General features: G+C 45.0%; 1 protein-coding gene, 1 non-coding gene and 1 pseudogene across 3 annotated transcripts in view; all 3 read left to right on the top strand.

Annotated features, from left to right (window-relative positions):
• The first annotated feature begins 15,782 nt into the window (after positions 1–15,782).
• On the top strand, positions 15,783–40,052 carry LOC149320481 (uncharacterized). The gene is made up of 6 exons (XM_089500442.1): positions 15,783–15,853; positions 19,801–20,131; positions 32,132–32,243; positions 32,686–32,768; positions 32,965–33,085; positions 37,448–40,052. The coding sequence occupies exons 1-6, from the start codon at positions 15,792–15,794 to the stop codon at positions 39,961–39,963; spliced, it is 3,225 nt and encodes a 1,074-aa protein (XP_089356568.1). The 5' UTR covers positions 15,783–15,791; the 3' UTR covers positions 39,964–40,052.
• A 26,307-nt stretch (positions 40,053–66,359) lies between these two features.
• Positions 66,360–71,494, top strand: part of LOC149320482 (uncharacterized) — a 10,310-nt pseudogene continuing 5,175 nt past the window's right edge. Inside the window, exons 1-3 of the transcript XR_016278153.1 lie at positions 66,360–66,640; positions 67,531–67,861; positions 71,059–71,170. The product of XR_016278153.1 is annotated as an uncharacterized LOC149320482 (transcript). The remainder of the gene's footprint in view (positions 66,641–67,530; positions 67,862–71,058; positions 71,171–71,494) is intronic.
• Positions 67,123–67,229, top strand: LOC149320483 (U6 spliceosomal RNA). The gene has a single exon (XR_016279639.1). It is a non-coding gene; the product is annotated as a U6 spliceosomal RNA (small nuclear RNA).

The following is a 71,494-nucleotide window of genomic DNA, read 5'->3' on the forward strand; positions in this document are numbered from 1 at the left end:
TCAGTGCAGCAAAGAATTTATTCAATGCTGCACGGATTGCGTCGGCGGAGTCTTGTCCAGCAGAGCTGTTCATCTACATTGGCTGCCTATCCGCTTCCGAGCGCAATACAAGGTGTTGGTCATTACCTATAAAGCCCTAAATGGCTTGGGCCCAGGGTACTTGGAGGACCGCCTCTCTCCATATAATCCGCCCCGCACACTCAGATCGGCTGGGAAGCAATTACTGAGAATTCCAGACTCAAAATATGCCACAACATCGCAGAGGGGCTTCTCCATCTCAGCCCCCAAGCTCTGGAACTCGCTTCCTGGCGAGCTCTGCTCAGCCACCTCTCTTGACCTGTTTAAGAAGGGGTTAAAAACCCTTCTGTTCCAACAGGCTTTCCCCTAATTGTCACCAATGTAGCCTCCCCTCCCCCTCCCCATTATGGTATTTGTATATTTTAGCTAGCTGGATTGTTATGGTAATTTGTGTTTGCCATTTTAATGTAATTTTTGATGCTTTTATTGTGGTTCTGTGCTCTATTGATATTTGCTGTAACCCGCCTTGATCTGAGGAAAGGCGGGCTATAAATAAATATTTATTATTATTATTATTATTATTATTATTCAGGGTGGTCAGGGAATTAACTGAAGTACCGACCACTCTGAACCCCTTATTAATAATAATAATAATAATAATAATAATATTGTTTATTTATATACCGCTATTCCAAGGATCATAGCGGTGAACAACAATAATACAACAGTTAAAACATCATAAATCACAAATTACAGCAATAATACAACAGTTAAAACATCATAGATCACAAATTACAACCCCCCTATACATACATCATGTGCTATAAAACAATTAAGAATACATGAAAACACCCCCATACAAATAGCAGGGAAGAAAAAAAAAAGTTCCACCCGATGGCGTGGGGGGGGTGGCAGCGTCCCTCAGGAGGCCGGGGAGCCGGCTTTTCAGGAGGGGCCTCTCTCACTGACCCCTCCCCCCTGGTAAAACGCCGCCGCAGCTATTAGAACCAACTACAGCCTGTTGTGACGCTTTTAACGATTTCTTTGCCGATAAAATCTCTCAGATAAGGGCTGATCTTGATGCCGGTTTTTTGGCAAAATCAATAAGAGGGGTATCCTGTGACTCTGGAAACAAGGTTATTCTGGATCGCTTTGAGTTTGTAAGTGCCGATGAAGTGGACAAGCTCCTTGGAAGTGTAAGGAGGACGACATGCCCTCTCGGCCCATGCCCTTCTTGGTTGATTGTTCAGGGAGGAAATACAATGAAAACACTGCTAAATCTTATTATTAATGCATCTCTCCGGGAGGGTATATTTCCAACTGCCTTGAAGCAGGCAATAGTAAAACCAATTCTGAAAAAACCCTCCCTTGATCCTCTGTTGAGAAACAATTATAGACCAGTTTCTCTCTTACCATTTTTGGGCAAGGTGATTGAGAGAGTGGTTGCCTTCCAACTCCAAGCTGTCTTGGAGGAAACCGATTATCTAGACCCATTTCAAACTGGCTTCAGGGTGGGATACGGAGTTGAGACTGCTATGGTCGCCTTAGTCGATGATCTTCGTCCATTGACAGGGGACCTTGTTGGTGCTCTTGGACATCTCAGTAGCTTTCGATACCATCGACCATGGTATCCTTCTAGAACGCCTGAGGGATTTATGTATCTAAGGCACTGCGCTCCAGTGGTTCCGATCCTATCTCTCAGGAAGGTTCCAGATGGTGAGGCTGGGGGATTGTTGTTCCCATAAAAGGGAGCTAACATCAGGCATCCCACAGGGCGCCATTTTATCCCCCATGCTGTTTAACATTTACATGAAACCGCTGGGACAGATCATCCGGAAACATGGGGCTCGATGTTATCAGTACGCTGATGACACCCAGATTTATCTCTCCATGCCTCTGACTGATACAGTGACTAAGGAAGGCATCTCTCCTCTGGACGCCGGCCTGGAGTCAGTAATGGGCTGGATGAGGGAAAACAAACTCAAGCTGAATCCAGAGAAAACAGAGGTACTTGTGATAGGGACTCAAAGTCCAGGCAGGGAAATTTGTCATCCAGTCCTAGACGGAGTTATTACCTATAAAGCCCTACATGGCTTGGGTCCGAGCTACTTGAAGGAGCGCCTCCTCCCACACAATCCGCCCCGCACTCTCAGAACATCAGGAAAACATATATTAGAATATCCGAGAGTGAGATTGTCAGTAACAAAAGAGATCATATACATTGACAGCACTGACTCTCTGGAACAATCTTCTTGACGAAATTCGAGTCTGCCCTACTTTGGATGCCTTCAAGAAGGCTCTGAAGACATATTTATTTTGATTAGCATACCCATCTGACTCTCTGTAGTCACTATTCTTGCTAGAATTGCACTTTATTGACTGATAGATTTTTGACTGTGTTTTTATGTATTTTAATATATGAAGATTTTATATTTTTTAAATTGAATGTAATTATATTCTTGATGTACACCGCTTTGATCATTGGAAAAGCGGTATATAAATAAAGTATTATTATTATTATTATTATTATTATTATTATTATTCAGTTGCCTTCAAGGGAGGAGCAGTGCTTCCTTCTGGGTTCGGCTGCAGCTCCTCTTTAGGAGAATTGTCTCACACATAAACACAGCCAGAAAGAAGCCAGAACCAAGAGCGATGTGCGGGCGGAGAGAGGCCTTCTGTTCCCCCAGGGAAGCCCTTCTGAAGGGGAAACAAAGGGGAGTGTGATGAGATGCCCCTCTTCCTTCTTTTCTGTTGAGAGCAGAGAGAAGGAGGAGCCCCTTGTCATTCTCTCAGGCCTCCTGCCTTTGTGGAAAGTAAAGCAGGGAGACCTGGGAAGTTGGCTAGGAAGGGCAAGGAGACTCTCTGGACAGCTGTTCCTTGGCTCCTTAAGATAAATAGCCCTCTTTACCTGCAAGGCATCTGGCAAAGTGTCCTGACACAGGGACGTAGCCAGGGGGTCCAGACCCCCCTTCACCCTCCGTCCTCCTCCTCCCCCTCCTCCTCTTCCCTTTGGGAGCGCACTCAGACAGAGGAGGGGAATGAGTGGGGCCTCCCTCCCAGTGAATTCTTTCCCTTTCTTTCTCCCTCTTTCCCTCTCTTACTGGTCCTTCTCCTCGTCTGCACTTTTGGCAGAAGAAAGTCTCCGTTCTTGCAGAAGGAGAAGAGGAGGAGGAGGAAGGAAGGAAGGAAGGAAGGAAGGAAGGAAGGACTGACTCTTCCCTTCCACCCCATACCAACCCACCCTTCCTGTGCAGTCCACACTTTCCCTGCCTCTGGGGGATATAAAGAGGGATCTCCCTCCCCAGAATTGGTGCCTTTTTTGAGGGAGGGGGGGAGGGTCAGGAGTAGGCTTGCCATATCCCGGCTGGAACCGGGGTTTTCCATTTTGGCGGCACCGGGCCTCTCCCGTCCCGGGTGCCGCCAAAAACCATGACAACCCGGTTGCACCCAGGTTGGCCACAGACCGTGGGGCCTCGCTGCCCTCCTCCTCCTCCACCGCGCATCTTAAAGCGCCACCCTCCCCGCCTCCCCGCGGCCTCCTCCTTCCTTCCCGGCCTCTAAGGAGGCCTCGGCCTCCACAGAGGCCAGGGAAGAAGGAAGAGGCTGTTTGCGGCGGGCCCCCGCGCTCCTTCCCTGGCCTCTAAGGAGGCCTGGCCTCCTTAGAGGCCAGGGAAGAAGGTGGAGGCCGGCCACGATTGCAGTGATCGCGGCCAGCCCCCGCACTCCTGGGGGTCCTCCTTTTTAAAAAAGTGTCCTACATTTGAAAATGTTCTCCTACATTTGTCCTGGTTTGGAGGTCCTGACCTATGACAACCCTAGTCAGGACGGACGGGAGGTCAAATAACATCATTCCCTCTCCCTTTCTTGTTCCTCCCTGGGTGGGCTTCTGGTGCCTCCAAAGCCAGGGATCATGGAGGAAGGATGGCTGCAGGGCAAATGCCCAGAGAAGAGACCAAACAGGTTGCAAACATTTTGCATGTTTTTGGGGGTGGGGGTGGGAAAAGAGCCCACACCCCCTCTTTTGCAAGGCAGGACTGGGAGAAAGAGGGTCACTTAAAGGCTGGAAGGGGGCAGGTTTTCCTAGTAAGAGGGCTCCAACCCAGGAATAAATACAACAAAAACAATAATAATAATTGTTTTGTCCCATGAGCAATACTATGGACTTTGGGTGTAATAAGGCCTCTGACTCTCGGGAACACAGCCAGGACAAAAGACTTGTCCACAAATTTCTTAAGTCTCCAAAAGCTTTACTGGTTAAAAACACAAAACATGGAACTGATCTCCTTTTTCTCAATAGTCCTTCCTAAATACCTTGCTCTCTCTTCTTGATGGGTTTTATCTTTCTTCTTCTGTGGACTTATCTTTGTCAAAGGAAAATATTATCTCCAGGTCTGACTTGGCTGAAATCTTACTACACAACTGAAACTAGCTAGAGCAAGGGTAGGCAACCTGCGGCCCACGGGCCGGATGCGGCCCGGCAAGGCCTTGGGACTGGCCCCCGCCCGGTCCTGCTGCTGATTGCTGCCGATTGCTGCCGGAGCCTTTGGCCTCTCGCGTGAGGGCGTGGGGCCTTTGGCCTATCAGGAGGCGGGCAAGGGGGGGCAAGCAGCAGGCAAGGGGGGCAAGCGGTGGGCAAGGGGGGCAATTATCTATAGAAGCCTCCGAAACATGCACTTTTATTAACATTTTTTTAAAAATCAGCAATTTTTTTTGCGTGTCCTCCACTTATTTATATATATATTTTTAAAAAATGTCCTCTATTTGAAAATTTTGTCCTACATTTGTCCCGATTTATTTATTTATTTATTTTTTAAAAAAATTATTTAATTATTTATTTTTTGGCTTCGGCCCCCCAGTTGTCTGAGGGACAGCAACCCGGCCCCTGGCTCAAAAAGGTTGCCTACCCCTGAGCTAGAGGGAGACAGTATAAGACCCTGGGATTTCCCACAATCCTTGTCTTTCTTAAACTGGAGATCTTTATTTCCCCTCCTAAACTGATACATAGAAAGCCTAATATAATCTCAACTAAATATATGTCTCAAGAGCATCAAAGATGCTCTGGAGGCATGACAATAATAATAATTGGTGGTGGTGGTGATTTTTGTATCCCACCTTTCTCCTCAGATTGGGAACCAAAACAGCTTTGGTTATTTATTATTATTATGGCTCTTGATATTATCAATCACATTAATTTTGTTGCTGCTGCTGTGTGTGTTGTGTGCCTTCAAGTCATTTTTGAATTATGGTGACCCTATCATGGGGTTTTCTTGGCCAGATTTCTTCAGAGGGAGCTTTGCCACTCCCTTCCCCTGAGGCTGAGAGAGTGTGACTTCTTGCCCAAGGGTTTCCATGGCTGCAGAGGAGGTTAAATCTAATTTGCCGCCATTCATGGAACCTTAGAGCTGGAAGGGACCCTCAAAGGTCATCTAATCCAGCCCAAACCTGCCATGTAATGACAGGGTCATTTTTGTAAAACAAATGGGGTTTTGCCACTGCCATCCTCAGAGACTGAGAGCATATGATTTGCTGTTATTTTGTAAGCCCTAAGACTTTTTTGACATTGCTTTGTGTGTGTTTAGACTTATACACCTCAAATCAATACAAACCACAAGAAACCATTGAGGCACTGAGATAAGTTTGTAAAGTTACCCTGTTTTTACGTCTCTTCCTTGTAAATACGACTATTTCAATAATTTTTCATATTGCTTTCCATTTATCGTGTTATGTCCCTTTATATTGTTATTATTTTGTCAAGTTTTAGGCCTAACATAAAAAGTATGCTGTTAATGTTGAAAAAGTTTTAACCTTATAAGACTGGGGGGAGGGAATGCTAATAAGTATTTACATCATAGCTGACCTAAGGCCCAACTAGCCAGTCAGTTGAGCAGGACCCGGAGTTTCAAGCATCTTCTGACAAAGGTTTTTAAAAAGGCCTCTGAGACCATGTGGGTGGGTGAGTCTTCCTTGTTTGGAGGCCTTGCATGAATGATACCTTATTGCTCTATACAGCCTAGTTAGGATTAATATTTTTTTTGAAAACTATCTGCTGTCTCTGTACTCCTATATATGCGCCTTAGCTCGGTTGTTGCTTGCTCCAGTTAGCAAGGGAAGGAAAATTTAAGTCCTTTGCAAGCCCTAGGGTGTGCTAAAGGGAATTCATTATAGATTCACTGGGTGGTGGCAGCCAGGCAGCTTGACTAGAGGATCTCAGGGGGTCTCATTCACCTCAGGAGGGAGTGGGAACAGAGACGCAGGAGACATGGGGAATTAAGGATTGGCTGTGGGTTAAGAGCCAAGAACAGGGTTGCTGTTTGCCTGCTTGGACCCCAGGGATCATCACATGGTGGCGGTGGTGTTTTTATGGATACAGTTATTTAACCCAGAAGACACAGTTTTCAGCCAGATTACTGATTCCCTTCTTAAGCAGGTTTGGTGGTTATTGATTCAGTTCCAGGCACAATTCATTCAGCTGATTATATCATGTGAAGCTCCATCTCTTTTTTGAATGAGCATATTCGCCCACATGAGTGTATCCTTGTGGTTGTGGGAACATGGGCTACAGCCTTCTCAGTGGCTGCCAATGAGACCCTTCCTGGGGAGGTTAGACTGTTTCTATCCCAAGATGAAAATAGCCTTCTGAAAACTACCTGAAACTAGTTTTAGCAATGTGCATTTCTGCTGTTTTAATCTTTCCTTTTAGTCTCTTATGTTTTAATGGTTTCAGTTCTGTAGATAGCTTGCCTTTTAACTATAATTTGTGACTGCATTTATTTTTATGGTTTTGTTGTTGTTGTTGTTACGCTTGCTGTAAATCACCATGAATCCAAGTCCTGGAGGATAGAAACAAGGGATACAAACCGGGGGGGGGGGGGGGGAATCATCATAATGATGTAAATCTAGCTACCATTTCCCAGATTTTTTCTTTCTTTCTGGAAATCATCTGCAGTGGGGATGATGCCCCACAAGGCCTTGTCCTCTTTCCTTAATTCTTCTCTCTTCCCCCTCTCTCCTCATTTGTGCTTCTGCTGCAGGACTTATTTGTGAAAGTGATGGCTGAGAAGGAGAAGTGTCCTTTTGAATCCAGTCCAAAGCAGTGGCCCAAGTGGATCACGCAAGGCAGAGCAGGAATGTCCTCTTCAATGAGTAAGGGCTAGAAGGGTAGTTTCCTATTTGATTCCCCCTTCTCAAATATGTGTGAAATATCCAGACTCTTATCAATTGAAGCACGTGGACTATTTTATTAATCCTAACTAGCACTTTGAAAATACAGGCATACCACAAGTTAACAAAGCCTCAGACAGTGATGTATAATTTACAAGCACTTTTTATGCTTGACCAGCCTTCTTTTTCCTCCTCATCCTCTTTGTAGCTAGGAGGAGGATGATGGAGGATGAAAGAAGCACAGGCTTTGTGTATCATTAAAGTAGCATGTCTGCAGAAAACAATGCAATAAAGCCTGATGTGAGAAATGGTGTATGCTGCATTTGCACATGTAGGAGGGACTGAAAGGAGAGGGAAGGGTTAGAAATACTATATTTCCTTTTTTCTTCCTCCCAGGAAGTGGAAGAAGGACTGAATCTATGTGTACAAGGACATCTCTTCATCCTGATGGATACAGAACAGCTTCTGGGAGACTAGATCAGGTAGGGGACAAGATCTCAAGTGAGCCAAGAAAGACCTCGGCTGGGTGCCCGTCTGACCACTCCCTGGTCCCCACAGAATTTTGTTCTTTCCCTCTGCTTCTATCACAAGTTGCCACTGTAAGGGGTCTGTGGATCACATCCTGTAGGAATTTCAATTTTCTTGAGAATCTGAAAGAATAATTTTCTCTTTCTACAGGTGACCTTTGAGGACGTGGTTGTGGATTTCACGGAGGAAGAGTGGGCCCTGCTGGATCCAATAATAATAATAATAATAATAATAATAATAATAGGATTTATTTATATACCGCCCAATCACTGGGAATCCGAGTAGTTTACAACTGAGGGGATAATAGACGGTTCCCTACCCGCAGGCTTACAATCTAAAAGGCACGAAACAAAAGGAGAAGAGAATGGTAAGGGAGGGAGGGGATCAGGTCCAGCATTCTCCTCTCCCTCTCAGGCCTGGACCAAGGCAGATGGACCAGAAGGAAGGCTTATCTTCCAGGCAGGCCTGGTGGAGCTGGCCTGCCTCTCCCTCCCTCGAGATGGTGGATGAAGGGAGGACTTGTCTTCTTCCAGGCAGGCAGTTGGAGCTAGCCTGCCTCTCTCCCCCTCAAGATGGTGGATGAAGGGAGGGCTTGTCTTCTTCCAGGAAGGCTTGGTAGAGCTAGCCTGCCTCTCTCCCCCTCAAGATGGTGGATGAAGGGAGGGCTTCTCCTCTTCCAGGCAGGCCTGGTAGAACTAGCCTGCCTCTCTCTCCCTCAAGATGGTGGATGAAGGGAGGGTTTGTCTTCTTCCAGGGAGGCCTGGTGGAACTAGCCTGCTTCTCTATTCCTCAAGATGGTGGATGAAGGGAGGGCTTGTCTTCTTCCAGGCAGGCAGTTGGAGCTAGCCTGCCTCTCTCCCCCTCAAGATGGTGGATGAAGGGAGGGCTTGTCTTCTTCCAGGGAGGCTTGGTAGAGCTAGCCTGCCTCTCTCCCCCTCAAGATGGTGGATGAAGGGAGGGCTTGTCTTCTTCCAGGCAGGCCTGGTAGAACTAGCCTGCCTCTCTCTCCCTCAAGATGGTGGACGAAGGGAGGGTTTGTCTTCTTCCAGGGAGGCCTGGTGGAACTAGCCTGCCTCTCTCTCCCTCAAGATGGTGGATGAAGGGAGGGCTTGTCTTCTTCCAGGCAGGCAGTTGGAGCTAGCCTGCCTCTCTCCCCCTCAAAATGGTGGCTGAAGGGAGGGCTTGTCTTCTTCCAGGCAGACCTGGTGGAGCTAGCCTGCCTCTCTCTCCCTCAAGATGGTGGCTGAAGGGAGGGCTTGTCTTCTTCCAGGCAGACCTGGTGGTGCTAGCCTGCCTCTCCCTCAAGATGATGGCTGAAGGGAGGGCTTGTCTTCTTCCAGGCAGGCCTGGTGGAGCTGGCCTGCCTCTCTCCCCCTCAAGATAGTGGATGAAGGGAGGGCTTGTCTTCTTCCAGGGAGGCTTGGTAGAGCTGGCCTGCCTCTACCTCCCTCGAGATGGTGGATGAAGGGAGGGCTTGTCTTCTTCCAGGCAGGCAGTTGGAGCTAGCCTGCCTCTCTCTCCCTCAAGATGATGGCTGAAGGGAGGGCTTGTCTTCTTCCAGGCAGTCCTGGTGGTGCTAGCCTGCCTCTCTCTCCCTCAAGATGGTGGATGAAGGGAGGGCTTGTCTTCTTCCAGGCAGGCCTGGTAGATCCAGCCTGCATCTCTCTCCCTCAAGATGGTGGATGAAGGGAGGGCTTGCTTCGTCCAGGCTGGCCTGGTAGAGCTAGCCTGCCTCTCTCTCCTCAAGATGGTGGATGAAGGGAGGGTTTGTCTTCTTCCAGGCAGGCCTGGTGGTGCTAGCCTGCCTCTCTCTCCCTCAAGATGGTGGATGAAGGGAGGGCTTGTCTTCTTCCAGGCAGGCCTGGTAGAACTAGCCTGCCTCTCTCTCCCTCAAGATGGAAGATGAAGGGAGGGCTTGTCTTCTTCCAGGCAGGCCTGGTGGTGCTAGCCTGCCTCTCTCTCCTCAAGATGGTGGATGAAGGGAGGGTTTGTCTTCTTCCAGGCAGGCCTGGTGGTGCTAGCCTGCCTCTCTCTCCCTCAAGATGGTGGATGAAGGGACGGCTTGTCTTCTTCCAGGCAGGCCTGGTAGAACTAGCCTGCCTCTCTCTCCCTCAAGATGGAAGATGAAGGGAGGGCTTGTCTTCTTCCAGGCACGCCTGGTAGAACTAGCCTGCCTCTCTCTCCCTCAAGATGGTGGATGAAGGGAGGGTTTGTCTTCTTCCAGGCAGGCCTGGTAGAACTAGCCTGCCTCTCTCTCCCTCAAGATGGAAGATGAAGGGAGGGCTTGTCTTCTTCCAGGCAGGCCTGGTGGTGCTAGCCTGCCTCTCTCTCCCTCAAGATGGAAGATGAAGGGAGGGCTTGTCTTCTTCCAGGGAGCCTTGGTAGAGCTAGCCTGCCTCTCTCTCCCTCAAGATGATGGCTGAAGGGAGGGCTTGTCTTCTTCCAGGGAGGCCTGGTAGAACTAGCCTGGCTCTCTCTCCCTCAAGATGGTGGATGAAGGGAGGGCTTGTCTTCTTCCAGGCAGACCTGGTGGTGCTAGCCTGCCTCTCTCTCCCTCAAGATGGTGGATGAAGGGAGGGCTTGTCTTCTTCCAGGCAGGCAGTTGGAGCTAGCCTGCCTCTCTCTCCCTCAAGATGGTGGCTGAAGGGAGGGCTTGTCTTCTTCCAGGCAGACCTGGTGGTGCTAGCCTGCCTCTCTCTCCCTCAAGATGGTGGATGAAGGGAGGGTTTGTCTTCTTCCAGGGAGGCCTGGTAGAACTAGCCTGGCTCTCTCTCCCTCAAGATGGTGGATGAAGGGAGGGCTTGTCTTCTTCCAGGCAGGCAGTTGGAGCTAGCCTGCCTCTCTCTCCCTCAAGATGGTGGCTGAAGGGAGGGCTTGTCTTCTTCCAGGCAGACCTGGTGGTGCTAGCCTGCCTCTCTCTCCCTCAAGATGGTGGCTGAAGGGAGGGCTTGTCTTCTTCGAGGCAGACCTGGTGGTGCTAGCCTGCCTCTCTCTCCCTCAAGATGGTGGCTGAAGGGAGGGCTTGTCTTCTTCCAGGCAGACCTGGTGGTGCTAGCCTGCCTCTCTCTCCTCAAGATGGTGGATGAAGGGAGGGTTTGTCTTCTTCCAGGCAGGCCTGGTGGTGCTAGCCTGCCTCTCTCTCCCTCAAGATGGTGGATGAAGGGAGGGCTTGTCTTCTTCCAGGCAGGCCTGGTAGAACTAGCCTGCCTCTCTCTCCCTCAAGATGGAAGATGAAGGGAGGGCTTGTCTTCTTCCAGGCACGCCTGGTAGAACTAGCCTGCCTCTCTCTCCCTCAAGATGGTGGATGAAGGGAGGGCTTGTCTTCTTCCAGGCAGGCCTGGTAGAACTAGCCTGCCTCTCTCTCCCTCAAGATGGAAGATGATGGGAGGGCTTGTCTTCTTCCAGGCAGGCCTGGTGGTGCTAGCCTGCCTCTCTCTCCCTCAAGATGGAAGATGAAGGGAGGGCTTGTCTTCTTCCAGGCAGGCCTGGTGGTGCTAGCTTGCCTCTCTCTCCCTCAAGATGATGGCTGAAGGGAGGGCTTGTCTTCTTCCAGGCAGGCCTGGTAGAACTAGCCTGCCTCTCTCTCCCTCAAGATGATGGATGAAGGGAGGGCTTGTTTTCTTCCAGGCAGGCCTGGTAGAACTAGCCTGCCTCTCTCTCCCTCAAGATGATGGCTGAAGGGAGGGCTTGTCTTCTTCCAGGCAGGCCTGGTAGAACTAGCCTGCCTCTCTCTCCCTCAAGATGATGGATGAAGGGAGGGCTTGTCTTCTTCCAGGGAGGCTTGGTAGAGCTAGCCTGCCTCTCTCTCCCTCAAGATGATGGCTGAAGGGAGGGCTTGTCTTCTTCCAGGGAGGCCTGGTAGAACTAGCCTGGCTCTCTCTCCCTCAAGATGGTGGATGAAGGGAGGGCTTGTCTTCTTCCAGGCAGGCAGTTGGAGCTAGCCTGCCTCTCTCTCCCTCAAGATGGTGGCTGAAGGGAGGGCTTGTCTTCTTCCAGGCAGACCTGGTGGTGCTAGCCTGCCTCTCTCTCCCTCAAGATGGTGGCTGAAGGGAGGGCTTGTCTTCTTCCAGGCAGACCTGGTGGTGCTAGCCTGCCTCTCTCTCCCTCAAGATGGTGGCTGAAGGGAGGGCTTGTCTTCTTCCAGGCAGACCTGGTGGTGCTAGCCTGCCTCTCTCTCCCTCAAGATGGTGGATGAAGGGAGGGCTTGTCTTCTTCCAGGCAGGCCTGGTAGAACTAGCCTGCCTCTCTCTCCCTCAAGATGGAAGATGAAGGGAGGGCTTGTCTTCTTCCAGGCACGCCTGGTAGAACTAGCCTGCCTCTCTCTCCCTCAAGATGGTGGATGAAGGGAGGGTTTGTCTTCTTCCAGGGAGGCCTGGTAGAACTAGCCTGCCTCTCTCTCCCTCAAGATGGTGGATGAAGGGAGGGCTTGTCTTCTTCCAGGCAGGCAGTTGGAGCTAGCCTGCCTCTCTCTCCCTCAAGATGGTGGCTGAAGGGAGGGCTTGTCTTCTTCCAGGCAGACCTGGTAGAACCAGCCTGCATCTCTCTCCCTCAAGATGGTGGCTGAAGGGAGGGCTTGTCTTCTTCCAGGCAGACCTGGTGGTGCTAGCCTGCCTCTCTCTCCCTCAAGATGGTGGATGAAGGGAGGGCTTGTCTTCTTCCAGGGAGGCCTGGTGGAACTAGCCTGCATCTCTCTCCCTCAAGATGGTGGCTGAAGGGAGGGCTTGTCTTCTTCCAGGCAGGCCTGGTAGAACTAGCCTGGCTCTCTCTCCCTCAAGATGGTGGATGAAGGGAGGGCTTGTCTTCTTCCAGGCAGACCTGGTGGTGCTAGCCTGCCTCTCTCTCCCTCAAGATGGTGGATGAAGGGAGGGCTTGTCTTCTTCCAGGCAGACCTGGTGGTGCTAGCCTGCCTCTCTCTCCCTCAAGATGGTGGCTGAAGGGAGGGCTTGTCTTCTTCCAGGCAGACCTGGTGGTGCTAGCCTGCCTCTCTCTCCCTCAAGATGGTGGATGAAGGGAGGGCTTGTCTTCTTCCAGGCAGGCCTGGTAGAACTAGCCTGCCTCTCTCTCCCTCAAGATGGAAGATGAAGGGAGGGCTTGTCTTCTTCCAGGCACGCCTCGTAGAACTAGCCTGCCTCTCTCTCCCTCAAGATGGTGGATGAAGGGAGGGTTTGTCTTCTTCCAGGGAGGCCTGGTAGAACTAGCCTGCCTCTCTCTCCCTCAAGATGGTGGATGAAGGGAGGGCTTGTCTTCTTCCAGGCAGGCAGTTGGAGCTAGCCTGCCTCTCTCTCCCTCAAGATGGTGGCTGAAGGGAGGGCTTGTCTTCTTCCAGGCAGACCTGGTAGAACCAGCCTGCATCTCTCTCCCTCAAGATGGTGGCTGAAGGGAGGGCTTGTCTTCTTCCAGGCAGACCTGGTGGTGCTAGCCTGCCTCTCTCTCCCTCAAGATGGTGGATGAAGGGAGGGCTTGTCTTCTTCCAGGGAGGCCTGGTGGAACTAGCCTGCATCTCTCTCCCTCAAGATGGTGGCTGAAGGGAGGGCTTGTCTTCTTCCAGGCAGGCCTGGTAGAACTAGCCTGGCTCTCTCTCCCTCAAGATGGTGGATGAAGGGAGGGCTTGTCTTCTTCCAGGCAGACCTGGTGGTGCTAGCCTGCCTCTCTCTCCCTCAAGATGGTGGATGAAGGGAGGGCTTGTCTTCTTCCAGGCAGACCTGGTGGTGCTAGCCTGCCTCTCTCTCCCTCAAGATGGTGGATGAAGGGAGGGCTTGTCTTCTTCCAGGCAGACCTGGTGGTGCTAGCCTGCCTCTCTCTCCTCAAGATGGTGGATGAAGGGAGGGTTTGTCTTCTTCCAGGGAGGCCTGGTAGAACTAGCCTGCCTCTCTCTCCCTCAAGATGGTGGCTGAAGGGAGGGCTTGTCTTCTTCCAGGCAGGCCTGGTGGAGCTGGCCTGCCTCTCTCCCCCTCAAGATAGTGGATGAAGGGAGGGCTTGTCTTCTTCCAGGGAGGCTTGGTAGAGCTGGCCTGCCTCTACCTCCCTCGAGATGGTGGATGAAGGGAGGGCTTGTCTTCTTCCAGGCAGACCTGGTGGAGCTAGCCTGCCTCTCTCTCCCTCAAGATGGTGGCTGAAGGGAGGGCTTGTCTTCTTCCAGGCAGACCTGGTGGTGCTAGCCTGCCTCTCTCTCCCTCAAGATGGTGGATGAAGGGAGGGCTTGTCTTCTTCCAGGCAGGCCTGGTGGTGCTAGCCTGCCTCTCTCTCCCTCAAGATGGTGGATGAAGGGAGGGCTTGTCTTCTTCCAGGCAGGCCTGGTAGAACCAGCCTGCATCTCTCTCCCTCAAGATGGTGGATGAAGGGAGGGTTTGTCTTCTTCCAGGGAGGCCTGGTAGAACTAGCCTGCCTCTCTCTCCCTCAAGATGGTGGATGAAGGGAGGGCTTGTCTTCTTCCAGGCAGGCAGTTGGAGCTAGCCTGCCTCTCTCTCCCTCAAGATGGTGGCTGAAGGGAGGGCTTGTCTTCTTCCAGGCACGCCTCGTAGAACTAGCCTGCCTCTCTCTCCCTCAAGATGGTGGATGAAGGGAGGGTTTGTCTTCTTCCAGGGAGGCCTGGTAGAACTAGCCTGCCTCTCTCTCCCTCAAGATGGTGGATGAAGGGAGGGCTTGTCTTCTTCCAGGCAGGCAGTTGGAGCTAGCCTGCCTCTCTCTCCCTCAAGATGGTGGCTGAAGGGAGGGCTTGTCTTCTTCCAGGCAGACCTGGTGGTGCTAGCCTGCCTCTCTCTCCCTCAAGATGGTGGCTGAAGGGAGGGCTTGTCTTCTTCCAGGCAGACCTGGTGGTGCTAGCCTGCCTCTCTCTCCCTCAAGATGGTGGCTGAAGGGAGGGCTTGTCTTCTTCCAGGTGCCCTTCATTGGGAAGTGAGGGAGGAGATTGTGGAGGCCCTGTTCTCTCTCAGTAAGGATCCCACTTTCCTCTGATTGTTCAACTTTCTTGTGATTGTGCAAGTGCTGAAAAGTAACCCTGGGAGTTCGTCTTCGATCTTGATATATTAAAGCAGGCTGAGTGGTTTTCTTTTAGCTTTGCTGCTATTTCTGGCCTCTCTTCCCAGAAAGCCCTTCACTAGCAGACTTTGGTCGAGGTCACAGTGGATGATATGAGGTCCAGTTGCTCTCCAGAGCCTGGTCCACTGAGCCTCACTAGCAGTACCCCCCCGACCCTGCTTTGCCTTCTTAATTGCCATGAAAAAATGAAATGAAAGATTGGATTTTTAAGGACAAATGGGAAGGCGGAAGGAGAAATCAGCCACATCTTGCATCCTTGATCCCACTTCATCTCGTCTTCTCCCTGACATGATTGAGGAAGATGTGGAGGAACATATAGAAGAACATGCAGAAACCCTTACCAATGAGGAACTGGAAGATCTTCTGAAATCCTCTACAGATGAGGATGGTGATGATAATGGAGAAGGTTTAGAGGAGGCTCAGCCATCGTCTTGGACACTTGAAAAATTTGCTGCAGTTTTTTCAACAGGTGCAAATGTTAAAGGATATGATCCTTCTATGGAAAGAAGCCTCCATGTCACTCGAGTGATAACAATACAGCGCGCCCGCGCCATATGCGGGCGCGCCATACGCGGCTTGAGCATACGCGCTCAAGCTACGCGGGGTGGAAGGGGCGGCGCGTCCCATTCATTTGAATGGGCGCAGGCATCCATTGTGCCCCGTGCGCCGCTGCACCACCGCGCTGCCGTGCACGAGCCCCATTGTTTCCAATGGGATTCCAGCATAGGCGGAATTCGCCTTACGCGGCAAGATCCGGAACAGATCCCCCGCGTAAGGCGAGGACCGACTGTATGTCTACAACCACTGCAAAATTTATTTGATGATGCAAAGAGAAAGAAGAAACGGCTTCCTATAACTATGTTTCTAACTAAAGCTTCAGCAGTTGGGAAGCCTGGACATTCGAACCTTCAAGATCTTCAACCCTCAACCTCCCCCGATCCTGATATATAAGTACTGTACAGTATTACTGAGCCCCATCCAAAGCATCAATGTGTACATGATCTTTCTGACATCTAAACAATACAAATTATACTGCACTGTACATGTACAGTAAGAAAAAGAATATTTTCAACTACCTGCATGTACTAAGAGCATGTTTCTCTGTGTGAGTTTTGATTCTTGCATATGTACAAGCATTTTTTGTATGAGGAGCTGGATACTGGAGTGTACAGGTTCACCTTAGGTCTGCCATGAGGACATGATTCATGAGAACAAAGGGAAATACTTCACACCATTTATTTCAATGAGACATGGGATGTGGGGGGTGGTGGTGGTGGAAGGCAACAGCAAGCCAAGCTCCCTTCCCTCCTGATGATAAAGCCAAGCACCATTCTCCTGATGCTTTTGGCTCCCTTTTAAATTCCTTTCCCTGATTGTCTTCAATGGGGAGGGGGAGTGAATGAGGAGAGAGGGGAGATTCCACCTCAACATTTGGAGGAACTTCCTGAGAGTAAGGGCTGTTCAACAGTGGAACACACTCCTTACTTGGAATCTCCTTCCTTCGGGGTCTTTAAACAGAGGCTGGATGGCCATTTGTCATGATGCTTTGATTTAGATTACCTGCATGGCAGAATGGGGTTGGACTGGATGGCCCTTGTGGCCTCTTCTGATTCTATGATCGATTCCTTTGGGGAAGAGAGGAGGACGGGGAGACAGAAGAGAGGAGATTGCAGGGCATTCCCCTAGCAAAGCAACCCCCCATGCAGACCCATAATGCTCTCCACTACCTCCTTTTAAACTCCATGTTTTGATTGATTCCTATGGGGAAGGGAGGAGGAGAGAGAGGAGAGGAGATTGCAGGGCATCCCCATAGCAAAGCAAATCCACCCCCCCTCAGATGCAGACCCATAGTGCTCTCCTCTGCCTCCTTTTAAACTCTGTGTTGGGATTGGTTCCTGTGGGGAAGGGAGGAGGATGGAGAAAGAGAGAGAAAGATGGGGGGGGGGGGAGAGATTGCAGGGCATCCCCACAGCAAAGCAACCCACTCACCCCCAGATGCAGACCCATAGTGCTCTTCTCTGCCTCATTTTAAACTCTGTGTAGGGATTGATTCCTATGGGGAAGGGAGGAGGATGGAGAGAGAGAGAGAAGGGGGGGGGGAGATTGCAGGGCATCCCCATAGCAAAGCAACCCACCCCCCACCCTCCAGATGCAGACCCATAGTGCTCTCCTCTGCCTCCTTTTAAACTCCTGTTGGGATTGATTGCTATGGGGAAGGGAGGTGGGGGATTTTAATTAGCGAGGAGGGGCAAGCTCCAAGCCACCCTTCTTCCTGTTTCCTGGGAGCAAGGAAAACGTCCCCTCCTGAGCCAAATTGGGGAGGAAGCATGGCGAATGTTTCCCTGGTGCTAGAGCTTATCTACTCCCTGCCGTGAGAGGGCTTCTCAGCCTGGTTGACATCAAAGGTAAATTGAAGGTAAATTTAAATGCGGAGCTGTTTTAATCTTGCAAGCTGCTCTGACTCCCAGTTTTGGGAAAAGGGCATGATATAATAATAGTATCAGTACTACTACTAATAATAATAACATGGCCATGAAAGCCACTAGGCTGGACAAGTCACATGCTTATTTTGTTCATCAAACCCAATGAAGTTTTCTTGTTATTAATATTATTGCTATTGTTTGAATGTTGCCTTAGAGTTGCCATCTTTAAAGAACACAACAACAATTTCAAATCCATGCTGCTCAGCTCCCATTTCATCCTCTCTGGAGCCATTCACTTGTCTTCTAGTTGACTTCTTCCTTCCTTCTGGGTTCCCTGAAGTTCCTCTCTAGGAAAATGATCTCACACACAAACACAGCTTAAAGGAATCATAGAATAATAGAGTTGGAAGAGACCACAAGGGCCATCCAGTCCAACCCCATTCTGCCATGCAGGAAATCTCAATCAAAGCATCACTGAGCCTCTGCTTAAAGACCTCTAAGGAAGATGACTCCACTAGACAGCGAGGAAGGAGTTTGTTCCACTGTCGAAGAGCCCTTAGTGTCAGGAAGTTCCTCCTAATGTTGAGCTGGAATCTCTTTTCCTATAGCTTGCATCCATTGTTCTGGTTCCTAGTCACCATCTTGAGGGGGCAGAGAGGCCTGGCCTGAAGACAAAGAGCCCTCCTTCTGACCACCATCTTGAGGGGGAGAAATTCCTGGCCTGGAAGACAAAGAGCCTTCCTTCTGACCACCATCTTGAGGGGGAGAGAGGCCTGGCCTGGAAGACAAAGAGCCCTCCTTCTGACCACCATCTTGAGGGGGAGAGTGGCCTGTTATGTTTTATTTTGACTTTGGATATTGTATTGTACTTCCTGTTGTACACCGCTTTGATCTAATTTGGAAAAGCGGTATATAAATAAACTTATTATTATTATTATTATTAGTCTCTGGAGCAGCAGAAAACAAGCTTGCTATGTCCTCAATATGAAATCCCTTCAAGTATTTAAACTGGGCTATCATATCACTTCTTAACAGTCTCTTCTCCAGGCTAAACATCCCCAGCTCCCTAAGTCGTTCCTCGTAGGGCATTGTTTCCAGACCCTTCACCATTTTAGTTACCCTTCTTTGGACACACTCTAGTTCCTCCACATCCTTTTTAAATTGTGGTGCCCAGAACTTAACACAGTTTTCCAGGCGGAGCCTGACCAGAGCAGAATAGAGTGGCCTAGTACTTCCCTTGATCTAGACACGATACTTCTATTCATAGAATCATAGAATTGTACAGTTGGAAGAGACCACAAGGGCCATCCAGTCCAACCCCCTGCCATGCAGTAATCCAAATCAAATCATCCCCGACAGATGGCCATCTAGCCTCTGTTTAAAGACCTCCAAGGAAGGAGACTCCACTACACTCCGAGGGAGTTTGTTCCACTGTCGAACAGCCCTTACTGTCAGGAAGTTCTTCCTAATGTTGAGGTGGAATCTCTTTTCTTGTAGCTTGCATCCATTGCTCCGGGTCCTAGACTCTGAAGCAAGTGAAAACAAGTCAGCTCCCTCCTCAGTATGGTATCCCTTCAAGTATTTAAACAGGGCTATCATATCACCTCTTAACCTTCTCTTCTCCAGGCTAAACATCCCCAGCTCCTTCAGTCGTTCCTCATAGGACATGGTTTCTAGACCTTTCACCATTTTACATGCCCTCCTTTGGACACGTTCCAGTTTTTCAACATCCTTTTTGAATTCTGGCACCCAGAACTGGACACAGTATTCCAGGTGGCGCCTGACCAAAGCAGAATAGAGTGGCATTATGACTTCCCTTGATCTAGATACGATACTCTTACTGATGCAGCCTAAAATTGCATTGGCCTTTTTAGCTGCCACATCACACTGTTCTCTCATGTTCAGCTTGTGGTCTACTTGGACTCCCAGATCCCTTTCACACGTAGTTTCATTCAGCCAGGTGTCTCCCATCCTATATCTGTGCATTTTATTTTTCCGCCCTAAGTGCAGTACCTTGCATTTCTCCCTGTTGAAGTTCATTTTCTTAGCTGTGGCCCAACTTTCTACTTTATTCAGATCATCTTGAATGTTGATCCTGTCCTCTGAAGTGTTAGCTACTCCTCCTAATTTGGTGTCACCTGCAAATTTGATAAGAATGCTTCCAATTCTGTCATCCAAGTTGTTGATAAAGATGTTGAATAGCACTGGGCCCAGGACAGAGCCCTGTGATGCAGTCTCAGGCAGAGAGTTGAGCCCTGTTCTCACAGGAAGCCCTTCTGAAGAGGGAGCTCAAAGGGGTGTTCCATCCCTCTCCCTTGTTTTTTGTTGGGGGAAGAGAGAAAAGGGAGCCTCTTGTATTCCAAAGGTCATCCTGACTGATGGGGTGCCACCTTGTCCTTTGCTTCAGGCAACAGAAAGTCTTGTAAGCAATGTTGAAAGACCAAAAAGCCACACCATTGCTGTTGACAGAGGTGTGCTAAAATATGGGTCAAGGCAATAGGGACAGAGCAAGTGGAAGGATGCTGCAGTGAGAATCTGAGTGATGTGGATTAATTGTCAAATCTCTGAAGAGAGTCTTTAGAATATCTCATTCACAGGATGTCTTGTTTTCCATTCTTCTTTTGGGAAGAGCCATGCAGAGGAGCTTTGGGGAGAAGATGTTCAGTTCTGAGGTCCAGCGCCAGCACTTCAGACAGTTTGTCTACCAGGAGGAGACTTTGGGTCCCCGAGAGGTTTGCAGCCAGCTCCACAATCTCTGCTGTCAGTGGCTGAAGCCAGAGAGACACACCAAGGCTGAGATGCTGGACCTGGTGATCCTGGAGCAGCTCCTGGCCATCCTTCCCCCAGAAATGGAGAGCTGGGTTCGAGAGTGTGGAGCGGAAACCACCTTCCAAGCAGTGGCCTTGGCAGAGGGTTTCCTCCTGAGCCAGGCAGAGGAGATGAAAAGGGAAGAGGAGCAGGTAAGCTTATTTGTAGTGCCCATTATTATTATTTATTAAGGATTTTGAAAAAATTTAAGTAAACTTCTTAAACATCTTCTTAATGCAGACAAGAAAGGTCTGCTGATCAGTCGAAAGGCAGATCAAGGAATAGGAATACAGCCTGTGTTGGATGGGATTGTCTTTCCCAGAAGACACATATTCCGGAGTAGCCATTCTGAACATATAGCAAAGTACAGTAACATCCAAAATGCACAAAACAGTAATATCTTTTATTGGCCAACCCAAATGCACAGTATACACGAGGCAAGCTTTCATAGCTCTACTGGCTTCTTCATGTTAAGAATCATGCAGGAGAAAATAATAATAATAATAATAATAATAATAATAATAATTTAGTTTATTTGTAACCCGGTTTTCCAAATTTGATCAAAGCGGCGAACAGTTAAGTGTAAGAACATTTCAATAAAATCAATTAAAAACAGCACTAAAACCAGCTTAATAATAATAACAATAAAAGGGCCAGATAGAAGGGGAAGTCGATATATACATTCCAGGGTCATCACTGAAAAGGGATAAGGGGAAAAGATTTTTCATGGTGGGAAGGCTTGGGAGAAAAAATACGTCTTCAGGTTCTTTTTAAAAAGAGCTAAGGATGTGGTGGAGTGGAGCTCATCTGGGAGAGTATTCCAAGATCTAGGGGCCACGATAGAGAATGCCCTCTGGGAGGTCCTCGCATAGCGTGTCGCTGGGACCTCCAACAATTGATCTTAGTGTGCAGGGCGGATTATATGGGGAGAGGCAGCCTCCAAGTACCTTGGGCCCAAGCCATTTAGGGCTTTATAGGTCATTACCAACACCTTGTATTGAGCCCGGAAGCGAATAGACAGCCAATAAAGATCTTTCAAGATAGGTGTTATATGGTCAGACCTGGAACTACCAGCGACCACTCTCGCTGCCATATTCTGAACTAACTGTAGCTTCCTGGTTTGATACAAGGGTTGCCCCATGTAGAGCGCATTGCAGAAATATAATCGAGAGGTTACCAGAGCATGTACTACAGTTTCAAGGTCTCTCCAGTCCAGGTAGGGACGCAGCTGCCGTATCAGCCGAAGCTGATAACAAGCGGTCCTGACCGTCACATCCACCTGAGATGTTAGCTGGAGCGACGAGTCCAGGAGCACTCCCAAGCTGCGAACTGAGTCCTTCAAGGGGAGCGTGACCCCGTTCAGGACCGGGTGGCAAATCTCACCGCCCAGACCCGGGGAACCTATCGCCAGTACTTCCGTTTTCTCTAGATTCACACTGAGTTTGTTTTCTGTCATCCAGCCCATTACCGACTCCAAGCAAGCATTTAGAGGAGAGATGCCATCCCTAGTTACTGCATCAGTCAGGGACACAGAGAAATATATTTGGGTGTCATCAGCGTACTGATAACACCGCACCCCGTGTCTCCAGATGATCTCTCCCAGCAGTTTCATGTAAATGTTGAATAGCATGGGGGACAGAATCGCTCCTTGAGGGACGCCAGATGTAAGCACCCTCTTATCGGAGCAAACGTCCTCCAGCTGCACCATCTGGAATCTACCCGAGAGGTAGGAACAGAACCACTGGAGCGCAGTGCCCCCGATACCTAACTCCCTCAGGCGTTCCAGAAGGATACCATGGTCAATGGTATTAAAAGCCGCTGAGATGTCCAAAAGCACTAACAGGGACACGCTTCCTCTGTCCATGCCCAGACAGAGATCATCAACTAAGGCGACCATGGCAGTCTCAACTCCATAGCCCGCCCGGAAGCCGGTTTGAAATGGGTCCAGAAAATCCGTTTCATCCAAGATCGATTGAAGCTGGAAGGCGACCGCTCTCTCGATCACCTTCCCCAAAAATGGCAGCAGTGATATAGGCCGGTAGTTGTTATAAGTCAGGGGGTCTAGAGAAGGTTTTTTTAGCAGGGGTTTAACCACTGCTAATTTTAATTTAAATGGAAATAGTCCCTCTCTTAAAGATGTATTAATTATGCTGTGCAACATAGTTAGCACCGCATCCCCCCCCGGGCCGCCAGCCAGAGTGACAGGGATCAAGAGAGCATGTCGTCCTCCTAACACTTCGAAGGATCTTGTCCACTTCCTCAGTACTAACCAACTCAAAGTGATCCATTATAACAGGTTCCACGGAAGCTCTGGACACCTCTCTAATAGATTCAGAAGAAATACTGGCGTCGAGATCAGCCCTTATCCGAGAGATTTTGTCCGCAAAGAAGTTATTAAATTTGTCACAACAGGCTTTAGATGGTTCTAAAATAGGATTCAGGGAGGGGGGCAGTTGTGTCAGCTCCCTCACTACCCTGAACAGCTCTGCCGGACGCGGCTCTGCGGACGCAATATGTGCAGCATAGAACGAATGCTTTGCTGCACCTATTGCCACTCCGTAGGCCTTCAAATGAGAGTCTAGGAGTGCCTTGTCGCCTAAGTGCTGGTGTCCTCGCCAGTCACGCTGTAGTCGTCGCAGAACCTGCTTTCTTTCCCTGAGGTCTTCCGTATACCAGAGCTGTTTTTTGGAAGCAGGCCTGAGAGGATGCTTGGGAGCAATACTGTGTATAGCCCTGGAGAGATCTCTATCCCAGATGTTAGTCAGGGCATCAACAGAATCGCCGTCAGCTCCAGCCATATGCCCCTCTAGGGCTTCTTGGAACCTTTTGGGTTCCATCAGCCTTCGAGGGTGGACCATTCTAATAGGTCCACCACACCCGGGAGGGCTTAAGGTAGAAGCCTTGACTCGAGCCTCAACCAGAAAATGATCCGTCCATGACAGGGCAGAGATATTAGAGATCTCTGCCCATGGAGACTCCATGTCCGTACTAAAGATTACATCGAGGGTATTACCAGTGCAATGCGTGGGCCCCGAGACCAATTGAGACAGACCCATGGCAGTCATAGAATCATAGAGTTGGAAGAGACCGCATGGGCCATCCAGTCCAACCCCCTGCCATGCAGGAAATCCAAATCAAAGCATCCCCAACAGATGGCCATCCAGCCTCTGCTTAAAGACCTCCAAGGAAGGAGAATCCACTACACTCCGAGGAAGTGTGTTCCACTGTCGAACAGCCCTTACTGTCAGGAAGTTCTTCCTAATGTTCAGGTGGAATCTCTTTTCCTGTAGCTTGCATCCATTGTTCCGGGTCCTGTTCTCTGGAGCAGCAGAAAACAAGCTTGCTCCCTCCTCAATATGACATCCTTTCAAATATTTAAACAGAGCTATCATATCACCTCTTAACCTTCTCTTCTCCAGGCTAAACATCCCCAGCTCCCTGAGTCGTTCCTCATAGGGCAAGGTTTCCAGACCTTTCACCATTTTAGTCACCCTCCTTTGGACACGCTCCAGTTTCTCAATGTCCTTTTTGAATTGTGGTGCCCAGAACTGGACACAATATTCCAGCTGGGGCCTGACCAGAGCAGAATACAATGGCAGAATTACTTCTCTTGATCTAGACACTATACTTTTATTGATGCAGCCTAAAATTGCATTGGCCTTTTTAGCTGCCGCATCGCACTGTTGACTCATGTTCAACTTATTGTCTACTTGGACTCCTAGATCCCTTTCACATGTACTTTCATTCAGCCATGTGTCTCCCATCCTATATCTGTGCATTTCATTTTTCCGCCCTAAGTGCAGTACCTTACATTTCTCTGTGTTGAATTTCATTTTGTTAGCTTTGGCCCAGCTTTCTAGTCTATTCAGGTCATTTTGAATCTTGATCCTGTCCTCTGGGGTATTAGCTATTCCCCCTAATTTGGTGTCATCTGCAAATTTGATAAGTATGCTCCCAATTCTGTCATTCAGGTCATTGATAAAGATGTTGAATAGCACTGGGCCCAGGACAGAGCCCTGTGGGACCCCACTGGTCACTTCTCTCCAGGATGAAAAGGAGCCATGGTAGACTTGAACTCCCGAGCCGCACCTGGTGGATCTTGACTGGCCTCGAAAGGGATGTTGAGGTCCCCCAGGACAAGAAGCCTCAGGGACCCCAACACCAGTTCCGAGGCCAGCTGTGTCAGTTCGGCCAGGGAGTCTGTTAGCGCACGGGGTGGCCGGTAGACCAACAGAATCCCCAGACTGTCTCTGGCCTTCAGGGTCAGGTAAATACACTCAATGTAATCCATTTTTCGGACAGGGTTCCTGGTTAAGGAGAGAGTGTTTTTATGAATCAAGGCGACCCCCCCCCCCCCCGCCCACCTAACCTGATCTGGTCCTTAACTGAGTACCCAGCTGGGAGGGCCTGTGCCCACACAGCCTCACTCTCAGGCCCAAGCCAGGTCTCAGTGATGCACGCCAGGTCGCAGTTTTTATCCTGCAGAAGATCATAAATTATGTGGGTCTTGTTTTTTACCGACCTGGCGTTGCACAGGAGCAGAAGCAGGGTTTGTGGTACAGCTGGGCTGACACTCAGATCTCTTTGGTTAGGAGAGTGGAAGGAAGGAGAGATAGATATTACACATCGATCTCGCCTTCCTTTCCGACAAAAATGATTAAATAGTGATGTTAGTCACAGGATTACATTATCTCAGGGTATTTTTGGTGTTCTTTGGAGGTATATCTGTGCAAGGCAGTCCCTCCTCCTGACAGTCTGGCACTGGGAAGAAAGCTTTCCAAAGCCCATGAGATCAATTTCAATTGCATTAGCACAAAAATTGGAGATCCCAAATGTCTCCAATTTTTGTGAGCTAAAATCCCCTTTTGTTAATTAACCCAGAAGACACAGTTTTCAGACAGATTACTAACTGGGATTGGTTACGGGGGACCCATGACTCCCTTTTTAAGCACATTTGGTGATTACTGATTCAGTTCCAGGCACAATTTATTCAGCTAGTTTTCCAGCAGTGAAGGCGGAGCCATCCTTCATAAGGGTTGGTTGCCTGTGTTCGCTCCAATCTCGTAGGACTTAAAATTATGGGCGTGAACGCTGGGGAACCCATTCCCCTTGTTGTCCAGTCTAGTTCCTGCCTTCACTCCGTCAGGTCGGTTTTTCTCATACTCCCTTCTTCTTCTTCTTCACTTAAAAAAAAACCCTTTCTTCCCTCTCCTTTGCCCAACCTCCCCTCTCTTGTGGAGCAGGCTAGACATGGGACGGAGGAGATGGACAGCCCTGGGATGTCTGGTGATTCCGGACATCTCCAGAAAACAAAAACAAACAGGAGGCTTACAGAGTAAACTAACAAAGAAGGGAGGTGAATTATAAATATTCAATACTAAATGCAGTGATTATAATAGACACAACATTTTCTTGCAGTATATATATATGTATATGTATAACAGTTAATAAAGCTCAACAGTGATAAACAAATCCTGAATACACTAACAACATTAAGCCGGCTGTAGGAAATAACTCTTTTGACTGGTAATTAATAGTCCCAGTGATGAGAGTGAAGTCTTCAAAATAACAGCAGTGGTAAATAATAGTCCCAATGATGAAGGTGAAGTCTTTGGAATATAACCGGTGGCAATATTCTGCTGTTGCAGGAACAATCCAATCAAAAACCTATGAAAATAACTATTTGTAGCTCTTGTTGCTAAGATAACATTTCATTGTTGGCAATATCCTTCAAGAGTAAAATGCTTTCAACAATAGAAACATGGTAGGAACTTTTCAGACGGTTACTTCTGGAGTAATGTGTGGCCGTTTCGACTAATAATAGTCTTCATCAGCATAGCATAAATTTCAATTCCGGATAAGTATATCACTCTGTCATTCCATGCTTCTAAATGCATAAGGTTAACAAGCATTAGTAACACAATCTACATAGTCTACAAAATACACTCAAAACAAATACAACAAAGCAAATAGCACCATTGCTTACTCAAATCATAGGACAGCTTGAATTAACAATAGTAGAATCCCTGGTAAGTAACATACAGTTACTCCTAATCTCTTACCAGGGATTCTACTATTGTTAATTCAAGCTGTCCTATGATTTGGGTAAGCAATTGTACTATTTGCTTTGTTGTATTTGTTTTGAGTGTATTTTATAGACTATGTAGATTCTGCGGAGGACTTCTGAAGCCGCTGGAGGATCGGAGGATCCCCGGCAGCGGCAGCGCAGAGGGCCGGTCCTTTTACTCGGCCCGGCCGGCTCTGGACTCGCTTCCCCTCTGTCTTAAAAAAAAAATGGTGGCGAGAGCCCAAACGCCAAGAATCCTCTCTCAGTCCTCTAGAGAGGACCCCTCCAGCCGGCGTGAGTGCCTGCTGGCTGGGAGAGGACCCAGCAAGGACCCCAGAGACAAGGAGGTGGTTATGCCATTCACCTGTCTCTGGGGTTTAATTCCGGCGCACAAGGAAGACTTAAAAAGTCACCTTATACGCTGGAAAATACAGTATATTGCAAGTGGTTCCCTCCCTTCTTTGTTAGATTCCGGACATCTGCCAAGGGCCCCCGTGGCATGGAGAGAGTTGACTCACAGCCCCAGAGGCCGCGGGGCGCAGCTGGAGGAAGGATATCCCTCATCTCCACTCTCTAACGTGCCCGGCCGCTGCGACCTGTCCCGAAAACGGGAGGGAGCGGCTCGCTCGGAGTTCTCCAGGAGCGTGAGTAGGGCCACAATGCGCGGCCGTGTCTCGCTCCAACCTCTCCTGCCAGAGTTGGCTAGCCTGGTCTCTGCCATTACGGTAGCCATTTCTTCTTCCCTACCCTCCCCTGATAAGGAAGCTCACCCCATAAATGAGCCCTCGTCAGTTCCTCCCAGGGACTCCAACTCTGAGGGAGACAGGCCTCCTGGGCTGTCTATCAGGGCCAGAGAGTCCTCATCCTCCCCCCCCCCCTTGCCTCCCCTTCTTCCAGGGATGCCATTCCCTTATCTGAAAGCGGCAAATTCTCATCCAAAATTTCTGTGGTGCGCAAATTCAAATCAAAAAAGGGAGGGAAACAGGCTTCGTCAGTTGTTGGCTCAACTCATTCTAAGCTTAAACACAAGCATAGAGCACCATCTAGAGTTAAGTCCTCTAAGCCAAAGAAAATGAGGCACTCTTCTGAAGATGAAGCCTTTTCCAGATCCCAATCCACTTCTGCCTCTGAATCAGAGGAAGAAGAGTGGTCTGATGATGATGAAGTTGTTGAGCCTTCTTCGTCTTCTTCTTACAGACTTTTTTGTGCTGACGATTTCCCTATTCTATTAAGAAAGGCCATTAAAATCCTTAAGTTGGACACAAAACTACCGACTCGTCACTAAGAGGAGACTGACCTTCCCAAGGGCAGAAAAGATTCCTTCCTGGAGCCTTCCCCGGCTACTGATGAGGTGCCTTTCCCATCTGAATTCATGAGAGTGCTTAAGGAGGAATAGTCAAAATCTGCAACTGTTAGACCTAATCCCTCTTCTGTTAAAAAATTCTATTCCCTCCCTCAAACCATGATGTCCAAACTACAGATTCCTCTCGTAGACGCTCCCGTGTTGTCTCTTGTTACATCTGCCATCTAGTCTAAAGATGGAGAAGATTCCCTTAAATTGCCAGAGGACAAAAGGGCTGACTCTGCCCTCAAAAGGTCCTTCGAGGCATCTTCCATCGCTATCGGGGCCGCCACCTCTACATCTGTGTTTAACCAGGGCTGCTCACATCTGGGCCAAGGACCTCCTTTTAGTGGTGCCTCGGGGCAATACCAAACTATGCCAAGGAATTAATAAATTATTAAAGGTCTTGGCTTTTGCTGCTGATTCCTCCCTTGATGTCATTCAGTTTAGTGCCCGTGCCCAGGCAGCTTCTATCCCTGTCAGAAGATATTTTTGGCTAAAAAAACTGGCAGGTAGATTCAAGATCTAAACAAAACTTAACTTTGGCTCCCTTTGGGGGTGTCATGCTATTTGTTGAAGCCTTAGAACCTGTCCTTATTGTTACCAAAGATAAGAAAAGGGCTCTCCCTTAAATCCCCCACCAAGAGGACAAAAGATTGTCTTGTCAGGGACAATCTTCCTTTTGTTCCTTTCAATCCTCCCATGGGAGGGGTGGCAGAGGCAGCAGAAGACAGTGGTCTGGCCAGAGATCTTCCTTTAGATCTCAATACAACAAGTCCTTTGGAAGATCAACTAATTCAGGACAGTCCAATAATGCCAATTCCTCAGGAAAGCAACAAAATTCATCTGCATGACTATCTGGAGCCCAGGGCGGGAGGGCGACTTCAGTTTTTTTTCTCAGACGTGGTCAAACACCACCTCAGACAGATGGGTCCTCTTCACCCTTTCATCAGGATGTCTAATAGAGTTTATGTGTCTTCCAAGAGATCATTTCATCGCTTCTCTCAATCTCACAGACCTCTCAAACATCAGTTAATGTTAGAAGCCATCAACCATCTGATCCAAATTGGAGCAGTGGAACCCGTTCCCTTGTCTCAAATCTCTTGCGGATCCTATTCCGATCTCTTTATTGTCCCAAAAAGAGACAAATCTTGGAAAGCAGTCCTCAACCTCAAGAGGGTAAACAAATTTGTGACAAACGTTGATTCTGGATGGACACTCTCAAGACGATAACACAATCTCTTGGGAAGGGGACTTGATGGAAGCTTATTTGCATATTCTGATTCATCTAGACCACCGCAGGTTTCTTTGCTTTTGTTACAACAACAAACCTGTTCTATACAAGGTGCTCCCGTTTGGTCTTTCATCAGCCCCAAGGATATTCAGCAAAATCATGGTTGCACTAGTGGCCTATTGACGTCTCCAAGGCCTTCGCGTCTTTCCCTATTTGGACAGCATCCTGATTGCTTCATAGTCTCCACAACAGGGAACGAAAGATGTCAATTTCATTCTTACATCGTTATGTCTCCATGGTTTTCAGGTAAATCTTGTGACGAGCCACCTTGTTCCTTCTCAAATCATCCAACATCTTGGAGTCATCATAGACACCACAAGCTGCCTGCTACATATCCTGTTGGACAGGATCAGAACCATTCAAAATACCATCAAGTCTATAAACAAAAGTCCCTCATCAAATCTTCTCCTTCTAGCGAGGCTTCAAGGTCTAATGATTGCAGCATCTCAATCTTGGGCTCGTTTTCACTCCCGCGAGTTACAATGGTTGATTCTGCCACATCAGAAATACATCACTCACCAGATCCACAGAGTCCAGTTCCATTCAGAGTCAAACGCTCCCTAAAATGGTGAACATCTCATCACATCCGACAGGGATGCTCGTTTCTACCCCCTCCACCAGTCTTGATCACAACCAATGCCTGGCTGGGGGGCCACCCTCGACCATTTCTGTGCTCAGGGACGATGGAGCCAGTCCGAAAAAACTCACAGCATAAACTGGCTTGAACTGAGGGCCGTAAAGCTGGTGCTCCTGGCCTTTGCTCAACACATAAAAAACAAAACAGTCCTGGTCCGCACTGACAACATGACAACAAAGGTACATCTAAACCGACAAGGAGGGACCAAGTCGTTGTCGTTAATGAAGGAAACAACCATTCTCCTTCATTGGGCAGAAGCCAACCTGTTGTCCATCAAGGCAGAACACATAAAAGGAAAACTAAACACAAGGGCCAATTGGTTGAGCAGGTCAGACATAAACCAAGCAGAGTGGCACTTCCACCCAGATACATTCAACTTCATAACTCAAAAGTTCGGGACACCGTTGGTAGATCTGTTTGCATCTCCAATAAACAACCAAGTCCCCAGGTTCTTTTCAAGATACAAGACTCAGGAGCAGAGCAGATTGACTCCCTCCACTCCCCTTGGCCAAGAGGTCTTCTTTATGCATTTCCACCGATGGCAATGATATCTCATTGCCTCCAAAAGCTAAGAAGCGAAAGGTCAGCGATCATTCTCGAGGCTCCTCATTGGCCAAGAAGGGTGTGGTTTCCAGAGATATCTCAACTGGCCCAGGACCATTTCAGTCTTCCACTATGCAAAGACCTCCTATCACAGGGTCAAATAATATATCCAGACCCGGAGTAGCTAAACTTTCACATGGGGAAATTGAAAGGTGACTGTTAATAAAAGATGGCCCGTCTCCCCGGGTGGTTGACACTATCATTCAGTCTCGTAGAGATTCTACTCGTAGGATTTACGAATATTCTTATCGATCATTTTCTGACTGGTGTGTTTCCAGCAATACTTCACCTTCGTCGGTATCAGTTGACACCCTCCTTCTATACCTCCAAGATGGCCTCAATAAGGGACTCAGACCTAATACTTTAAAGAGACAGGTTTCTACTATTACGTCGGCAAAATCATCATTCAGATTATCTAACCACATTTATGTCAAAATGTTTTTTGCGAGCAGCTGCTCTCATTAAACCACCTACAATACACAGATATCCCAATTGAGATCTTCACATTGTTCTTCAGGCATTGAGCCTTTGAACCACTACACACGACAGACCTAAAGTTTCTGACTTGGAAGACTCTTTTCCTCACAGCTATTACTTTGGCCTGAAGGATTTCTGAACTTGGAGCCCTTTCAACCAGAAAAGAGTTATGCATAGTCAGGAAAGACTCTGTTTTGCTACGTCTAGATCCTTCCTTTATGCTGAAGGTCAACACGACCTTTCATAGATCTCAAGAGGTTATTGTACCCTCCTTTGTTCCAGATCCTAAAAAAGAAATCGAAAAGACATAGCCTACCCTAGATGTATGCAGGGCCTTACACATTTATATCAAACGCACCAGGCCTTGGCGAAAATCAGATGGTTTATTTGTGTCATTCAGCAATACTTACCTGGGCAAAAAGGTCTCTTCATCTACATTGTCAAGATGGATTCGATCTTGTATTTCCAAGTGTTATACAGTTTCAGAAACAGCTCTTCTAGGAAAGGTCACTGCTCATTCCACTTGTAGTGCCTCCACGTTTGCCGCTCTGGTCACAAACGCCCCTCTGTCCAATATTTGTAGGGCAGCCACTTGGTCTCCTCTGTCGACATTTATTTGTCACTACCGTATTGACACTTTCCAATCGGCTGAGGCTTCTTTCGGTAGATGGATTCTTCAGTCCATTTTATAACTCAGATATTACCTCAGTTTCCCACCCAGTTCAGGGGAGCTCTGGTATGCCCCTTATGAAGGATGGCTCTGCCATCAACGCTGGAAAAACGAACATTGCCTTACCTTGTGAGATGTTTGTTTTCAGCGTTGAAGGTGGAGACCTCCTGCCCTCCCGAGACTGAGGACTGTGTTCCCGGTACCGGGGGAATCAGTCATACACTTAAAGGTTATTTGTTATAGGATCTAGGATTATTCTTAATTATTATTAGAATCTTTGTTGTTTGTTAGCCTTTGATAATTTGTTATTAGACATTCCTCTGCTTGGCTATTTCACTGACTGGGCAACAAGGGGGATGGGTTCCCCAGGGTTCACACCCAGAATTCTAGGTCCTACCTGCTTTGAGCGAACAGAGGGAACCAACCCTTATGAAGGATATCTCCGCCTTCAACGCTGAAAACAAACATCTCACAAGGGAAGCCAATGTTCGTTTATGTCCTGTAAAGCTCCATCTGGTTTCCTTCCAGGCATTTCTAATGAGCGTATTCTCCCACATGAGTGTATCCTCGTGGTTCCTTCTTGTGGGAACATGGGCTACAGGCTTCTCAGTGGTTGCCCATGAGACCCGAACTCCCTTCCTGGGGAGGTTTGACTGTTTCCATCCCAAGATGAAAATAGCCTTCTGAAAACTACCTGAAACTAGTTTTAGCAATGTGCATTTCTGCTGTTTTAATCTTTCCTTTTAGTCTCTTATGTTTTAATGGTTTCAGTTCTGTAGATAGCTTGCCTTTTAACTATAATTTATGTGTGCATTTATTTTTATTTTTTGTTGTTGTTCTGCTTGCTGTAAATCACCATGAATCCGAGTCCTGGGGGATAGAAACAAGGGATAGAAATGGGGAAAAAATCATCATAATGATGTAAATCTAGCTACCACTTCCCAGGTTTTTTCTTTCTTTCTGGAAATCATCTGCAGTGGGGATGATGCCCCACAAGGCCTTGTCCTCTTTCCTTAATTCTTCTCTCTTCCCCCTCTCTCCCCATTTGTGCTTCTGCTGTAGGACTTATTTGTGAAAGAGATGGCTGAGAAGGAGAAGTGTCCTTTTGAATCCAGTCCAAAGCAGTGGCCCAAGTGGATCACGCAAGGCAGAGGAGGAATGTCCCCTTCAATGAGTAAGGGCTAGGAGGGTAGTTTCCTATTTGACTCCCTCTTCTCAAATATGTGTGAAATATGCAGACTTTTATCAATTGAAACACTTGGACCATTTTATAAATCTTAACTAGCACTATGAAAATACAGGCATACCACAAGTTAACAAAGCCTCTGACAGTGAAGTATATTTTGCAAGCACTTTTTGTGATTGACCAGCCTTCCTTTCCCTCCTCATCCTCTTTGTAGCTAGTTTTTTTTAGCAACATTGGCACTAGGAGGAGGATGAAGGAGGATGGGAGAAGCACAGGCTTTTGAGTATCCCGTTATAGTAGCATGTCTGCAGAAAACAATGCAATAAAGCCTGATGTGAGAAATGGTGCATGCTGCATTTGCACATGTAGGAGGGACTGGAAGGAGAGGGAAGGGTTAGAAATACTATCTTTCCTTTTTTCTACCTCCCAGGAGGTAGAAGAACTGAATCTATGTGTACAAGGACATCTCTTCATCCTGATGGACTCAGAACATCTTCTGGGAGACTAGCTCAGGTAGGGGACAAGATCTCAAGTGAGCCAAGAAAGGGGTGGACTGGGTGCCCATCTGACCACTCCCTGGTCCCCACAGAATTTTGTTCTTTCCCTTTGCTTTCCATCACAAGTTGTCACTGTAAGGGGCCTGTGGATCGCATCCTGTAGGAATTTCAATTTTCTTGAGCACTCTGAAAGAATAATTTTCTTTCTGCAGGTGACCTTTGAGGAAGTGGCTGTGGATTTCACAGAGGAGGAGTGGGCGCTGCTGGATCCAGACCAAAGAGCCCTTCATCGGGAAGTGATGGAGGAGATTGTGGGGGCCCTGTCCTCTCTGAGTAAGGCTCCATCTTTCTTGTGATTGTGCAAGTGCTGAATAGTAACTTCCCACTACCCTTTTCCTTGATCAATGTAGTTTGCCCTGCTGAAGTTCACATTTGTAATAGCACTTTAAAATGGAGCCTCCTTTGTTGTCAATCAAATTCACTTCCGCTTTCATCAAATGTGACGCGTCCTACAACCATTGGCCAACAGAATGGGTGCTTTCCTCCCTCCTTTAAAAAAAAAAACTGGCGGCAATGTTCGCATATTCTGTCAACTTATGCATGTGTTGTGTGCCTTTGGGTAGTTTCAGATTCCCTCCTCTTTGCATCCACTGCTTTCCCTCCATTTCTTATCCCAGAATGCCATCTCTCCTTCTCTCCTTCTTTCCATCCTCTTGCTTTCCCTTTGTTTCCTATCCCAGAATGCCATCTCTCCTTGTATTCCCTTCTCTTTTCACCCCAGTGCCGTCTCTGGTCAGATATATGTATCAATTTGCCAAATTTGAAAGGGAAACATATGTAGCACAAACATTCATATATTTTGTTATACACACACACAAAAATATCTTTTTAAAATGCCATTGGCAAAGTGATGTGCCGTGCCGGCAGCAAGCAAAGGAAAGGGAAATGTAGCTCAAGCATACAATATGTATCAATCTGTAGTACAAGCATCCGCATAATCTGTCAAAAATAAAAATTGCAATAAAGAGAAAATGCCGCTTGCAAAGTGACCAGTGCGAGAGGGGAGGCATGTTCTGCCCACCGCCCACTCTCTGACCTAAATCCCTCCCCTGAATTTGACCGGATCATATCCGAGGCCATCTTCACATTTTCTGGCAGCAGGGAAGAAACTGATTTTCCAAAAAGAAACGGGAAATAATCCACTTTTGGAAAACCCACTCTAAGGGGATTTGCCCCAGATCGGGTGTGCAAACCCCTAATCCAGGTGTGTTTAAACCAGCGCCAGTGGGAAGTTCCCACTTTTAATCCCGGTTACAATTCTGTTCAAAAGGTAGTCTGAATGGCCACCGAGAAAGTTTGCTTTTTGGAATATCTCTGGCCCTTATCACACCTGAAATAGGAACTCCAATCCAAAGCCATTACGAAAGGAAGGGGAAGCAGAGTCAATTCGAATCCAAGGCAATTCACATGATGAGTTATCGCACGTGAAGCATTAAATATGGTCATTCCTAAGGCAGAGTAGAGCGACCGCAAAATAAGTTATCACATCATCAATTCAGATTGGTACCCTGTGCATGCTCAGTGGGGCCAACAAAAAGCCCAGGGCAAATCCCCTCTGGAGAAACATACCAAGAAAACACCCATAACAGCTTCACCTTAAGGAACGGGGTGGAGGAGGAGGAGGATGAAGCAGCAGGGGTCCAAGTGAGGCAGGATCAGGGTGAAGGAGGATGATGATGATGAAGGAGCAGGATGCAGGAGGCCAAGGGGGCAGGATCAGGGAGGAGGAGGAGGAGCAGGACGTAGGAGCAGGACATAGGGGGGGCAGGGTCGGCGTGGATGATGAGGAGGAAGATGGAAGAGCAAGATGCAGGGAGCCATGGGAAGGAGATCGGAGTGAAGGAGGATGATGATGATGAAGGAGCAGGACACGGGGAGTCAGAGGGGGCGAGATCAGAGTGAAGCAGGAGGAGGGAACAGGATGCAGGGGGGCAGGATTGGGGTGGAGGAGGAGGAGGAGGAGGAGGAAGCAAGGATGCAGGGGGCCAGAGAGGGCAGGATCAGAGTGGATGAAGAAGAGAAGGATGAAGGAGCAGGACGCAGGGGGCCAAGAGCAGCAGGATCAGGTGTTATGCCCAAGATTGTAAGGGCAACCTGTTTATCCTGAGAGCGTGTAATGAAAACCTCTCCCTCCATGGACTTATTCAGAGCAGGGCTGACAAAGACATTGAGACACCAAATTTGGTTTTAAACACCATGCATGTAACATTTATTGAATCACAAAAGTAACACAAACATTGATTATCAAGAGCTCTTTCACTCACACATTCATACAATACTCACACACACTTTCCTTCTGCCGAACATTGATCAGGTGTTCTCGAAGGTTGGGGATGACACCATTGCCGCGGGTGATGCCAACAAAATGGAGGTGAAAGTCCAGGGTCTTTATACTTTTTCTTCTCTCTGGCTCTTGGCTGCTGAAGTCTTGCAATATTGCAGCCCATTACTCAACTTCATCTTTTGGGAGGACAGACAGGTTGTTCAGATCAGTCCGTGTTCAAAGCAACTCGTTCTGTTCAAAGCTCTCCATTGTCTTGTCAGTTTCTCATCATGGCGACTCAGGAGATAAGGTTCTTCCCGGTCATAGTTCGTCACACCTGGACGGCACCCCGCTTCAGCTTCCAAGTTTTCAGACTTTCCTCGCCTCAGTTGCCAAATACCTTCGTCACATCAATGCTTTGCACGGAACCATCTTGTTTGGTCCTTTAGCTATGTTTAAAGCACAATTCCTTGGTTCTTCGGTTCTTCAGCTCTGGGTTTAAGTCAGAACTCACTCATTCATCTTACACAGGGTTAGGGAGAGGAAAAGGATGAAGGAGCAGGACGGAGGGGCCAAGGGGGGCAGGATCTGGGTGGAGGAGGAGGAGGAGGACTCAGGGCCAAGGGGGGCAGGATCGGGGTGGAGGAGGAGAAAGATGATGGAACAGGACACGGGGGCAGGGGGGAGAGATTGGGGTGATGACACACCAGACCAGTTCAGATTGAAACAGAAGTGAGCTTGGAAACAATTTTTTTGAATTCGCTTGTTACCGAATTCACCTACATCAGGAGTCACTTTGGATTGATTTTGGATCTGGCTCGGAACGATCCCCCATAGAAAGCAATCACGTGTGATAATCAATCACGGTATAACGTGAATTCGCAATTTGGACCCGGAGTGGCTTCGAATTGGAGTTGCAAAAACCGCCGTGTGATAAGGTGCTTTGTCTTGCATATGTGACAGAAGCTTCGACTCGGAAAGTGGAAGTAGAAAGCAGCCACATCGTGCTTCTTTGCTCCCGCTAAGTCCTGTTCCTCCCACTATATCCTTCAGAAATGGATAAAGAGGGAGAGCTTTCCAAGGAGTGGAGAGAAGGGGAAGACTTGGAGGAAGTGGCTGCCATCACATGCCCAGATCTTCTTGCCAAAAGACAGAGAAAGCCATGCCCTGGTGTGGAGACAGGGGATAGTTAGCATATGGTGATCTTTAGCTGAATCTGCCATGGAGTTTCTCATCACAATTTGTTGAAAGGCAGTTTGTCATTACCTTCCTTTCAGGCTGAGAGGGTGTAACCTGCCAAAGGCCACCCAGTTCATTTGTATCCTGGTCTCCAGGAATCCTAGTCCAACACTCAAACTACTACATGTGGTTCTCCCTTGACCCTTTTAGATAGCTAGACATTTTCTTATGCTCTTGGTATAAGAACAAATTTTAGGGAGATTAGAACAGGAAAACCAAGATAATTAAAACTCCCTTGTTGTAATAGATCGATTAGCTGCCAGTTCATTTCTGGGCACAATTCCAAGTGCTGGTTTTGACCTATAAAGCCCTATATGGCTTGGGTACATGCTATATGGAGGACCATATCTCTCTGTATGAGCCACCCAGAGTATTGAGATCATCGGGAGAGGCTTTTCTGTCTGTCCCACCACCGTCTCAGGTATGTTTGGTGGGAACAAGAGAGAGGGCCTTCTCAATGGCTGCTCCCAAGGATAGAAACTCCCTCCCTAGAGAGATGGTTCCATCCCTGCTGTCTTTCCAACTCCAAGTAAAGATTTTTTAGTGCAGTCTGACCTTTTAAGCTGGTAAGGACTAGGTTTTAATGTTGTGCTATACAAATTTTAATAGTTTGCATTTTTAACATGCTATATTTTAACTTATAACTGTTTTGACTGTTAAAATTGTTTGTTTTCAAAATTTTATATTTATGTATTTTAATATTCTTGTACTGTTTTAAAATTGTATTGTTTTATACTTGTTCTTCACCGCCTTGGATCCCTATATTGGGAGAAAGGCAGGATGATGATGATGATGATGATGATGATGATGATGATGATGATGATGATGATGATGTTTAAGGTGATGGGTGGGGTTAGGGATGAACTGAAATTACTCATTTATATGATAATTTGTTGTGCATTCCTGGACAGCAGGGGATTGGAGTGGATGGACTTTGTGGTCTCTTCCAACTCTATGATTATTTTTTAAAAAACTGTGATTCTATGTAGCAAAAATCCTTAGAGCTGCCTCTTTCAAAGAAAGAGAACTTATTTCTTAGCGGAACCAATGGAGAAGTTCTGGAGTCCCATCTCTGTCTATGTGGTTTTCTGATTTTTGTGTGGGTTCTAAGCAGTATTTTCTCTCCCTTCCAGGCAGTGATGGCCAAGCATTGATGCAAAGAGGCCAGAGCAAACAGGTGAAAGAGAAGGAAAGAAGAGCTGAAACCAAAAACGAGGGGAGGACCACACACCCTTCTCAAAAAGATGATGTTTCCGGAACCTCAATCCAAGGAAGAATACAGAAACAAAAAGAAAGAAGTAAATATCATTGTCTTGCACATGACAGAAGTTTCAGCTCTAAACCAAGCCTTATTCTTCACAGGAGAATTGAGACAAAAGAGACATCATTCAAAGATGGTGAGTGTGGAAACAGCTCCAGTTTTCTTTCACTTAAAAAGATTTACAGAAGAATGAGATCATTCAAATGCTTGGAGTGTGGAAAATGTTTCACTCAGAAAACAACCCTCAATGGTCATCAAGCAACTCACACAGGAGAGAAACCATTTAAATGCCTGGAGTGTGGAAAGGGTTTCATTGGGAAGACACACCTCACCTATCATCAAAAAACTCACACAGGAGAGAAACCATTTAAATGCCTGGAGTGTGGGAAAGGCTTCATTCGGAAGATACAGCTCTCATATCATCAAAAAAGCCACACAGGAGAGAAACCATTTAAATGTCGGGAGTGTGGAAAAGGTTTTATTGGGAAGACACAGCTCACCTATCATCAAAAAACTCACACAGGAGAGAAACCATTTAAATGTCGGGAGTGTGGAAAAGGTTTTATTGGGAAGACACAGCTCACCAATCATCAAAAAACTCACACAGGAGAGAAACCATTTAAATGCCTGGAGTGTGGGAAAGGCTTCACTCAAAAGATAACCCTCACTTATCACCAAGCTACTCACACAGGAGAGAAACCATTTAAATGCCTGGAGTGTGGGAAAGGCTACACTCAAAAGATAACCCTCACTTATCACCAAGCTACTCACACAGGAGAGAAACCATTTAAATGCCTTGAGTGTGGGAAAGGTTTCATTGTGAAGACACAGCTCACCTATCATCAAAAAACCCACACGGGAGAGAAGCCATTTAAATGCCTGGAGTGTGGAAAAGGTTTCATTGGGAAGACACAGCTCACCTATCATCAAAAAACTCACACAGGAGAGAAACCATTTAAATGCCTTGAGTGTGGGAAAGGTTTCATTGGGAAGACACAGCTCACATATCATCAAAAAACTCACACAGGAGAGAAACCATTTACATGCCTGGAGTGTGGAAAAGGTTTCATTGGGAAGACACAGCTCACCTATCATCAAAAAACTCACACAGGAGAGAAACCATTTAAATGCCTGGAGTGTGGGAAAGGCTTCACTCGGAAGACAGAGCTCACCTATCATCAAAAAACTCACACAGGAGAGAAACCATTTAAATGCCTGGAGTGTGGAAAAGGTTTCATTGGGAAGACACAGCTCACCTATCATCAAAAAACTCACACAGGAGAGAAACCATTTAAATGCCTGGAGTGTGGGAAAGGTTTCATTGGGAAGACACAGCTCACCTATCATCAAAAAACTCACACAGGAGAGAAACCATTTAAATGCATGGATTGTGGAAAAAGCTTCACTCGGAAGACAGCCCTCACTCGTCACCAAGCAATTCACACAGGAGAGAAACCATTTAAATGCCTGGAGTGTGGAAAGGGTTTCATTGTGAAGACACAACTCACCTATCATAAAAAAATCCACACAGGAGAGAAACCATTTAAATGTCTGGAGTGTGGGAAAGGTTACATTGGGAAGACAAAGCTCAACTATCATCAAAAAACTCACACAGGAGAGAAACCATTTAAATGCATGGATTGTGGAAAAAGCTTCACTCGGAAGACAGCCCTCACTCGTCACCAAGCAATTCACACAGGAGAGAAACCATTTAAATGCCTGGAGTGTGGAAAGGGTTTCATTGAAAAGGCAGCCCTCACTCGTCACCAAGCAATTCACACAGAAGAGAAACCATTTAAATGCCTTGAGTGTGGGAAAGGCTTCACTCAAAAGATAGCCCTCACTTATCACCAAGCAATTCACACAGGAGAGAAACCATTTAAATGCCTTGAGTGTGGGAAAAGCTTCACTCAAAAGATAGCCCTCACTTATCACCAAGCAATTCACACAGGAGAGAAACCATTTAAATGTCTGGAGTGTGGGAAAGGTTTTATTGGGAAGACACAGCTCACCTATCATCAAAAAACTCACACAGGAGAGAAACCATTTAAATGTCTGGAGTGTGGAAAAGGTTTCATTGGGAAGACACAGCTCACCTATCATCAAAAAACTCACACAGGAGAGAAACCATTTAAATGTCTGGAGTGTGGAAAAGGTTTCATTCGGAAGACACAGCTCTCAGATCATCAAAAAACCCACACAGGAGAGAAACCATTTAAATGTCTGGAGTGTGGGAAAGGTTTCATTCGGAAGATACAGCTCATCTATCATCAAAAAACTCACACAGGAGAGAAACCATTTAAATGTCTGGAGTGTGGAAAAGGTTTCATTGTGAAGAGAAAGCTCACCTATCATCAAAAAAACTCACACAGGAGAGAAACCATTTAAATGCCTGGAGTGTGGGAAAGGCTTCACTCAAAAGAGACACCTTATTTATCATCAAACTCACACAGGAGAGAAACCTTTTATAGAATCATAGGATCGTAGAGTTGGAAGAGGCTACAAGATCTCTATTAAATAACAAGAGTGTGGAAAAGGTTTCACTCAATCTTCCAGGAACTCACAAAGTAGAAGCAATGAAAAGTATTTGATTATTTTAAAATTCCATGCTCTCTAGAAGGTTGAAAATGTTTTATTTTTATTTCACGTGTGCATATTGTTAGTTTGAATAAAACGTTTGATATAACATGTTGAACTGTTCCTCTGTTTCATGGTGAAAGGAGCTATCTCCATTATTTACATTTTATTTCTACCATTGGTACCCAACCTCTTTTAATGAAGCCTAAGCATATCACATGCACCTATGAGGTGAATCTATTTTTAGTTACATGCCCACTTTCTCCCAAAATTGGGACTGAATTGGGATTGCAGTTTAAAAGAACAATTATTCTAATGCTCTGCCAGCCTTCTAGAGATGGAGAGCCTTAGTCCTGCCTCTGGTTGGTGTGTGCTAGACTTTTGGATCTGCATTGCAGCACCTTAGAGTTGTCCAAGACAGGAGCTGAGAAAATGAAGCCAAGTCTCAGCTGACTCTACAAGACCCAGGAAGCCCTAGAAGCATAGAATCATAGAGTTGGAAGAGACTGCAAGGGCCATCCAGTCCAACCCCCTTCTGCCATGCAGGAAATCTAAGTCAAAGTATCCCCGACAGGTGGCCATCCAGCCTCTGTTTAAAGACCCCCAAAGAAGGAGACTCCACTACACTCCGAGGGAGTTTGCTCCACTGTTGAACAGCTCTTACTGTCAGGAAGTTCCTCCTAATGTTGAGGTGGAATCTCTTTTCCTGTAGCTTGCATCCATTGCTCCAAGTCCTAGTCTCTTCAATATGACATCCCTTCAAGTATTTAAACAGGACTATCATATTATTATTATTATTATTATTATTATTATTATTATTATTATTAACCTTTATTTATGAAGCGCTGTAAATTTACACAGTGCTGTACATGCAATCTTTTTAGTTAGACGGTTATCACCACTTAACCTTTTTTTCTCCAGGCTAAACATCTCCAGCTCCCCAAGTCCTTGCTCATAGGGCAAAGTTTCCAGACTCTTCACCACTTTAGTCACCCTCCTTTGGACATGCTCCAGTTTTTCAACATCCTTTTTTAATAGAGTGGCACTATTACTTCCCTTGATCTAGACGCTATACAGTATTTCTATTGATGCAGCCTAAAATCGCATTGGCCATTTTAGCTGCCACATCACACTGTGTTCTCATGTTCAACTTGTGGTCTATTTGGACTCCCAGATCCCTTTCACATGTAGTCTCGTTCAGCCAGGTGCCCCCCATTCTATATCTGTTCATTTCATTTTTCTGCCCTAAGTGCAGTACCATACATTTCTCAATGTTGAAATTCATTTTGTTAGCTTTGGCACAGCTTTCTAATCTATTAAGGTCATTTTGAATTTTGATCCTGTCCTCTGGGGTATTAGCTACTCCTCCTAGTTTGGTGTCATCTGCAAATTTGATTAAGTATGCCCTCATTCTCTCATCCAGGTCACTGATAAAGATGTTGAATAGCACTGGGCCCAGGACAGAACTCTGTGGGACTCCACTGGTCACTTCTCTCCAAGATGAAAAGGAGCCATTGTTGGGCACCCTTTGGGTTTAGAAATATGCAGTAGGCCAAAACGTAGGGTTCATATGAATCACAGGGTTTGAAGGAACCATAAATACCATCTAGTCCATGATCCACTTTGATTTACAGAAATCAATTGTCACTTATTGGCCCATGGAGCTCCTTCCAACTTCGTTTCAAACCATCCCTCTTCCAGCACATTGGGCACTACTCTTCCTTCCAGGGCACAGCAAACAAGCTGAAAGATGAAGATTTTGAAGAAGACTTTTCTAGATTCCCAGATAATCCCCCTGCAGATATGGTTACAGATATTGTGATGTTTGAGAATTGCTTACCCTATAAGACTTATAGCAAAAGGCAGACTATTTCTGGGGCAAGGCCGCCTCTGCTGGCAATCCTTTCACAATTGTGTTTAAGCAGGCAACCTGTATCCTCCGTATCCAAATCCATACAGGATCTGAACACTATCCAGGGGACTATCTCCGGGCAGGGCTTGTGGAGTTGTGCACTGAGAAGGGCAAGCAACACTGTATCAGGTATACCCCCATTGGACACTTTGAGCATGGAAATTTTGACAGAGAGAACCTAGAGAGTAGCACAGCCTCTGCACCCAAGTGTGTGCGCATAACAGTGACTGAGGGTCAGAGTGAATGGCTGATCATACACAGCATCAGCATCTGGACAAAACCGAGGCCTCAATGAATGCCATACTGAATTGTCTTTAAGTTTTTTTGCAGTGCAAGAACACTGCTGGTTGGCAGGTTCTGTTCTTTTGTTGTAAGAATCCACTAGGCAGAAGAAAACGATTCTGTATTCTTGGTAATCATGAACGGTGGTATTGTTTACAAATTAGATGTTTTGGACCTATATATCATCCCAGATATCAGGAACTCCCAACAATATTCTGCACAGTTCTGGCAAGCTGCAGTATCTTCAACTGCACTTGTCAGAGAGGCCCCTTTGCATAAGTCTTCCTGAGCTTCAGGCTCAGCTACTTTGTGCCCACCTTCCTTTTCCTACTTCCATTGACAATATGGTTTTCTTATGTGCGTCTAGAGAAATAGCAGTCAAGCTGGATACCAGAACAGTGTAGTGAGTCCAACTTGTAGCCCCCAGAACTATCGGCTTGGATTCTCTTTGTCTTTGTCTCCTCTGTATCTAGTGCCTTGAAAGATAAACAATCACTCTGCAATCTCCCCAATGGAGCTACATTGAAGGCCTTGAATAGAGAAAAGACGTCGTCCTCCGTTCCCTAGCTCTAGCACTGCCAACTATTTCAATGATTACCTATACCTCTTGATCTTCTAAAACACAGACCGATGGCTCTTTGAGACATGTTATCATAGAAGATTGAGCTGAATATGTTTACCAAACTTACATGGAGCAGAATTGAGAAAAGCTCCACTCTACAGAGATTTTCACTAAAGTCATAAGAACAGTTTCTTGTACTTTATGATGCTGCTGAACTATTTATATATTTATTTTTAACGAATATGTGAGCAATACATGCACTTGCTAGTCTTTATAATTATAATAATTAGCAAAAAAAATTGCCAGAAGGAAAAAAAAACGGGGGAAAAAACTATGGCTCCTTTTCATTCTGGAGAGAAGTGACCAATGGGGTCCTACAGGGCTCTTTCTGGGCCCAGTGCTAATCAACATCTTTATCAATGACTTGGAGGACAGAATTGGGGGCATACTTATCAAATTTGCAGATGACACCAAATTAGGTGGAATAGCTAATACTCCAGAGGACAGGATCAAAATTCAAAATGACCTGAATAGACTAGAAAACTGGGCCAAAGCTAACAAGATGAACTTCAACAGGGAGAAATGTAAAGTATTGCACTTAGGGCAGAAAAATGAAATGCACAGATATAGGATGGGGGACACCTGTCTGAAAGAGACTACATGTGAAAGGGATCTAGGAGTCCAAGTAGACCACAAGTTGAACATGAGCCAACCGTGTGATGTGGCAGCTAAAATGGCCAATGTGATTTTAGGCTGCATCACTAAAAGTATAATGTCTAGATCATGAGAAGTAATAGTGCCACTCTATTCTGCTTTGGTCAGGCCCCACCTGGAATACTGTGTCCAGTTCTGGGCACCACAATTCAAAAAGGACAAAGGAGGGTGACTAAAGTGGTGAAGAGTCTGGAAACCATGCCCTATGAGGAACGACTTAGGGAGCTGGGTATGTTTAGCCTGGAGAAAAGAAGGTTAAGAGGTGATATGATAGCCCTATTTAAATATTTGAAGGGATGTCATATTCAAGAGGGAGCAAGCTTGTTTTCTGCTGCTGCAGAGAACAGGACCCGGAATAATGGATACAAGCTGCAGGAAAAGAGATACGGCCTCAACATTAGGAGGAACTTCCTGACAGTAAGGACTGTTTGACAGTGGAACACACTCCCTCGGAGCGTAGTGGAGTCTCTTTCTTTGGAGGTCTTTAAGCAGAGGTTGGATGGTCATCTGTCAGGTATGCTTTGATTGAGATTTCCTCATGGCAGGGGGTTGGACTGGATGGCCCTTGAGGTCTCTTCTAACTCTACGATTCTACGATTCTATGAAAGCCCCCTGACAAATGGCCACCCAGCTTCTGTTTCAGAACCTCTAAAGAAGGAGATTTCAATGCACTCCAGTGCAGCCTATTCCACTGCCAAATAGCCCTCAAGAAATTCTTCTTCCTAATGTTTAGGAATCTTTTTCCCCACCGTTTGAATCTGTTGTCCTATTTTGAATCTATATGCCCTAGTCTTGCAGAAAACACATTTGCTCCACTGTAAATATGACACCCTTCAAATATTTAAGCACAGCTATCATGTTACAGACCGCCAAAAAAGCAAATAGTCCTTTTTGGACTATTACAGTGTAAGCTTGCTGTTCTTTGTTTGTGTTTGCCTTGGATGAGATGCCACAAGGCGCTACTCATGCACTTGCGGCGTCACATCCGGGGTGGGGCGTGCAGACGCTAAGCGTCCAGCACGTAAAGATGGCGGTGCCCGTGTGTATAGGGCGCCGCCATCTTTACACCCTCGTTACGTGCTAGGGGTAAGGCCGGTATGGATGCTAGGTCCTCGGCCAACCCCTAGCACGTGACGGGGGCGCCGGAAGGGCCTGTCTGTAACGGGCCATAGTTTCCATAACTTTCACCATTTTGGTCACCCTCATCTGGAACCGCTTATAAACATCTCTCTTGAATTGTAGTGGCCAGAACTGAACATAGGATTCCATGTGAAGTTTGACCAAGGCAGAATAGAATGGGACTATTTCTTTCCTCCATGTGCTGCACCATCGAAAATCCACAAAACTGTGATACCGTTATTGGAGCAACCAAAATGCACATTATACAGGTTGCAAGCTTTCATAACTCTGTTAGCTTCTTCATCAGATGAAAGTGTTAAATATGATACAGGAGAGAGAGAAAAGATGTTTCTTCATTTTGATCACCTTGCTCTGGACATGCTCAAGTTTATCAATATGCTCCACAAACTGTGGTGCCCAGAACTGTTCCATTAATCCTGAGAAGGCCTAACCAAAGCAGAATAGAGTAATACTATTACTTCTCTTGCAAGCCTCTCCCCCATGACAAGGGGGTGCCAACCGAGTAGTCCAAGATTCAGCTATTCAACAGATGACACAACAACCGATGAAGAAAGAATTGCACATAGCTCCCACTTTGGAAGAAACCGTTAAGGCCATACAGCAGATGAAGAATGGCAAGGCTGCCGGGATTGATGGAATTCCACCTGAAGCTTGGAAACATGGAGGTCATACACTCCATGCTAAACTCCACAAACTCCTTGTGAGTTGCTGGGGAAAAGGTGAACTGCCATCAGATCTCCGAGATGCAGTCATCATCACCCTGTACAAGAAAAAAGGAGCAAAATCGGATTGCTCGAACTACCAAGGTATAACACTGCTCTCCATTGCTGGAAAAATCCTCACAAGGATACTGCTGAACAGATTAGTTCCTGCCATTGCAGAAGAACTTCTTCCCGAAAGCCAATGTGGCTTCAGAGCTAATAGGAGCACTACCAACATGGTATTTGCCCTCAGACAACTGCAAGAGAAATGTAGAGAGCAGAACAAAGGACTCTATGTAACATTTGTCGACCTCACCAAAGCCTTCGACACTGTGAGTAAAAAAGGTCTGTGGCAGATCCTGGAACGACTAGGATGCCCCCCCCCCAAGTTCCTCCAAATGATCATCCTGCTACATGAAGGCCAGCAAGGTCAAGTCAGATATGGCAATGCTCTCTCGGAGCCCTTTCTAATAACTAATGGTGTAAAACAAGGTTGTGTTCTTGCTCCGACTTTATTTACAATCTTCTTCAGCATGATGCTCCAAAGGGCTACGGCAGATCTCAAAGAAGAAGATGGCATTTACATACACTACTGTACTGATGGTAGCCTGTTTAACACTCCATTTGCTGCCAATTAGTTTCCAGGCAAAGTACAAAGTGTTTGTCTTTACCTTTAAAGCCATACATGGTTTGGGTCCAGGTTATCTACAGAATCGCCTTCTGCCATACAATCCGCCCCAAACACTGAGGTCTTCTGGGGCAGTTGCTTCATCCTGCAACAACCCAACTGGCAGCCATTACCCAGAGGACATTCGCATCAGCCACCCCAAGACTGTAAGACTAAACCAGCTGTCGAAATATAAAACAAGGCAAGAAAGTCCTCCTCTGCCTGCTATAAAGCAATATAAAGCAAGGCAAGAAAGACCTCCTCTGCCTGCTAAGACCTGCCTGCTGCTCCCAGAGTTCTCCACAGGAAGCAAGGCAAGAAAGACCTGTGCTGAAAGACCTTCCTGCTTGCTTTGGACTTTTCCACAGGAAGGAAGAGCAAGTAAGACTTTCTGCTCCCTCAGACCCACCTCCTGCTTGTATTGGACTCTACCTCAGTAGGCCCGAGTTGGCCATTGACTCTAACTGCTTTAACACCTCAGTAAGAGAGCCAGCTACACCTCTCCCTTTTTCTTTCCTGTCTCTGCCATTGCCACACCTTCCCCCGTTAATCCTATCCTTCCCATGGCTCCCCACATTTCTCCGAACCTGATCCCCATCCGGCCTCTCCCTGTCTCCCTGCTTCCCTTCCTCTGTTCCCTCTGGAACTGCCGCTCTGCTGCCCCTAAAGCAGCAGCAATTCATGACCTTTTCCTCTCCAAATCCTTTAACCTCCTTGCTCTCACAGAAACCTGGCTCCCAGCCCATGATACTGCAACCTCCGCTGCCCTTTCTTTTGGTGGTCTCTCCTTCACGCACACAAGCCATCCTGAGGGTCGAGGAGGAGGGGTTGGTATCTTGCTATCTAACTCCTGCCAGTTTCAAGTTCTATCTTATCCCCCCAGCTATCATTTCCCTTCTTTTGAGTTTCATCCTATTAGACTCTTTTTTCCTCTACAGCTCCGGGTTGCAGTTATCTATCGCCCGCCTGGTTCTGCCACCCAGTTCCTCTCAGACTTTGAATCATAGCTGACATTCTTCCTTTCAGATTCAGTCCCCACTTTGATCCTCGGTGACTTCAATATCCATGTTGACGATTCCAATAACCCTACAACATCTCACTTTAACTCTCTCCTAGCTTCTTTTGGCCTCCAACCACATTCCAACTCTTCAACTCATTCTCTTGGTCACTGTCTTGACCTAGTTCTTGCTGCAAACTGCACTATTTCTGACTACCTGACACTTGACTTTCCACTATCTGACCATCATTTAATCTCCTTGGCTCTTACTCATACTCCACCTCCTCGTCACACTGTTCAACGCCATTTTCGTAACCTTCAATCTGTTGACTCTAACCATCTTGGTCAGACCCTGGACTCATCTCTCTCTTCCCTAAATCTCGGGGATTCTGCTGACTCAGCAATGTCTCTATTTAACTCCACTCTCTCCTCAACTCTCGACCATTTTGCCCCTGTCTCTGTCTGCACTTCTTCCTCTAAGACTAGGCCTCAGCCCTGGCTTACCCCCAACATTAAGTTTCTCCGGTCCTGCTCTAGAGCAGCCGAATGTCTTTGGAGAAAGTCCAAAGAGTGGGCTGATTTTATCCATTTCAAATTTGTTCTTTCTTACTTCTCACGCGCTCTCTCTATGGCAAAACAGAATTATTACAAATCATTGATCTCCGCCAATGAGAGGCGCCCACAGCGTCTGTTCTCCACCTTCAACTCTTTGCTTAAACCTCCCTCTCCTCCTGTCTCTTCATCATTCTCTCCTAATGACTTTGCTAATTATTTCATCTCTAAGATTTCCACTATTCGCTCTGAGGTAGTCCCTCCCAATTCTTCTTCTGCTCTTAATCTTCTATCGCCCTCACCTAAAAAAATTTCTGTCTTTCCTCCTGCCTCTTTGGATGAACTATCTACACTTCTGAACTCTTCCAAACCTGCAACCTGTCCTCTTGACCCAATTCCTACTCGTCTTCTTATTTCTATAGCTCCCTCTTTTCTGCCCTCGCTTCTCCATATCTTCAATCTCTCTCTCTCTACAGGCTCCTTCCCGTCGGACTTCAAACATGCTCTCATTTCCACAATTCTGAAAAAAACCTCTCTTGACCCCTCCTCTTTGTCTAGCTATCGTCCGATTTCTCTTCTCCCCTTTCTTTCTAAGGTTTTGGAACGGGTTGTTTATTTGCGCTGTCTTGAGTTTCTTGAAGCAAACTCCATCCTCGATCCCTTTCAGTCTGGTTTCCGCCCAAGGCATTCCACAGAGACAGCTCTCACTAAGATCTCCAATGACCTTTTACAGGCCAAGGCTAATGGCCTTTACTCTGTTCTCATCCTTCTTGATTTGTCTGCAGCCTTTAACACCGTTGATCACTGTCTCCTAATTGACATATTCTCTGACCTTGGGTTCTCAGACTCTGTTCTTGACTGGTTTAGATCTTACTTGTCTGGCAGATCTTTTGCAGTGGTTGCAGGGGGTCAGACTTCTTCTCCTGTTCCCTTATCTGTTGGAGTTTCCCAGGGCTCTGTTCTGGGTCCCCTTCTGTTTTCTCTCTACATGCTGTCCTTAGGTAAACTCATTAGCTCTTTTGGTTTTTCCTACCATCTGTATGCCGATGACACCCAGTTGTATCTTTCCACCCCTGACCTTTCTCCAAGGCTTGAACAGCAAGTTTCATCATGTCTCACAGCTGTCTCGCAGTGGATGCGCCATCGGCGTTTGAAGCTCAACATGTCCAAGACGGAGCTTCTTGTCTTTCCTCCTAAGCCCACCCTTCAACACTCCTTTTCTGTCTCTGTGGACAACATTTCTATTCAACCAGTCCAGCAAGCCCGCAGTCTTGGTTTTATCTTTGACTCTTCTCTGTCGTGTATCCCTCAGATCCAGACCACAGCCAAGGCTTGTAGATTGTTTTTGTACAATATCGCCAAAATCCGACCATATCTCTCCACCTCTACTGCCAAGATCCTGGTCCATGCCCTAGGGATCTCACAACTTGATTACTGCAACGTCCTTCTGGCTGGGCTTCCTCTTTCTCACCTCCGTCCTTTAATTTCTGTCCAGCATTCAGCTGCACGCATTATCACATCCACCCACCGCTCTGACCACATCTCTCCTGTGTTGGCATCCCTCCACTGGCTCCCCTTCCCTTTCCGCATTCAGTACAAGCTCCTGCTGTCGACGTTTAAAGCCCTCCATGGACTGGCCCCTCCTTACTTATCAGACCTTTCTCCTCACCTTCCCACTAAGGCCCTCCGTTCTGGTAGTCAAGGCCTGCTGTCCCAGCCCAGGATTTCCTCTGCCCCATCTCGGATTTGCCCCTTTTCACTCACTGCCCCTCACTCCTGGAACCTTCTTCCCCCGCGAGCAAGGGCCATCACTTCCTTAAACAGCTTCAAAACGGAGCTGAAGACCATCCTGTTCAGAGAAGCGTTCCCAGGCATTGCATAATTGTCACTTGCTATTTGGTGCTCTTTTGTTGTCTGTTTTATTGAATCACTTCCTGTATTGCTATGTATTTTATATGTATTATCCTACTAGAGAGGCCCCCTCCCCACCATCTTTCCCTTCTCCTTTTGTTTCGTGTCTTTTTAGATTGTAAGCCTGAGGGCAGGGAATCGTCCAACTAAAACGATTGTATGTACAGCGCTGTGTAAATTTACAGCGCTTTATAAATAAAGCTTAATAATAATAATAATAATAATAATAATAATAATAATAATAATAAAACTCAGAAGACAAACTTCTGTCATCATCAAAAAACTCAAATAGGAGAGAAACCTGAAATGTGGAAAAGGTATTTTTTTAAAAAAATTTATTAAATGAAAAACAGAAAACAAAAAAACAACATAAACAACACAAACAAAAAAGCAAGAAATGGGGAAAAGGTATATGTAGAAGGCATTCCTCCCTCATCAATAAAATAAACTGCACAAGAGAAAAACCATTTAAATGTTTTTGCGTGGGAAAAGGTTTCATTGAGTAATGAGCCCTCTATCATCATCCAGCAGCTCACACAGGAAAGAAGCCATTCAAATGCTTGGAGTGCAGGAAGGGTTTTATTGGGAAGAAATGGCTCACTCATCCTCACATAACTTTCACAGGAGAGAAACCAGTTAAATAGCAAGAGTGTGGCAAAGGTACACTCAAATCAATGAAGGAACTCACAGGCAGAAGCAATGAAAACTATTTTAAAATGTCATGCTCTCCAGAAGGTTGAAAATGTTGTTTTTATTTCATGTGTGCATATGTTGAACTGCTCCTCTCTTTTGTGGTGAAAGAACCTATCCCCATTATTTCCATTTTATTTCTACCATTGGTACCAAACCTCTTTTAATGAAGCCCAACCATATCACTCTCACCTATAAGGTGAATCTATTTTTAGTTATATGTCCACTTTCTCCCAGAATTGGGACTGAAGGCTGTTTAAAAGAACAATTCAATTCTAGTGCCCTGCCAGCCCTCTAGAGATGGAGAGCCTTAGTCCTGCCTCTGGTGGATGTGCTAGACTTTGGGGTCTGGATTGCAGCAGTTTAGACTTGTCCAAAGCAGGAACTGAGAAAATGAAGCCGAGTGTCAGCTGGCTTTTCAAGCCCCAGGAAGCCTTGTAGTTTAGGAGGGTGCAATGTGCCCCAACTTAGAATCATAGGGTTGAAAGGAACCCCAAATACCATCCAGTCCATTGTCCACTTTGATTTACAGAAATCAATTGTCACTTGATGGCACATGAGGCTCCTTCCAACTTTGTATGATGGTTTAATGGATTGATACTCCTTCCATGGAGGAAGACACAATGAAAGCCCCCCCCCCCCGACAAAAACACTATCCATCCTCTGTTTCAGAACCTCAAAAGAAGGAGATTACAATGCACTCCAGTGCAGCCTATTCCAGGAAATTCCTCTTCTTCCTAATGTTTAGGTGAAATCTATTTTCCCAACGTTTGAATCTGTTGTCCTATTTTGAATCTATATGCCCTAGTCTTGAGTTGCAAAAATCAAGCTTGCTCCATCATAAACATGGCACCCTTCAAATATTTAAGCACAGCTATCATGTTACCTCTTAACCTTCTCTTCTCCAGGCTAAATATACCCAGCTCCCTGAGTCTGTCCTCACAGGTCATGGTTTCCATAACTTTCACCATTTTGGTCACCCTCCACTGGACCCGCTGTCACTTATAAACATCCCTCTTGAATTATAGTGCCCAAAACTGAACATAGGATTCCAAGTGAAGTCTGACCAAAGGAGAATAGAGTGGGACTATTTCTTTCTTCCTTGTGTGCAGCATCGTTGAAAGGCCACTCTGCCAAATGCACACACCATTATTTGCTATAGGGCTTGACCATAGAGGGATTTTCCCTTATGTGGTGGGATCTGAAACGGATCCCTGCGTAAGGAAATAGCCCACTGTATATGTTGCCAATGTTATTCCTGGACCTTCATTTGGTTAAGATGGTCAAATATTTAACCCCCATGATTATCATGTCACCTCTTAACCTTACTTTCTCCTGGCTAAACGCTAAGCTGCTCCACATGGCTTCCAGACATTTCTTCATTCTGGTCAACTTGCTCTGGACATGCTCAAGCTTAACAATATGGTCCATAAACTGGGTTGCCCAGAACTATTGAAGTATTCCAGAGAAGGCCTGACCAAAGCAGAATAGAGTAGTACTATTACTTCTCTCGATCTGACACTGTACTCCCATTGATGGTGGCTGGAATTGCATTGGCTTTTCTAGCTGCCTTGTCACACAGTTGACTCCTTCTTTCCATAAAGGAAGAAGTGGAGAGCTTGTTCTCTGTGGCTATTTTGGTTGAGTGAGTTGTTTAATTTTTTAAACTGTGAGAAAGTGGAAAGCTAGGGACTTGATTGTGATTTCCTGCATGGCAGGGGTTGGATTGGATGGCCCTTGTGGTCTCTTCCAACTGTACGATTCTGTGATTCTATATATATGCCATTGGTATGTGAGAATGTCAATTCAAATTCAAAATCCTTTGTTTATGGAAATGAAGTAGCAAGTCCAGTTTTAAGATGGATGCTAGTGTGTCCCTTCAAGTTGTTTCTGACTTAAAGCGACCCTAAGCAGCCCTATCTTGGGTTCCTCTTCCCCTGAGAAGTGGAATGATTAAAAAGAACTATTTATTTATCTGTACTGTATTTTTTATTATTATTTTTTTTTTATTTCACATTCAAACCAACATTATAGACATACCACATATGAACAAATAGGAATACACCTTTACAGCAGTACAACAATATGACAATACAATACCATTACAGTCAGTACATTAACCACCATTGCTTTCGTAACCATTCATACACAACTCTTTACCCAACCTTCTAACTTCCGTTCTAGCCTTTCTTTCAATTTATTTTCCTTTCCATTACCTCCCTTCTCCCTTCTTTATTCTACTATTCCCTAACCAGTCTTCTCTCGTCACACTTCCTTTCTCTTCCCTATCAACTAATACTAACTTTCACTCTATCTACTTTCTCACTTACTCTAACCTTCTACAACATTCTAAAACCTTCTTTTTTTTTTTTTTTGGAGACAACAAAGGATTTATAAAAAAAATGTACAAATGTCTGTTAGAAATAGAAATGGAAGAAGAAGTTATTAAGGAAAATATGGTTAAATGGATGGTTAATATTGGTCATACAATTCCATTGTCCAGTTGGGAACGCTCTTGGAAACTGAATCTAAAATTCACTAAAGGGAATACATTGAAAGAAAATTATGTAAAAATATTTCACAGGTGGTATATAACTCCAGCCAGACTAGCTTGTATCAATGTATCCTATGACAACAAATGTTGGAAGTGCAAAAAGAAGGTCGGAACTTACTTCCATCTATGGTGGCAGTGTGAATATGTAAAGAAATATTGGATTATGATCCATAAAAAGATGCAAGAAACGTTGATGTTAAGATTTCCCCTAAAGCCTGAGTTATTTTTACTGAATATGCTAGATATAATTCAATCAAACTTATCAACGGATACAATGAGTATCATACTATATATGGTAACAGCGGCACGTATTAGTTTAGCAAAAAATTGGAGATCTGAGGCATTGCCCTCACTAGAAGACTGGCTAACAAGAGTGCATGACTACTATATAATGGATAAAATGTCAATGATAGGAGCAAACAGAACCATACAGGAGCACGCCACTAAATGGGAAAATATAAGTAAATTATGGCAACTCTACTAGCACTAAACCATAAGGAAATTTCAGAAATTGAGGCTATTAGATTGATAGATACTGTAATGAACATTAGATATTTGTCTAATCAACTGTATACGGAACTGTATAATATATGTATATATTTTCTTTATTATATTTTTTATTTTTTTTATTTATTTTTCATCTTTTTTTTTCTCCTATGTCGATGTATAAATAAAATTTGCAATAAAAAATTAATTAAAAAAAAAATTTATTTTCCTTTCCATTACCTACCTTCTCCCTTCTTTATTCTACTATTCCCTAACCAGTCTTCTCTCGTCACACTTCCTTTCTCTTCCCTATCAACTAATACTAACTTTCACTCTATCTACTTTCTCACTTACTCTAACCTTCTACAACATTCTAAAACCTTCTTCCTTCTATCCATTCAAACAGCTTCCTTCTCCCCCTTTCTGCTGGTTGTTTTATTTTGTAAAATATCTAGACTTTCATCTACCTTCTCTTCAAGCCATCACTTGCTTATTACAAACTTAGATCATGTTCATCTATTCTGTGGAGGTTGTGCAATCTGAATTCTGCTTATTGAGACTTATTTAGTTTCAGTATTTCTTTCACGATATCAGGTTATGCTTTCATTATCATATAGTTGTGGGTATCTGTCTTATTAGATCTATTATGCATTCCCAGTCTTCTTCCAGTACTCTTCCCCATGTTTGATCTATTTTATTCAATGTCTCTCCTCTTAATATTAAAGTCAATTTATCCATCTCCACTGCATCATGCAAACTCACTAACCATTCGTTTCTATTGGTAATTTCCTCTGTCTTCCACATTCTTGCCAGAGATATTCTTGCTAAAGTAATTGCGTAACAAAGAACTTTGCCATGTTTCTTCTCTACCTCATCATTCATCATGTTCAATAGATATAATTCTGGAAGTTCTTGCAAAGTAATATCTAACATTTCTGATAGTGTTTTATTTACCATATCCCAAAATTTCCCTATTTTTTCACAAGACCACCAGCAATGGAAGAAGGTGCCCTGTTCTTTTTGCATTTCCAACAAATGGGTGAATTGTTTTTGTATATTTTTGAGATTTTTTCGGGTGATATGTACCAGCGAAAATATACCTTATAATAGTTTTCTTTGTGAAGCTGAATATTTGGAGACATTGCACCATGTTTTTTCCCATTTTGCTCATTCCAGATTATGTCCTACGTTTTTAGCCCATTTGATCATCGCATCCTTGACCACCTTTATTTCTAATCTTTCTTTTTTTAAAATTTATTTATTTTTTTACAAACCATACATAAAATCCTCACATCATCCTACAACATAACATAAACTACCTACACATTTATAACAAACAAACAAACCAACAAATAACAGCAACCACCACCCCTTTACATTTAAACAATTACACACTTACACTCACAAGTTCTTCTATGTAGTTTTTCCCCCCTGATATGTTAACCACTTCCCGAATAATTGTCTGCCTATGTTTCTCGTAGTCTTATTCCACTCCATATTCTTCTTGATAATTTTCCAGTCATGCTCTGTTATTTTATAGTTACTTCTTCTGTTTTAACTATCTTCCATTATATTCTGCACTCTGGTGCGGTTACGCTTATCGTATATTAATACATTACAGTTAGTTTTAGTACATTATTACATTCCTTATTTACACTCAATTAACTCAGAAAAGATAAAAATACCAACACAAAGTGAGACTTTTTCTTTCGTTACCCTCGGCATTCCCCCTCCCCCCATCATATTATTCTTAAATCTTGCACTTCAGTTTATATTTATTCATGTCTAGCTATGTAAGCACTATTATCTATTTCTATTAATGTATAGAATCCACTATATTACCATATCCAATATAAACATACTTGTCTTATTCTTCTTCTTTCTATATAATCACAAGTTTGTCAACTAATACCGTTCTTTCCAGAGACATTCTTCTAATTGGTTAAACTCTTTTTAAATTTCCTCACACACATCCAATCTATCTCTACCTCATTTTTATCTTCTTCTCTCATCAATATTGCAAGCGTGTCCATCTCCATTGCCTCATTAACTTTATATATCCAGTCCTCTTTTGAAGGGATTGCATCCTTTTTCCATTGCTTTGCATATGTCATCCTAGCTGTGGTAAGCATGTACAACAGAATGCGTTTCTTAGTTTTTTCTTTACTTGGGTTTCGATCTGGAATCATGTTTAATAGAAAAAAAAGTGGATCAAAAGGTAATGGTTCTCGAACCATCTTTTCCATTGATTCATGAATCGATCTCCAGTATTTTTTCGCACTCGCAGATTTCCACCACATGTGGTAGAAATCTGCTCCTGGTTTTTTACACTTCCAGCATTCAGAGTTACATGTTTTATATATTCTCTTAAGTTTTTCCGGAGATAGATGCCATCTATGGAACATTTTGAAGAAATTGTCTGTGTAATCTTGACATAATGTAAACTTATTTGAATCTTTCAGGGCTTTCTCCCATTTCTCCAAGCTGATCTCTTTTCCTATATTTTGCGCCCATTTAATCATAGTATTTTTCACTGTCTCTTGTTCCATTTCTTGATCTTTCAACAACTTATAGTATCGGGCAATATGTCCTTTCTTCTTATCAAAAAAGATCTGATCTATTCCTTCTTTTTTTTTTCCTTAATCCCTTTTTCTAGTTTATCTTATATCTTTCTCGTAGCTGTCTATGTAAAAACCGATCCATGTCTAGAATCATAGAATCATAGAGTTGGAAGAGACTGCAAGGGCCATCCAGTCCAACCCCCTGCCATGCAGTTTCTGAGATCTCTATATTTTCTTCTTTTATTTGATCTAAAATTTTGAATCCTAAATCCTTATTTTCCTTTCCTGTTGTCAATTGTTTATATGTTACCCATGGGGTAGTCCTATCTTTCCTTGTTCTATTGAATAGAGCTTCTTGTGGGGAGGTCCATATTGGAAGTTCTCTATAAAATCTTCCTTTGATTTTCGCCCATGTATTAATCAGAGCTTTCCTTATAATATGATGCATAAAGTCTTTGTTATCTCCTGCTTTATTGTACCACATGAAAGCATGGAACCCGAATCTCATCTTTGTACTCTCCAGACAGAGCAGCTTCTCGTCTTCTAGCCTTGCCCAATCTTCCAGCCATTGCAAACATGCAGCTTGGAAGCAGATTTTTAGATTGGGTAGTGCTAAACCTCCTTTCTCAATGACATCTGTCAAGATCTTCCATGCGATTCTGGGTTTCTTTCCTTCCCACAAGAATTTGGCTATCTCTTTTTGCCATTTGTCTATATCTTTTGTATTTTTTATTATTGGTATATTCTGGAATAAGAATAGTAGCTCTGGTAGTATCTTCGTCTTGATCGCTACTTTTCCTAACACAGACAGACGTAGTTTACTCCATTTTCCCAATTTTTTCTTTATCTCCATCCACTTTTTCCCATAGTTATTTTCGTAAAGGTCTAGGTTTCTCGTCGTTAGCATAATTCCTAAGTACCTGGCTTTCTTTTTAATTTTAAAACCAGATGTTTTTTCTAGCTCCTTCCCTTCTGTTTCAGACATGTTTTTTGTTAGTATTATTGTCTTATTCTGATTTATACTAAAACCGGACATCTTACCATACTCATTAATTATGTTGATCAGCGGATCTATGCTCTTCAATGGGTTTTCAAGATAATATATTATGTCGTCTGCAAACACTTTCATTTTCCAACAGTATCCTTTCATTTGCACTCCTTGAATTAATTCCTCTTCTCTTATTTGAGTGTTTAAGATTTCTAAGACTAGAATAAATAGTAATGGCGACAGAGGACACCCCTGTCTTGTTCCCCCTTCTATCTTGATGTTTTCTGTCATTTCCCCATTAATGATGATTCTTGCTCTCTGTTCTTTATATATGGCTTGGATCCATTCTGTAAAATTCTTCCCTTTGTTCATTTTCTTAATTACTTCTAGTAGAAATCGCCATTTTACTTGATCGAATGCTTTCTCTGCCTCTAGCAGTACCATAGCCAGTTTCTTTTCGTTGTGTTGTTCAAAGTATTCGATAATATTTAACGTTATTCTCATGTTTGTTCTCATATTTCTTCCAGGTAAGAATCCATTCTGGTCCTCATGGATCACTGATTTTAAAATCTTTTTCAGTCTTTCTGCTATTATAGAGCTAAAGATTTTGTAATCTACGTTTATTAATGAGATCGGTCTGTAATTTCTTTTATCTGTCCTGTCTTTATCATCTTTTGGAATTAAACTTATATAGGCTTCCTACCAGGTGTTCGGGATGCCATCCTTTCCTATATCATTCAATGTATCTTTTAGTGGTGTTAACAATTCTTCCTCCAGTTTCTTATAGAATACTGCTGGGAAGCCATCTGGACCTGGCATTTTATTTGGTTTCATTCTTCTAATAGCTTCTGAGATCTCTAAATTAGTAAATTCCTGGTTTAGGATGGTCCTTTGATGTTCTTCAAGTTTTCTTATTGTCTGTTCGTCTAGATATTTAGATATTCCCTCCTTATCTTCTTCATTGTTGCCTGAATCTTTGTATTGTTCCTCATAATATTCTTTGAATATCTTTTGTATCTCTTTCTGTTCTGTTATTGTTTCTCCTTTCTCTTGAATTTCTGTAATAAGCCTTCTATCTTGTTGTTTTCTCAACTTCTCAATTTCTAATCTTTCTTGTAGCAATATTTTATATATCTTCCCAATAGTGCCTTTTGAATATGATGTAATAATTTTGAAAATCTCAGGTTCATTATTTTTTCCCCACAAATCCAATATTTCTCTTGTCTAACTGCCATCTCTCCATAATTTGTCTATAGGGGAACCAATTTAATATGTATCCGTCTTTTTAGCTAGTTCTTCCAGCGATTTTAATTTTGTCTTTTCCCCAAATGTTTTTAGTAGTATTTTATATGTAAGCCAATTTTCATCTTGTAACATTTCCCTCCTTTGAAAGGCCTCTTGAGGGGAGACCCAGTTAGGTAATTTTACCATTAATCTTTTTTTGTATCTTTTCCAAACATCTAATAATGCCTTCCTGATACAGTGATTGTTGAAGATTTTATTTATTTTTTCTTTTCCCTACGCAAGATAAGCATGCCAACCATATCGTAAGCCTTCATCTTTTTGGGAGTATCATCATCTTGATGGTTGAGATTTTCCCTAAAAATGATAGGTTTAGTCTATTCCATCTTCGAAGGTTTTTCTTTATTTCTTCCCAGAGAACTTTATAATTGTTTTCGAAAAGATTTGTGTTTTTATTGGTTAGATGTATACCTAAATATCTTACTGATTTTTGAATATTAACTGCAGTTGATCTGTTTAATTCTATCTCTTCTACTTTAGATAGATTATTGGTTAAAAAAAGAGATTTTTCTTTGTTTAATTTACATCCAGTTATATCACCAAATTCTTTTATCTTTTTTTATCAAGAGTTCTGCACTTGAATTTGAATCATCCAATATTACTGCCAAATCGCCTGCATATGCTCTAAGCTTAAAATTATGACTTTTAATTCTCAGACCTTTAATTTCATTTTCTTCTTTGATAGATTTTATTAATAATTCAATCACTAAAACAAATAATAGAGGGGAAAGAGGACACCCTTGTTGGGTACCTCTTCCAATTTGGAAATTTTTGGAACTTTGTCCATTTACACATATCTTTGCCCATTGATTTTTATAGATCTCCCTTATCCATGTCTCAAATTTACTTCCCAGTTTCAATTTCTCTATGATTTTATATACAATTTCCCAACTTACTGTGTCAAAAGCTTTTTCAAAATCTGCAAATAAAATTGCTAATTTTTTATCAACATGTTGTTGGTAATATTCTATAATATTCAGGATTATCCTTGAATTGTCTCCCATAATTCTACCTGGTAAGGACCCTCTCTGATCCTCATCTATCCATTCTTGCATGCATTTTTTTAATCTATTAGCTAAAATGTGTGAAAAGATTTTATAATCCACATTAAGGAGGGAAATTGGCCTAAAATTTTTGGGATCTGTTATATCTTTGCCTTCCTTTAGAATCACAACTATGTTTGTTTCTCTCCACGATGGAGGGATTCCTTCTCTAATAACGGCATTCATAATTGATTTCAAGGGGTGAATCAATTCATCCAGAAAATTTTGCCGTAAAACCATCTGGTCCTGGTGCTTTCTTGTCTTTACAATTTTTCACAGCCTCAACAATTTCTTCTGTAGTTATATTCTCATTTAACATTTTAAGTTGTAATTCCGATGGGGTATTAACTATGATCTTATCCAAATATTCTCTAATATTATTTTTTTGTGCTAATTGTTTCTTGTAGAAATCTTTGTAATATTCCTGCAAGACTTCCTTAATTTCATCTTTTTGTACCATTGTTCCTCCCTTTGACCTGATTTCTGTTAGTATGAACCTATGTTTTTTCTCTTTTAATCTTGTAGCTAACCATCTTCCAACTTTATTTGAATGTTCAAATGTAATTTGTTTTGTCTTTTTAAAATTTTCCCCAATTTTGACCGTATTTTCCAAGTCAATTTGTTTCTGAATTAATTTTATTTCCTCCATTACCTTTTTGTTTGATGATTTCTTTTGTAGGATTATTACCTTTTAATAATAATTTATTTATTTATTTATTTATTTATTTATATCCCGCCTTTCCTTGGAGATCAAGGCGGGTTACAAAAACAACATAATACACATCAATACACACATTAAAATCCAAAATTATAAAAGCAATAAAAACAGGATTTAAAAATAGTTTAAAACATACTTGTAGCTGGACTACAAGTGTGGTGAAGGGAGGGAGAAAAGCTTTACAACGTCTGGAGGAAAGCTTGTTTGAAGAGGAAGGCTTTTAACCTCTTCCTAAATAGGTCGAGGGAGGTGGACGAACAGAGCTCGTCGGGAAGAGAGTTCCAGAGCTGCGGGGCCGAGACAGAAAACGCCCTTTGTGCAGTCATGGAATGTTTCACGTCTGGAACTCTCAACAATTGCTTCTCAGCTGATCTGAGCGTGCAGGGTGGATTACATGGGAAGAGGTGGTCCTCCAAGTACCCTGGGCCCAAGCCATTTAGAGCTTTATAGGTAATAACCAACACCTTGTATTGCGCCCGGAAGCGAATAGGCAGCCAATGTAGATCTTGTAGAACAGCTGTTATATGGCTGGTCCTGGGACATCCAGTGACCAGCCTGGCTGCCATGTTCTGGACTAGTTGAAGCTTCCGGGTTTGGTACAAGGGTTGCCCCATGTAGAGCGCGTTACAGAAATCCAACCGAGAGGTTACCAGAGCATGCACCACCGTTTCAAGGTCCCCCCGACCCAGATAGGGTCGCAGCTGGCGTATCAGCCGAAGCTGATAGCAAGTGCTCCTGACTGTCGCATCCACCTGAGATGTAATGTGGAGCGACGAGTCCAGGAGCACCCCCAGACTGCGAACAGAGTCATTCATGGGAAGTGCGACCCCATTTAGGACGGGTGGACAAATCACCATCTCCAGGCCCAGGGAACCTATCACGAGTACTGCCGTTTTCTCTGGATTCAGTCTGAACTGTTTTCACTCATCCAGCCCATTACTGACTCCATTTAGGCATCTAGAGGAGAGATGCCATACCTGGTCACTGCATCAGTCGGAGACACAGAGAAACATATTTGGGTGTCATCAGCGTACTGATAACACCGCACCCCGTGTCTCCGGATGATCTCTCCTAGCGGTTTCATGTAAATGTTAAATAGCATGGGGGACAGAATGGCTCCTTGAGGGATGCCAGATGTAAGCACCCTCTTATCGGAGCACACGTCCCCCAGCTGCACCATCTGGAATCTGCCTGATAGGTAGGAACGGAACCACTGGGGAGTGCAGTGCCCCCAATTCCCAACTCTCTCAGGCGTTCCAGAAGGACACCATGGTCAATGGTATTGAAAGCTGCTGAGATGTCTAAGAGCACTAACAGGGACAAGCTACCCCTGTCCATGCCCAGACGGAGATCATCAACCAAGGTGACCATGGCAGTCTCAACTCCATAGTCCGCCTGGAAGCCAGTTTGAAATGGGTCTAGAAAATCAGTATCATCCAAGACCGATTGAAGCTGAATGGCAACCACCCTCTCGATCACCTTCCCCAAAAAAGGCAGCAGTGAAATAGGCCGATAATTATTATGAATCAGGGGGTCTAGGGAGGGCTTTTTTATCAGAGGTTTTACGATGGCCAATTTTAAGCTGGATGGAAAACGCCCTTCCCTAAAGGATGAATTAATTATGCGACGCAACATGTTAGTTACAGTCGCACCCCCCTGAGCTGCTAGCCAAGAGGGACAGGGATCGAGAGAGCAGGTTGTCTTCCTAACACTTCTAAGGATCTTGTCCACTTCCTCAGTACTCACGGACTCAAACTGATTCAGTACAATAGGGTCCACGGAAGCTCTGGAAACCTCTATTCTGGATTCTGTAGAAATACTGGCGTCGAGATCAACCCTTATCCGAGAGGTTTTATCCGCAAAGAAGTTGTTAAATTCGTCACAGTAGGCCTTGGATGGTTCCAGAATAGAGTTCAGGGAGGAGGGTAGCTGAGTAAGCTCCCTCACTACCCTGAACAGCTCTGCCGGACGCGACTCCACGGACGCGATACGCGCAGCATAGAACGAGTTCTTTGCTGCGCCTATCGCCACTCCATAGGCCTCCAAAAGAGAGTCCAGGAGTGCCTTGTCGGCTAAGTCCTGATGTCTTTGCCATTTGCACTCTAGTTGTCTTCTAGTACCTTTATTAGCTGAGTCAATTTTTCTCGTTTTTTCTTATTCAGTCTATAATTTTGTTGTATTAGGTGTCCCCTAAAAACAGCTTTAGCCACCTCCCATATTGTTATAATTTTTATTTTATCTTTAGTATTTTCCTTAAAGTAATTGGAGATAACTTTCCTAATATTATCAATAACTCCTTTCTCTTGTAGCAGCTCATCTTTTAACTTCCAACTATAGTGTCTCCCACCTTCCTTAAACTCAATAACCAGAGGGTTATGATTGAATTTATCCTTGGGAGTATTTCAATATTAAGTAATTGGTTAATTAAATTTTTTGATAAGAAACACATATCGATTCTGGAGAACGAATGGTGTCTCTCAGAATAAAAAGTGTATTCCTGTTTATCCTTGTATAAATGCCTCCATCCATCTAGTAAATTCATGGGTTTTTTTATGTATCTTTATTAGATTTTATTTCCATATATACATATCTATATATAATCAATTATTGACAAAAAACAAAATATATACATAAAACTACTTAGATAGCAAATTATAGCCTACCACGGTATCGAAACATATCTTGTTATCTACAACAGGTTTAATACGTCTTCCTTGTATGCCTTCGGGTATATGTCTACCTATCATATATATCCATTTTTGTCCATAACCTATTTCCACAATATCATCAAATCCATTCCTTCTTTATATTCCATTTCTTATACCAATATTTTTCAATTGGTTCCCATTCCTTTAGTTTTTTCTCTTTATTTTTATTATCATTTATCAACAGTGTTAGTTTGTCTAATTCCTTCATCTCAATCACTTTTACTATCCAATCTTCTATTCTAGGTAGGTATTTTTTCTTCCAGTTCTTAGCTACAAGTATTCTGGCTGCAGTAATTACATATAATAAAATTCTCCAGAACTTATATTCCTGTGTACTCCCCAGACAAGATGTCATATTTAATAAAAATATTTCTGGTGTACAGGGGAAACTTATATTAAATATTTCCTTATCTTACCATGTATTTTCTGCCAGAATCTCTTAACCTTTGGGCAAGCCCACCACATATGAATATAATTTCCTGTAGCTTTTTGACATTTCCAGCATGTGTGATTACTCAAATTATAAATTCTTGCAATCCTATATGGAGTATAATACCATCGGTTTGCGACTTTTAGATAATTTTCTTTCAGGTCCTGGGATGCCGTAAACTTATTGGTTTTCCTCCATGCATTTTCCCAGTCTTCCATAGCTATATTGTGCCCAATTTCTTGGGCCCATTTAACCATATTATTAGTGTGTTGCCAAGAAGCCTCGAAGATAATTCCCCAAAACGTTTGTCCAAAACACACCGAATCCCCCCACATCACACCAAATATTCAGTCACAATTCCCAGAAAATTCCATTAATGTTAAAATGGCGGATCTTTTGCAAATAAACTTAACCCTAATTGAATAAAAATAATTGGAACTTATTTCAACTCTCAAAATTACCATTAAAACCAAACAAAGTATTTTTCAGTCCTTCTAATAGTTTTAAGATGTTTATTTTGACATGAAGGGGGTCCAGGAAGCTTTGTGCCAAATAGAAACATGTTCGGCTGCAACTGCACTGCAGAAATAATCCAGTTTGACACCCCTTTAATTGCCCTGGCTCAGTGCTAGGGAATCCTGGGAATGGTAGTTTTGTGAGACATTTAAGCTTCTCTCAGCAAACTCTGGTGTGACAACAAACTACAATTCCCAGGATTTCATAGCACTGGGCCATGGCAGTTAAAACGGTATGAAACTGGGTGTCTCTGGAGTGGAGATGCAGCCTGAGTTAGGTCCAAGATAGTTTTGTGAGACACTGAGCCTTCTCTATCAGAAAGAGCTCTGGTGCCACAACAAACTACACTTCCCAGGATTCCCTAGCACTGAGCCAGGAGAGTTAAAGCGGTCACAAACTGGATTATTTCTGCAGTGTGTTTTGGACCTTAGTTATTAAAAGTGCTCAAGGTCCAATCCATACTGCAGAAATAATCCAGTTTGAGACCGCTTTAGCTGCCCTGGCTCAGTGCTAGGGAACCCTGGGAATTGTAGTTTTGTGAGAAAGAGCTCTGGTGCCACAATGAACTACAATTCCCATGCATCTGAGGAAGTACGCTTAAGTCTAGGAAAGCTCATGCTGCCAACTTTTCTTTCAGTGAGTCCCAAAGGTGCTACAAGATCTATCTCTCTATCATCATCACCATTATTATTATTATCATTATTAAATCCAAATACAGCTGAAGAAGTGGACTTCAATTGGCAACATTGGTATGCTGTAGACTCTTTCCCTGGGGCTGTGATGATAATAATAATAATAATACGTTTTATTTATAGACCGCTATTCTGCAATGATCATAGTGGTGTACAGTAAAAATTGAATACAAATACAAAGTGACAATTAAAGGAGGGAGAAGTCTCGTCCTTCAGGCAGTCCCTGATGTTGCTGGGTCTGCCTGATCGCTCCCTCTGAGGCCTGAAGTGATCTGGAAGCCTGGAGGCAATTCCCTTGTCAAACCAGGGAATCCTGGGACTTGTAGTTTGTTGTGACATGTATGCATGTGTGTGTGTGTTTGACTGTGTATATGTATATATGTGTCTGTGTGTGTCTGAACAGGATGGCCTTCAACTCCGTTTTGAAGCTGGTTAAAGAAGTGATAAGGGCCCTTACTTGCAAATTATTGAGCAAATCTCTGCAGTGTGGAGGGTGTGGAGGCAACTCCCTTGTCAAACCAGGGAATCCTGGGAATTGTAGTTTGTTGTGACATGTTGAGACTCTGCTTTTACCGGCAGCCAGGGCTCCATGCATGAAATTCTGGGCTTGGTGGTTTGTTGTGCCCAGAATCCCATCATCGCAGGGAGCCTTGCAGTTAGAAGCAGTGCCAAACTGGATTATTTCTGCAATATGGATGGCAATGGAAAAGAGATCCACAAAACAAAATTCTGGGAAGACAGGGCAGCAGGGGTGCCAACTTACTAGGTGCTCTGCCCATGCTCAGAGGCAGATTTAATCACTAACACACACACACTCAGGGACATCACATTCACATCACACAACTAGTAGGGCAGCCCATGGAAGGGAGGGAAGATGGAGAACGTCCATGATTCTATCCAGGTGCTCTTCCCATGCTCAGAAGCACCTTTCCACCTCTTTTTCTCCTCACATCTCCTCTATTCTTTTAGTTTTCCCCTCCACTAGATTCTCTTCCTGTCAACCCAAATGGTCCTCCTCACAGTACAACAACGACCCTGAGAGGTAGGCTTGGGGCACTCTGCCCAAGCTCAGGAATTCAGAAATTCAAATGTCACTCTCAGGCACAGACAGCAGTCCACAACAGCAATCCATTAATGTATTAATTACTACAACATCAAGCCATGAAACCATTATCAACTGTTGCCTTTGTGTGCCTGAAAACTTATTTCTTCCTTGGAAATTGTAAGGCAATTGGGAACTAGCCAAGATCCCTCACTCCTCCTGGGCAACACTTTGTGCCTGGTTGCCTGCCAGGATCCTGGCCCTTGTCTCCCGCTTTGCCTCTGCTGCCCTGGCTGAGAGCCTGAGAACTCCTGAAGGCGGGGGGGGGGGGGGAGGACCACTGTCCTCTCTCTGATTGGTTGAAAACTTTGAACACTCCAAAGGATTGGTTGTTCTGTTGCTCTCAGAGTCAGGGCTGGAGCTGAAACGGGCAAAAGTCACCAAAACTGCACTGAAATAGAGCCAGGCACCAAAATCACACCAAAAGCTCTGGAAAGTCACCACATTGGGAACATTAAGTGGCCCAATGAGAAACAGTGCCTCCTTCCTTCCTTCCCTCCCTCGAGGGAGGCCCTAAGATGGCGCCCATTCTTTCCCTCAACTGCTGCCTGGCTTCCTGCTCAAACGCGGAAGAGGAAGAGGAGCTCTGAGGAGGGAGGGAGGGAGGGAGGGCCATGGATCTGATTGGTCAGGGCTCTGAGGGGCTGGAGGGACGGTCCAATGGGGCTCTGAGGCTGCTGCCTTGAGGGCGTGGCTTCTCCCTGGGCGAGCGGCGGAGGGAGTGAGGGCGGCAGTCGAGTGTTTGTCGGCGAAGGAGAAGGAGGTCAGAGGATCCCCTTCAAACGCCTGGCTCCCTCCTCCTCCCCCAGCCCCAGCCCCGCAAAGAGAGCGAGGACTCGCCAAGGGGTCTCCAGAGAAGGGCTGGGGGCTCCTATATATCCCTCCTTGGCTGTTCTCAGCCCCATCATTGGAATCTAGGCTCAAGAAAGGAAGGCAGTGCAGCCTAGTGGTTTGAGGGTGGGACTAGCTCTCTCCATTCAGCCCTGGAAGCCCCCCAGGAGGCCTTGGGCAAGAAGTCACACTCTCTCAGCCTCAGAGGGAGGCAAGGGCAAGGCACCTGAGGAAAGAGATACTGCCGAGTCCTAAGAAAAGCCCATCTCCTGAAAGGGATTTGGAGGCATACAAAGACAGCAACACACAGCCATAGAGAACAGGGTTATACAGTATATTTAGAGCCCCGCTTGCCTTGCACTGAGTCAGACCTTGGTCCTTTTAGCTCAGCATTGCTGACTGGATGGAGGCAGCATTTCCAGGGTTCAGGTGAGATTCTTTCCAAGGCCTGGTTAGAAATGTTTATTTGTTTATTTATGGTATTCATATATGATGTCCCAGCCTTCCTTCAGGGCCTCCAGGCTAATGCACAGCACATAAAGCATTTAAACCTTAAAAGATGTCTAATATATGTGGCTTTAAGTAGCCTCTAGGTTCAAGGCAACCCATGAATTACACAAGGTTTTCTTAGGCAAGGAGACCTCAGAGGTGGCTTTTCCAGCTTCTTCAGCACCTGGTATTTGTTGGGGTTTCCCTTCCAAGAACTGGCCAGAGCTGATCCTGCCTAGCTTCCAAGATAAGACATGATTGGGGCCTTTAGGGTATCTAAGTGTATATAAGTGTGTGTGTGTGTGTGTGTAGGCGGCTGTGTGTAAAGAGGGGTGTCAGGGAGAAAGTGCACATAGAGAGACATCTTCTGGTTTGAGTGTTGGGCTTCAACTCTGGAGAACTGGGTTCGAATCCCTGTTTGAGTTCTCACTTCGGCAGCACATATGCTAAAATGGAACAATACACAGAAGATTAGCTTGGCCCCTGAGTAAGAATGTGTTTTAATCTGTTTTAATAATTTAATTCTATTTTAATGTATGTTTATAATGAGCTGTTTTAATCTTGTAAATTGCTCTGACAATGGCTCAGGTTTGAGAGAAGGGTGGTATATATATATATGTATGTAAATATAGACACTTGTCCCTCTATATTCACTAGGGTTAGGGGTGCAAGACCCCCGTAAATATGGAAAAACTGCAAATAACGAAAACACCATGTTTTACCTGAGATGACACTGAGTGATGTGGACTAATTGTCAAATTTCCTCTGAAGAGAGTCTTTAGAACATCTCATTCACAGGATGTCTTGTTTTCCATTCTTCTTTTGGGAAGAGTCATGCAGAGGAGCTTCGGGGAGAAGATGCTCAGTTCTGAGGTCCAGTGCCAGCACTTCAGACAGTTTGTCTACCAGGAGGAGGCTTTGGGGCCTCGAGAGGTTTGCAGCCAGCTCCACAATCTCTGCTGTCAGTGGCTGAAGCCAGAGAGACACACCAAGGCTGAGATGCTGGACCTGGTGATCCTGGAGCAGCTCCTGGCCATCCTTCCCCCAGAGATGGAGAGCTGGGTTCGAGAGTGTGGAGCGGAGACCACCTTCCAAGCAGTGGCCTTGGCAGAGGGTTTCCTCCTGAGCCAGGCAGAGGAGAAGAAATGGGAAGATGAGCAGGTGAGCTTATTTATACTGCCCATTATTATTATTTATTAAGGATTTTGAAAAAATTTAAGTAAACTCATGTAAAGTCAAAGGCTTTCATGGCCGGCGTCCGTAGTTTTTGGTGGGTCTTTTGGGCTATCTGTCCATGTTCTAGCAGAGTTTCTTTCGGACGTTTCACTAGCATCTGTGGCTGGCATCTTGATCACAGCCATAGATGCTGGCAAAATATGAGAAAGAAACTCTGCTAGAACATGGCCACATAGCCCGAAAGACCCACAAAAAAATAAGTAAACTTGGGCGCCTCATTGGGGCGGCCTGTAGACGCTCCTTTCCCCACCGGATCGGGGCCTGAGCGGCTGCCAGTCTGACCACTGAGGCCCTGATCCGCCACCTTCCGGGCCGCGGGGAAGCGGCAAAAGGCAGCTTCCCCGCAGCCTGGAAAGGGGTGTCCTTGGGGCTTCGTGCCCCAAGGACACCCAACAGTGGCGGGGTCAAGCAGAAAGGGGCCACTCGGCCCCTTTCTGGTTTGCGTCGCTGGTGCAGCTGTGTAGAGGCTGAGACAGCGACGCAAACCCTGGAAGGAGCTCCAAAATGGAACTCCTTCCTGCGCCGCCGAAAGTGCATCCCAGGCGCTCTCGCATGGCGCGAGAATGTCAGTTCCGCGCCGCCTCGTTTGGAGGCGGCGCAGTGGTGACGTAGCAATGGCGGCGCCCTTGTGTATAGGACGCCACCATTTTGTACAGACTGGGCCCATATTAACCCTAGTACGGACCCAGTCCATACTTTCATGCCCATCTGTAACGGGCCTCAGTTTTGTTAATGCAGACCAGAAAGAAGGGCTGCTGATCAGTCGAAAAGCAGATCAAAAAATAGGGATACTACCTGTGTTGTGGGGATTTGGGTCACTACAGGTTATGGATCTTGGCCCCGTTTGCCCCTAAATTCAATTTAATGCCATTTCTGCACCCTGCATCCTCCCTCCTTGTCACCCCAGAATTATTGTTGTTGTTGTTGTTATTATTATTATTATTATTATAATTTCATCACCTTGCTTTCCCTCAGCTACTGAATTCCTTACAGTCAGTAGCCAAAGCATTCTCTATCAATTTGCCAAATTGGAAAGAGAAACGTTTGTAACATTCGCATTGTAGCATTCATGTAGAAAAAAAGTATTTTGCAAATGCCGTTTGCAAAGTGTCTTGCTGCTGGAATCGGAAATAAAGGGGAAACAGGCAGCCAGCAAATATCTATCTGTCTGTCTGTCTATCTATCTATCTATCTATCTATCTATCTATCTATCTCTACCTGAAGCTAAAACCATGCAAAAAAATTAAAATTAAATTAAAAATTAAAACAAATTAAAAAAGAGAAAGCTCCCTGGTGTGAGAGCAGAGGCTTGCTGTGTTCAGTGCCCTCCCTCTGACCTGCCCTGAACATCCTCCTGCTCCGTTACCCCGATTAGCCTCCGTTGCCCCCTTTTCTCCCCCAGCTCTTCATCCTCCTCCTCCTCCTCCTGGTCCTCCTCCGTCCCTGATTCTCCTGGCACCCTTTGGCTCCTTCCTTCTCCCCCTGGTCCTGCTCCCGATTGCCCTCCATGGCCCCCTGCTTTCCCCTGGTTCCTTCATCCTCCTCCTCCTGATCTTCCTCCTTCTCTTGGCACCCTTTGGCTCCTTCTTCCTCCTCCTCCTCTGATGAAGGGGGGGAATGCTCTGCCCTCTGTCCTCCCTCTGACCTAAACCCCTCCCATGAACTTAACCCGATCATGATCGGGGGCATGTTCACATTTGCCGAATCTGTTTTTTTAAAAAAGATAACGTTTTTTTCTCCGATTTGAAAAGACCCGTGCTAAGGAGCATTTGCCTCTGAACTGATGTGAAAGCCTCTGATTCGCTTGTGAGAGATTCAGGGCCAATATGACCTTCACGTGCAAGATTCGATTCCTGATCCGGGGTAGAAGGTAGTCTGAATGGCCCCCAGGTTTGGTGGTTACTGATTCAGTTCCAGGCACAATTTATTCAGCTATCTATGTCCTGTCAAGCTCCATCTGGTTTCCTTCCAGGCTTTTTGAAGGAGAGTATTCTTCCACATGAGTTGTATCTTGTGGGAACATGGGCTAGAGTAGTGGTTCCCAATCTGGGGGTGGAATGACAGTTTCACAGGGGTTGCCAGGGACCCCCCTCAGGGCACCATTTCCAAACAAAGGGCCTCCAAGCTAAGCTCATTGAAGCAGCAGCCACCTCCAGGACCCTCAGTTGCTTAGAAACTGCCCACAGCGTCCCCTTTCCTTCCCCTCCCAGGAACATAGAGCTCTGCAACAAGGAAGAGAGACAGCACAGCCAAAGAGTTTCAGTTTCACTTGGAACCAATATCCCTCTGCGCCTCGATTATGGGGCTTTCTGGACAGGTTTCCTCAGAGGGGGTTGGCCATTGCCATCCTTTGAGGCTGAGAGAGTGTGGCTCCTTGCCCAAGGTTCAAGGCGAACCTATCCTGGGGCTTTCTGGACAGGATTCATAAGAGGGGGCTGGCCATTGACAGCCTCTGAGGCTGTTTTTGTGATTAATCACTATGCTTTACTTATGTTCAATTTGTAACACTGAAAATACGATTCATAAAAGTACACAATTAAAGTTATGAAGTAGCAACAAAAATAATGTTATGGTTGGGGGTCACCACAACATGAGGAACTGTATTAAAGGGCCGTGGCATTAGAAAGATTGGGAACCACTGGGCTAGAGCCTTCTCAGTGGCTGTCCTTGAGGCCTGAACTCCCTTCATGTGGAAGTTAGGCTGTTTCCATCCCAAGATGAAAATAGCCTTCTCAAAACTACCTGAAACTGGGTTTAGCGATGTGCATTTCTATTGTTTTAATCTTTCCTTTTAGTCTCTTACGTTTTAATGGCTTCACTTCTGTAGATGCTTTGATTTTTAACTATTATCTGTGTATGCATTTATTTTTACGTATTTTGTTGTTGTTCTGCTTTCTGTAAATCACCATGAAACCGAATCCTGAGGAATAGACGCAAGGGATGCAAATGAATAAAAAAATCATCATAATGATGTAAATCTAGCTACCACTTCCCAGGTTTGTTTTTTTCTTTCTGGAAATCATCTGCAATGGGGATGATGCCTCACAAGGCCTTGTCCTCTTCCTTTCCTTTCCTAATTATTATCTCCTCCTCCTCTCTCCCCATTTCTGCTTCTGCTGCAGGACATGTTTATGAAAGTGATGGCTGAGAAGGAGAAGTGTCCTTTTGAATCCAGTCCAAGGCAGGGGCCCAAGTGGATCACGCAAGACAGAGAAGGAATGTCATCTTCAATGAGTAAGGGCTAGGAGGGTAGTTTCTTGTTTGACTCCCCTTCCAAATATGTCTGAAATAGCCAGACTCTATCAATTGCAGCACTTGGACCATTTTATCAACGCTAACTAGCACTTTGAAAATACAGACGTACCTCAAGTTAACAAAGCCTCTGACCGTGAAGTATATTTTACAAGGACTTTTTATGCCTCCTCAGCCTTCCTTTATCTCCTCCTCCTCTTCTTTGTAGCTGGTTTTTTTCAACATTGGCACTAGGAGGATTTGAGAAGCACAGGCTTTGAGTATCCAGTTATAGTAATATGTCTGCAGAAGACAATGCAATAAAGC

Source organism: Sceloporus occidentalis, unplaced genomic scaffold (genome assembly GCF_023333645.1).
Source record: "Sceloporus occidentalis isolate IW3139 unplaced genomic scaffold, rSceOcc1.0.p SCAF_1, whole genome shotgun sequence".
Lineage (NCBI taxonomy): Eukaryota > Metazoa > Chordata > Lepidosauria > Squamata > Phrynosomatidae > Sceloporus > Sceloporus occidentalis.

Excerpts from the sequence above, each read along its gene's own strand:
- LOC149320481 (XM_089500442.1), top strand. The coding sequence starts at position 15,792 with ATGTACAGTAAGAAAAAGAATATTTTCAACTACCTGCATGTACTAAGA. Across the intron at positions 32,769-32,964 it reads CTTCTGGGAGACTAGCTCAG|GTGACCTTTGAGGAAGTGGC; the intron begins GTAGGGGACAAG and ends TTCTTTCTGCAG. Across the intron at positions 33,086-37,447 it reads GGGGGCCCTGTCCTCTCTGA|GCAGTGATGGCCAAGCATTG; the intron begins GTAAGGCTCCAT and ends TCTCCCTTCCAG.